The sequence below is a fragment of the Triticum aestivum genome, chromosome 2B (genome assembly GCF_018294505.1).
Source record: "Triticum aestivum cultivar Chinese Spring chromosome 2B, IWGSC CS RefSeq v2.1, whole genome shotgun sequence".
NCBI classification, from domain to species: Eukaryota; Viridiplantae; Streptophyta; class Magnoliopsida; order Poales; family Poaceae; genus Triticum; species Triticum aestivum.
The window spans coordinates 714563346-714635434 of NC_057798.1; the positions used below are offsets into that span (position 1 = coordinate 714563346).

The window sequence follows — 72089 nt, forward strand, 5'->3', positions numbered from 1 at the left end:
TCCCGACGGACAAACTAGACGAGGAACAAAGCTCAAACTAAAGATAAACTCGTAGAAAAGGGGTCTGTCGATAGATGTCCTAATTAACATAGCCAGCTTGACCTAGATGGCAGCGGAGTAGTAATTGTTCATGCATGTGCCCCCAATGACTAGCCCAACTCAGTTGTCGCTGTTTAACCCTCGCAGTGATCCGAATCACATGACACCTAATTTTGCGAGATGACAAGAAACCTTTTTTAGATTTCTCACCACAACTACAACCATGTACAACACAGCCTGCACGATATGTAGACGATAGCCAATCCAGGCGTGTCTGCTGGAGTCTGGTCACATGCATGGACGAAGTGATCTTCCGTGTCTTGCAGGGATCGTCCAGGCACCAACGTAGTACAACACTTCTCTAGTACTATCCCTCGTCTCCCTCTTATATTAAGTCACCCGACTTGCGGGGCCGGGGAGTGTGCCTATGGTCGGTTCTCAATTGCCGTCCCACATGTGTGTGCAAACGCAATATGACGCGCGTTCCATTCGGAGAGCAGCGTGCCAGACCGACCGACCGTCTGGGGTGCGATGCGAACGCGACGGGCATGTTGTATACTCTGTACATGTGTACCGCCGTTTTCTAGACGCTTTGCTCCATGGCGCGGGAGCAATCCATGGATACAAAATTAGTATATTGTATACTATTTAAAAGTCGAGGGCGGGGCTTTTCCTGCGCAGTAGGCGGCGGGGCAGTTTCGCCTAGTCGGTTCTACAGAGACGCGAGAAGACAAAGGAGTAGGCTGCTGCAAACGTAGGGCTGTGTGATTTGACAGCGAGTTACTGCTGGACAGGTGGGGCCTCGTGATTTGACTTGCCATTATCATTTTAACTGCGGTGCTACGACCGGCGTGAGTCTCCCGATTCCTGACCACCTCCATACAGGTGCCTCTCCCAATGCTCCACCATGTAGTAGAGGCTGGCTCTTGCATGAGAGCCCACTTCTCCACTTTTTCCTTGCCTCTCTTTCCTCCACATATGCAAAAATGCCATGTAAAGCGCACTATTGTACTTACTTTTACTTGCTCCTACAGGTGCTAAGCTTGCCACATAGGCATAAAGTCTGATGTGGCATGTTAATCAAGAAGAGAGGGACTAGTTTGGTGACCCAAGGAAGAAACGGTGCTAAGCGCGTGTACCTAGGTGAAAAGACAATTTTGAGTCTATAGCTAATTAAATGAAGCAAACTTAGCAACACCATTTCATTGGAAGAGGTCACTCCTTGGCAAATGCAATAAATACTAGTACTCCCTGTGTCCTAGTGTCAAAAACATTCTTATATTATGGGAGGGAGGGAGTACGAAGAAAGAGATAGAGAGGAGTAAAAAAAATACACTTATAGCCAACCTTATAGCTAACCTTGTTGTAGTATGAGTGACTAAGTGATGACTATGTATGACATGCCAACATCAGATAGCCTAACGCACTGTGTTAAATCTCCAAGGGCGCGACCGCGCGAGCGACGCGATGGTCGTGGTAGGCGCGACCATGATACGGGCTGCTGGCAGCCCTTGGATCTGAGATCAAACAGTCGCATGCTAAGTTGGTGAAAATTTGCAGAATAACCCTCCAGGATAGGATATTCACCCATAGGTCTAGAATCACGCCATGCAACCGTTCGATCTCAAATCCAAGGGCTCTCGGAAGCCCGTATCATGGGAGAATGGAAAGCCACTACCCTGCCGTTCGCACGCTGGCAGTTCGCTCCTACTCGTCCCCGCACGTCCTTCAATACTACGGCGGTTCGCTCCTAGTCGTCCCGTCCATTCACATTATGGCAGTTCCACTAATCCTAACCCTCCTCCCAAATCCATGGCGTCCCAAATCTCCACGATCGGCGGTGAGTACAAGGTTAGAACCATCACCGGCGATGAGTTCGACGTAATCTACACCCGTTCTTCCGCGACGGTGAAAGGATGCCTTTCTCGCTTCAGACGCATGTTCGAAGACTCAGATGATGAGTGGGTCGCTGGGCTAGATGTTGAGTACACCACAGTCCTGGGACGAGAGAAGGATCTAAAGGACGAAGAGAGGAAGAAGCCCGCCGTGATCCAGGTTTGCGTGCATGACTTATGCTTGGTCTACCACATATGCCATGCCGATGTTGAGTGCCAGGATTTTAAGGACTTCCTCGAGAGCAACCTAGTCAAATTCATTACTGTAGACTTTGGTAACGACAAAGAAGTCCTGCGTCGGATAGGCCTCGTTGTAGGCAACACCTTCGACCTCCAGAAGAATCGGCTGGTGTCCTCTCGTCAGCCTTCAATGCTGACCCTGGCAGGAGCCATGGTTCATCCTTCGTACGGTAAACTGGAGAAACCTCCATACATGTTTTATCGTCATGCATGGCAGCGGAATGTACTAGATATAGACCACATCCACTACACTGCAATGGATGGCTACCTTTGCTTCAATATCTACAAGGGTTGGATGAAGAGCAACAGCCAAGTGTGCGGTTCAAGCAAAGAAGTATCGGCCAAGAGGAAGAGGGACAAGGACGAAGTCGAGGACGTGGACGAGGACTCCGAGTAAGGTGGCAGTGTCATTGCTCATGGTGGTTCTAATGCAGTGTCTACTGGAATAGTTGCAAAGTTTAATTTCAAGTGTGCTTAATTTAATTTGAGAGGTGTGTTGTGCTGAGCCCCCAGCAGAACTATGTTATGTTTCTTCTTGTTACTTTAACTCTTCAGTACGTACATACTAGTATTTCTTATATTTCATCTTTTAGTTGGTATAGTACTACCACTCGTTTCTTCACATTATATACGTACAATATATATGGCCAACATCATATAGCCAGCAGTTTAGTTGTCAAAGAACTTCAGGGTGCTTAGTTTTGTCAAAGAATTCCAGGGTGCTTAGTTTTATTTGAGGGGTGGGTTGTGCTGGACACCATTATTGTGACTAGCCTTTTTAATAGTACTATATGCATAATCTGGCGACGAGCGCTCTCTATATGTACCACCTTTTTTTAATTTCAAGTTTTGCTCCATGGCGCAATCCATCGATACTACTACTGTACAAAGGTATACATTTTTTAAAAGGCTAGAGGGCGGGGAAGTCTAGCTTGGTTGGTTTCCCGAGAGGCGAGGGCCTTTGTGATTTGACGGATCATTACTGCTGGAAGGCGGGGCCTTGTGATTTGACTGCTCGTATAAATGCGTCGATGACCTGATCGAGGAGGAGCAAAGAGCCGTGTGGTATACTCAAGTTTTCCAATGGAGTAGTACTGTGACGGAGGAGCACGAAACACGGCAGCCCAGTGCCATATGGCGATAAAAATGATCTAATTTTCTAGTCATCTCTTGTTAACATTGTTCTATTCATTCCCTTAAAAAAACAATTGTTCTATTCATGCCTCGCAGAGAACATGACACGTGCGGCGAAACACCCGAAGCAAAAGATGAAACACAGGAGAAAAAGAAGAAGGAAGATTATCACCCCAAATGATCTAATTTGCCACGGAGTCGTAACTGCTTCTTCATCGCCTCCACGACCTCCATTTCCTTGCACGTCTCCTCCGCCATCTTCTTCATTCTGTCCATGACGCGGGACTTCTCGACGCGAGCCTTCATCATCTGTTCCATGGCCGCATTACGTACCTTGACAGCAGTCGGGTGCTCGATGCGGAGCTTCGCCAACTCCTCCTTCTGTTCCATGACGAGGGCCTGCAGCATCTTCATCGAGGAACTACTATTCTCATGCAGCTTCTTCCAGCCGGCGTTCTTCTCCTTCAACAGATCGATCTCGTGGCAGAGCTTCGCCTTGTCCTCCAGAAGTCGCAGGATTTCGCCGGTCGCCTTCTTCTCCGAGGCAATGCTCTTCTTTAGCAGCATCACCAAGCCGGCGGTCAACTCCCCCTGCTGATTGAGCTCAGCGGGCATGTCGTCGAGGCCCTCCTTCAGCAACTCCATCAAGCCTTGGATGCACTCCTTCTGCTTATTGAGGTGCTTCTTGAGCTGACCGGGCATGCCGTCGAGGGATAACGACTCCAGCTCCGCCGGCTCGGCATGTTCGCCTCCGCGGCTAGGGCGCTCCTGGGAGCCATCGCCTGCCCGTGAGAGATCTTTCGAGGTCTCTGTGTGGCGGCGAGCCCTCTTATTTTTCCGCAGCCTTGGTCGCCGCTCCCTTGTTACAAGTAGTTCCCGACCTAGAGCTCTGCTCACCGGCCATGGCAACGACGGACGAAGAAGAAGCACTTATGAGGAGGAAAGGTAGAGTAATTTTCGGTTAGGTAGTTCCCCTTTTTATAACCTAAGTACTAGCACTAGTACTAATACCTACATAGTGGGAACTGGGTACATGTTTAGGTTTGGTACGTACTAGTAGGTGTGAGCAGGCTTTCAAATGTGATGGGAACAAGGTAAAGATTAATTGATGGTTTTGGTTTCGAGGACCGAAACGGCTCCCGATGAGTTTAGCGGAACATAAATTTCAAGTACTACACTGCTCAAATGTGTAAATATTATGTTACTGTCAAAAATTGTCACAAAATACGAAGGAGACCAATGGAACACTACAAGGATTCCGGTCTATTGCAACAAAAATTATTGCTACAACTATCTTTTGTTGCAATAAAATGCTATATTTCCACAAAATTCCAGTTCGTGGTAATAGGATCTACATATTGCCACAATTTTGTTTCATCGCGCTAAGTGCTCGTTTTGTTGCAATAGAAGCCATGTATTGCCACAAGCTGCACCGTCATTGTAATATGGTAGTGATATTGCGACAACGCTGTCCCATTGCATGAATTGGTCAACTTGTTGCAATAAAGGCTAGGTATTGCAACAAAGTACATATATACTATTGCAACACCTCTGACATGTGGCGCTAGTCAGAGATACTATTGCAACAAAGCATGTATTGGTTGTAATAGGGTGACTTTTTGCCTCAACTTCGTTGTGTTGCAATAACTGTTACATATTGCGACAAATTGAGCATCCATGGTAATACGTACAACATAATGCAACAATCCTCTAGTGCTGCCAAAAAGGAGCAGGATATTGCAACGATATTCTCTATTGTGCTCCTGATTTTTTCCTTTATTTATTATACTATTTTGCAGGATCTGATTAAAGGGGCGTACTAGTTTATAGAGGTATTAACACATTAGGTACCACAACTTGCACCTAAGTTGCATTTTAGTCACATATCTTGCAAAGTGGACATCGATGGTACCACAACTTGGAGGAATGCTCTACGCGCGTGCAAAGCGTTGCACACTCGCGGGCGCCCTTCACTTTAGGGTTTGCATCACCCCGTAATAATCAATATTTCTTGATCACCCCGTAATAATCAATATTTCCTGTGTTTGCATCACCCTTGACTATGACGCCACTATTTTGGGTACTCAGGTCTTGCTCTATATAGGAATTCCGAAAGAAATATCCATTCAGAACTGTACGGTTGTATACCTGAGCTAGGTGATCAGGTCCTTTAGCTAGTGCATAAATAAGATTGTTGACCTTCCCATCATTGTGGAGTTCTGTGATCTGTTTCATGAAATAGAATATGTGTGAGTGTATTGTACAATGTTGGTACGTTATTACAAGGAACATTAGTGAAAATGCGAAAGAAAATTACCCGTCTCTCAAACCAACCAACAAACTCTTCCTTGTGCTGCTTTTTAGGATTAGGAGAATTATTTCTTCTGAGCTCCTCAAGATGTTCACTTCAAATAGAAATGATTGTTAGTTGAACAGGAAAGTATTAAAGCATATCATGATGTAAATTAAATACATAAGTATCCTTACTAAATCCATGGCGCGGTTTCCTCACAGTTTGTTATTATGAAATGCCTCATTTGATTAATCTCAGCCAAAGACAATGATTCACAAACAAAACCTTTCTTGGAGTAATCACCTGTACTCATTATGCTAATCCCTGTTGGTGATTGATCTGTACCCCCGTCTTCATGATGTTCGGACTGACTTAGCTTGGTAGGCATTCCATCAATGAATCGACTACAAAAAGTCATGCACTCTTCAAGTATGTACCCCTCTGCTATAGAACCTTCTGGTTGAGCCTTGTTACGCACATATCCTTTGAGCGTACGCAAGTATCGCTCAATTGGATACATCCATCTGTACAAGACAGGCCCTCCCAACCGGGCCTCTTCAGCAAGATGAATTGGGAGATGCATCATAATATCAAAGAATGCTGGTAGAAAGATCATCTCAAGCTGACATAGAGTTTCTGGAATTGTTTTGCTCAACCTTTCCAAATCTTCATCCCTTAACTCCTTGGAGCATAAATCAGAAAAGAATTTACTCAGCTGAAGCAATGGGTTAACAACATTCTCTGGCAAAAGCTTGCGCGATGCAATAGGAAGAAGTTTCTGAAATATAACATGACAGTCATGAGTTTTGAGTCCACTAATCTTGCACTGATCAAGGACTACACATCACTTAATGTGTGAAGCATAGCCATCAGGCATCTTAATGCTCTGCAGAAACTTGAGGAGCATTATCTTTTCTTCCTTTTTTAAAGTATAGCAACCTTTCTTTATGTCATACTTATGCTTACCATGCTTTGGATGCTGGTCCTTCCTAATTTTCAGGTCCTGTAAATCAAGACGAGCCTTCACACCATCCTTTGATTTCTTATCCATCTCAAGCAAAGTCCCCACAATGTTGTCACAAATGTTCTTCTCGATGTGCATAACATCCAAATTGTGCCTTACGAGCAAGTTCTTCCAATATGGGAGCTGGAAAAATACACTTTTCTTCCGCCAGTTATGCCAGCTACTAGTTTCCGATCGCTTTCTCTTATTTGACCGTCCAAATGGTGCATGTTGAATGCTATCAAGTTCCCGCAAAACTTGCTCACCTGTAAGTGCCACTGGAGCTTCTCTATTATCTGCCTTGTTATTGAACAAACACTTGTTTCGATGCCATTTGTGGGTCCTGGGCAGAAAATGTCGATGTCCCATGTAGCAATGCTTTCGACCATACTTGAGCCATAAAAAATATGTATGTTTGTGGCAATACAGGCATGCTAGCTTGCCTTTTGTGCTCCAACCACTCAGCATTGCATAAGCTAGGTAGTCACTAATGGTCCTCAACAAGCATGCATACATCTGGAAATTTTTTTTAGTTGCAGCATCATATGTCTCAGCACCATCCTCCCATAGAACATTCAGTTCATCAATCAAGGGCTGCAAGTACACATCTATGTTATTTCCTGGTGACTTTGGTCCTGGAATAATCATTGACATAATCCAATTTTCTTGTTTCATACACATCCAAGGTGGCAAGTTATATGGAATAAGAATGACAGGCCATGTACTATGTGATATACTCATGAGCCCAAAGGGGTTGAATCCATCTGAAGCAAGGCCAAGCCGAACACTGCGAGCATCTTTTGAGAATTTCTTATAATATTTCTTATCAAAATGCTTCCAGGCCTTGGAATCTGCAGGATGCCTCATTATGCCATCATCCACCCGACCCTCCTTATGCCATTTCATATGTGATGACATATGTTCTGTCATGTACAGCCTTTGCAGTCTTGGAATGAGCGGGAAATACCTTAGAACTTTCTGTGGCACTAGCTTCTTTGATTTATGACTTGATGCATTATCTTCGTCAGTAGCAGGAGTAGATTTCCATCGAGACGCATGACAGACAGGGCATTCTTCTGCATCAGCATGTTCATTACGGAATAGCACACAATCATTAACGCACGCGTGTATCTTCTTGTAGTCCAGCCCAAGATCTCGGATCACCTTCCTTACTTTAGCGAGATTAGTAGGAATGCAGTGACCCTTTGGCAACACCTGTGTGAACATCTGCAGAACTAAGTCACATGCTCTATTGGTCATCCCAGACACGCACTTGATTTGGTAAAGCTTCACAGTGAAAGATAGCTTCGTGAAATCCTTGCAACCTGGGTACAACTCTTTTTTTGCCTCTTTCAATAGTTCTAAGAAGACCTTCGCTGTTGCATTTGGCTCCTGGCTCCTTTCATCACCGCTGGAAGCATCCACATGAATGTCTCCCGCACCTTCACCAATGTGTGCATTGTTTTGCATGTTTGTGCCCCTTATGAGAGTATTGAGCATGTCACATACCCCAGCACCATCATCTATAGCGTCTTCATTATCAGAATCTTCAGACGTGCTTCCCTCATCCGATTGTTCACCATGGTATATCCAGTGAGTGTAGGTTGGATCCATCCCATTGAACAGCAAGTCAGTATGAACATCCTTTTTATTTTTTGGAACACTATTGATACATCTCCTACATGGACATGGGACTGTTGAGTCTGGATGAGCACCATCGAAGGCAAAATTCAAGAAATCCTTCATGCCAGTTTGCCACTCAACAGAACCTCTTTCCCTCTCCATCCAGCTCTTATCTCGTGTCATTTTTGCCTTATCTCCGTAAAGCCAGTCCTGTTAAACAAACATAACAGCCGCTTTAGTAGCTGCATTACAGTCAATAGCATCACTAGCTGCATTACAAGACAAGACAACAGGGGTACATACATACCAGTATTACTGTCACATGGTAAAGCAAAAATTTATCTATACATTGTAAATCAAAATTTGGTTGATGGAAGAAGAAATAGTATTACTGTCACATGGTAGTATATGTGACATGAGGGTAAATAAGTTCGGTTCCGTAGTTGGCTAGATCATGAAAAAACAGAAATTCTGAGAGAGACAGTGGCGAGAAAATTTGCCATTTGTTTTGTTTGTCCACCACCTGCATCATGATCTGCTCTTCTGCTCAAGAACATAGCATAAGGGGCAAAGCAAAACATCTACTCTTCTGCATCTTCTTCCATGTTTGTGCCCCTTATGAGAGTATTGATCATGTAACATAGCATAAGTAGTCACAGGATCAAAGAAAAACAAAACAAAATAATAGACAGCAAAGGTAAATGGTTCAGAAATAGGACTGTCTTTTTGGTAGTATTCTGATTAATCAAACACACAGCCAAGTACTAGCAAGTGAAATAGGATTCAGTAACTACTCATACAGGAAATCAAGATCACTGGCTAGCATACTAAGTATTCTCACAGTAATTTTTCACCAATTAACCCATGTCCATGCAACGATTCACAGGGTCATATGCAGATGAAAGCAAAACAGTACAGAGTTTCAGAGATTTACAACTAGTAAAGATCTTCTGCGTGATCCTTGAAGAAGAGAAGCAGAAGAGGATCCTTGGGGAAGATCGGCAGCGTGCTGAAGAGGAGCAGCGGCGGTCATCGGTGTTGGAGAGGAGCAGCAGCGGTTGTTGGTCAGGGGTGGCAGGGAGGCCCCCCGAGGATTCAAGTTCCCCCGCCTCCCTATCTGGTGAAGCGCGTCGTTAGGGAGGAGAGGCCGCCGCCGCCAGCCTCCCGAAACCCTCTTCTCACCTCCCTCTTCCTTCGATCCGATCTCTCCCTTTTCTCTTTTCTTGGTTCGATCTGGTGTTTCCCCTGTCTCTGTCTCTGTTCTAGCTTCGATCTTTTTTTTGAGGGGCGAGAGAAAGGAAGTCTCCCCCTTTTCTTTCCTTCGATCATTCAGCCGCGCGTGGGATCAGACGACCCGTCTGGTGGGTCGCGCCACTGCGTGCTTGGATCGCTCGGGTGACCAGACACGCTGTCTGGTGGAGCGCGTGACTTCTTCTACCGTATATTACTTTTTTTAAGGTCGGATAGCGTATATTACTGAAATATGTCCATGCAAAAATTTAAAATTACTGAAATATGTGATTGACGTGGTCTTCTTTTTCTGTTTGAAAGAAGGTAGTAATTCTATTAACCTGCACTGATGTTGAGGTCAGGGTGCAGGTTTGTAATATTCTAAATATCATGACCTCATTATTTTTGCATTTTTTAAAATTAAGATGATATTTATATAGTAATTTGATTGCATAATTCTGCCAACTTAAGTAGTGTAGGTAGCATGTGTCGGCCAACAATCGACACGTATCAACGTCCTACACCACCCATGTGATCACTAACGTTGCCTCTGATGATCGGGTCGCCCTCGACGACCGGGTCGACTCCGGTCACGGTTCTGTCGAAAGCTTCCAAGACCGTGCGCTCCACTCCCAAGCTCTCCGTCCTTCGATAGGCGCGCCTGGTACGCCTCCTCCTCTTCCTCCGCCTTGCGCCGCTCTTCCTCCTCGCTTTCATGTAGGGATGGGATGCTCCCAGTGCCACCTCGCCTGGTGCACTCGGACGCTTATCCGCTGCCAAGGCGGGCGGGAAGACGCCGGCCAAGGCGGGGGGAGTGCGCACGAAGGGGCGGCGGGGGTCTTGCCTTTATCCTTGCCTGAGAAGAAGCCAGAAGCCCAAGGTGGCTAGGTTTGTCACGGGGGACTAGAGGGGTGGCTATATGAGGACGGGGCGTATGGAAGAGGTTGGGGACTAACATGTATTTTGTTATCTTCATCCTAATGCAATAATTATTGAGCATCACTAAGGAGTAACGACAATAGAGGCATAAAGAGATAGCGGAAAGCCGGAAACTAGGCACCGTGAAATATTTTAAGTGATTTGTTGATGTCATCGGTGTGTGCACGAGGGATGATTTTTTTCCTCCCGTTGCAACGCACGGGCATGTTTGCTAGTGAATACATAAAAAAGGGACATATATGACGAGGCGACAGTCCAAGACTTGAAGATTTTTTATATCTAAAAATGAATATATAAAGAAGAGATAAGGCCTTGGCCTTATCTTAATACATTTTTTGTTTTTTAACAAATGTGTGATATGCCAATAAGTAAATCTCAAAACTAAATTTGTTTGGTTGATAATTGACATAGTTGAATCTCTATTATTTTCCTTAAAACAAAAGCAACATGATTATGTTGGACCTACTGTGGCGCGGAGGACCCTCCCGAGCCCCCTCGCAGGTGATGGGAGAGATTGCTAGACAACCTCCCAGCGCCCCGCCTCCCGCTCCTCCCCTCCCCTACCGCCGCTAGAGGGCGTGACTAGGTGAAGCCCGACCAGCGGCGGTGGCGGCAGGGCTCGTTCGCCCCCTTGCGTGTGGATCCAATGTAGGATGGATCAGACACGCAAAGGCGCCGCGATGCAGGGTTGTTTAATTTACATAGTAATTGAATCTATATGCTTATCGTTTGAACAAAAGCGAAATAATTATGTTGGACCTACTCTGGCGTGGACAAACCCTCGACAGATTGTCCGGTAAAATGAAAGATGCTGAGATCACCCCATCTAAAGATTGGAATATGAGATCGAGACTGACATAGATCGACCGTCTCGTCAACCCATGCCATCAGTACTTATGTTTCGAGACAAGAGTATAATCTAATAGTATTAAAGTAAAGGGCGCATGAGGTTTCTGTGACATGTAATTTAGAGCTGGCCAAATTTCTACTGCTTTGACCAACAATTCACCAAGGCACAATTTTTTTGACATATCCAACCTAAGTGTAGATCCATGATGAAACAACACCTTCCTAATTGGCTGCGGGTGGTTGGCGGACCGGGGTTACAGCGGAGGGGTTGAAGCTGCGGGTGGTTGGCGGACCGGACACATCACCTACCCAGTCCGTCCACTGGTTGACGGTGAAGGCATCCGTGGACATGGTGTTCCTTCCACTCCTTCTATCTTACTTTTGGTGAAAACTTGATCCTCGGATCGGACGGTAGCGACGTTTGTGGTCGTGCCCTTCCTGGAGGCATCGTCTTGGAGTCCTTGGTCCTGCATGTCCGGCGCACATCTTCCAAGATGATCGCTCCTCGTGCTGGTGGTCTCCGTCGGCTCTAAGCGGATCCCTTTTTTGCACATCTTGTAGGTGCTTGGTAGTTCTTGAGGTTGTGTGTCGGTGCCCGGTATTTGTGTATATTGCTTTGGGTGTGTGTGGCGTTCATTTTGTATCAGTTGCTTCAACGTATGTGATGATTGTTTTACAATATAAACAGGGAAACTCTTTTTCATTCGTTAATTGGCTTCTCAAATGACGATGACTATACAAATATTGACGACGAGAACGTTACAGGAGAGGGCGTCAGATCGTCCCTTCACAATTTTCGGATTTGGTGTTTTTTTCACCACGATATAGCTTTTTACAAATAAATTTCGGAATCTATAACTCCTAACTCCTGAAAGACCCATAATTTAGAATCTCTGTGCCATTGATTACAGGCACGAATGTCATAGCAACTGAGGTCTGACATGTCACGTTTTGTTTTCGTTCGGTAAATCAGTCTAAAACAGGCTTCATCCCGAACGCCAGCATCAATCCTATCTTCTTCTCCCCTTGCTCCACCGCTCAGAGCACACTTCTCTGTCTCCGCCACGCAATACAGAGAGGAGTGGCCTTCGCCGGCGACGAGGCTCCTCCCTGACCAGATCCCGCCACAGTCGCGGCGGCAGGGGTCGAGGACGACGACCACGAGGGATCCGCGGAGGGGGCCAGGGATTTGGCGTTCGCTACAGCCGAGCACCAGGTACTGCGGCGCTACGACTCAGCTCCTCGCCGACCGGAGCGAGGTGCCGTCGCGGTCCGATGCCGAGCGCCGCCGCGAGCACCAGGCCGCCGCGCTCGGGGCGACGCTGCCCGCACCATCCCTGCGATGCGCCCACCTCCAACCCGGCGGCGATGGCGATGTCCGCGAGGCCCGGGCGCGAGGGAGGCGATGGCGACCAGCTGAAGCGGCGGCGCCGTCATCCTACACCGGGAGGCGGGGCCTAGTGGCGCACGAGGCTGCGGGACGCGGAAGGGGGAGAAGCAAGGGAGGTACTGTTCGAGGAGGCAGGGCGCGGAGGGAGAGAGCAGTGGAGGTGCTGACGCTGACGCCGCGGCGCTTCATGGAGGTCAACTAGGAGGTGGACGAGGCCTTGCAGCTCGCAGCCGACCTGCTCGTCGATGCGCCAATAGGGATCTGCTCGCCGGCGGGGACGCCGTTTTCTTCTAGTGATGTGCGGATGGTGAACTGCTCGCCAGGATTCACCCCGAGCCCAGGTATTCCGCCGCCTCCTAGTAGCCGCCCGAGCTGTGCTCATGTGCCTTGCCGTTAGCTGAGCTCTCCTACTGCTACTGACCTGGGACGAGCACAACAGCAGAGCACATGCGTGCAGATTTAGTTAGAACAGGAAGTTTCGTCACAAAGAATGGCTCAGGTTCAGCTTAATGTACACTGAAACTTTGCACTTTTGTTGTACAGGGAGTGGGAGTATCGGGGATAGGATATGTGCATCGAGCAGAGGGGGCTGGTGTTCACTTCAGGTTTCTTGCCTCAGTCAGATCAATTCTGGAGTCCTTGATCTCCTCGTCCTTCATCAACAGCTGGTACTTGCTTTCGTTTACATTTGTGTCATCATTTCTTACAATCTAATGCTGAGTAATACAATTTTTCTTGTATGATTTGGGCTGTAGAAGCTGGTGGACAGAAGAAGAAAGGGTGAGGTGTTCTAAAAGGTTTTAAAGCATCTAAGAAGCGTTTTGCCAATGGATCTGCAAAGCCAAATATTACATTCTCTGAAAAATTGGGTGGTACAATAGAAATGAACTATCGTTCGTTCAAGAATGACGTGGTAGTCATAATGAAAAGAAAGTTACCACTCATTGGAATGAGGATGTGGTCGGACATTCACCCTACCATTCATCGACTCATTCTTGCAGATATGATAGTGCGTACAATATTTTTCACATGTGTTATCTTATTTTATCATCGATAATGCATTGCTTATGTATGTTTATTTGTTGTATGCTTTACAGGACAGATGGGACCTGGAAGATACACCAGAAACACAAGAAAAAGTTTTCAAAATTGCGAAAGAGAGATATAGAGGCTGGCGATCAACTCTAAGCTCCACTTACAAGGCATACAAAACAGATGTAGCTAGATTGGCTAATCTGCCAGAAGATTTACAACCAGAAGAGTGGGAATGGATGATTGAGTACTTTGGCACTGATTCAAAATTTCAGGTTATCTCTAAGATCACGGTTTGTCTATTATGTGTTAAGGTGAAATGGCTAGTCTCATTGGTTATATCTGGTTTCAATGAATTGATAGGAACGCAGCCAAAAGAATGCTGATAACCGTAAGAAACAGAAGACAAAATACATAATCGGATCAAAATCTTACTCACAAGTTAGTTTTGAGAAGGTACGAGTCCAACTAAATATGTATGCCTTGCTGCTAAATATGGTGTCATGTTTCAAGCATCTCATTGTTATATTACTTGCAGAGAAACTTGGAAACTGGAGAAGAGCCAGATTGTATTGCTCTATGGGAACTCACCCACACAAACGATGAAACATGGTCTAACACAGATTCCTAAAAAGTTTACGTGCGTACACTGACTTTTGGTTATTCTATAGTTTAGTCAATGATGTGCATTTGACATGTTTCATCATCAGATGCGATTATTCATGCGTTGGACCGTGTTATTCTTGTTTCATTTTTTATAGTGTCAATATTGATGCTGCATCTATAATTGTTCCTATCATTTTTAGGACCAAGCACTTCAAGATGTTAAAAACAAAGAAGCTGAAACTGAAGGTCCACTTTCAAATGAGCAAAAAAACAATGTTTTTCAAACCGCTTACAAAAACACTCTGGAATGCAAGTCATGGCAGCCTCGTGGGTACGGATACATGGCCAAAACTTCAACTGGTTCTGAAAAGTTCCGTATCCAGATTGAAGAGCAAGCTCGTGCTACAGCAGCCACCCAGGAGCGAAACTCTCAGCTCAGCCAGCAGGTCAATGACTTAGAAGATCAACTACAAGATGAACGTGCTAACACACAAGAGAGGATTAACTTGGAGCGTGCTGAGAGAGAACAACTTGAGGACCGGTAAGTCTCTTTACTCGTTCCGCAATACATCATTTCATAACTAACTCATTAGTTATAATGCTTGCAAGGCTTAGGTAATGAGTATTACTGAGAGGGCCCAAAGATACCTCTCCGACAATCGGAGTGACAAAACCTAATCTCGAATTATGCCAACCCAACATGTACCTTTGGAGACACCTGTAGAGCACCTTTATAATCACCCAATTACGTTGTGACATTTGGTAGCACACAAAGTGTTCCTCTGGTAAACGAGAGTTGTACAATCTCATAGTTGTAGGAACTTTGTATAAGTCATGAAGAAAGCAATAGCAACATACTAAACGATCAAGTGCTAAGCTAACGGAATGGGTCAAGTCAATCACATCATTCTTCTAATGATGTGATCCCATTAATCAAATGACAACACATGCCTATGGTTAGGAAACATAACCATCTTTGATCAATGAGCTAGTTCAAGTAGAGGCATACTAGTGACACTATGTTTGTCTATGTATTCACACATGTATCATGTTTCCGGTTAATACAATTCTAGCATGAATAATAAACATTTATCATGATATGAGGAAATAAATAATAACTTTATTATTGCCTCTAGGGCATATTTCCTTCAGTCTCCTACTTGCACTAGAGTCAATAATCTAGATTACATAGTAATGATTCTAACACCCATGGAGTCTTGGTGTTGATCATGTTTTGCTCGTGAGAGAGGCTTAGTCAACGGGTCTGCAACATTCAGATCCGTATGTATCTTGCAAATCTCTATATCTCCCACTTGGACTTGGTCCCGAATGGAATTGAAGCGTCTCTTGATGTACTTGGTCCTCTTGTGAAATCTGGATTCCTTTGCCAAGGCAATTGCACCAGTATTGTCACAGAAGATCTTCATTGGTCCCGATGCACTAGGTACAACAGCTAGATCGAAAATGAACTCTTTCATCCAGACTCCTTCATTTGCTGCTTCCGAAGCAGCTATGTACTCCGCTTCATATGTAGATCCCGCCATGATGCTTTGTTTAGAACTGCACCAACTTACAACTCCACCGTTTAATAAAAATACGTATCCGGTTTGCGATTTAGAATCGTCCGGATCAGTGTCAAAACTTGTATCGACGTAACCATTTACGACTAGCTCTTTGTCACCTCCATATATGAGAAACATATCCTTAGTATTTTTCAGATATTTCAGGATGTTCTTGACCGCTGTCCAGTGACCCACTCCTGGATTACTTTGGTACCTCCCTGCCAAACTAATAGCAAGGCATACATCAGGTCTGATACACAGCATTGCATACATGATAGAGCCTATGGCTGAAGCATAGGAAACTCCTTTCATTTTCTCTCTATCTTCTGCAGTGGTCGGGCATTGAGTCTGACTCAACTTTATACCTTGTAATACAGGCAAGAACCCTTTCTTCGCCTGTTCCATATTGAACCTTTTCAATACTTTATCAAGGTACGTGCTTTGTGAAAGTCCAATCAAGCGTCTTGATCTATCTCTATAGATCTTAATGCCCAATATGTAAGCAGCTTCACCGAGGTCTTTCATTGGAAAACTTTTATTCAAGTATCCTTTTATGCTATCCAGAAATTCTATATCATTTCCAATCAACAATATGTCATCCACATATAATACTAGAAATGCTACAGAGCTCCCACTCACTTTCTTGTAAATATAGGCTTCTTCAAAAGTCTGTATAAAACCATATGCTTTGATCACACTATCAAAGCGTTTATTTCAACTCCGAGAGGCTTGCACCAGACCATAGATTGATCGCTGGAGCTTGCACACTTTGTTAGCTCCCTTAGGATCTACAAAACCCTCCGGTTGCATCATATACAACTCTTCTTCCAGAAATCCATTCAGGAATGCAGTTTTTACATCCATCTGCCAAATTTCATAATCATAAAATACGGCAATCGCTAACATGATTCGGACAGACTTAAGCATCGCTACGGGTGAGAAAGTCTCATCGTAGTCAACCCCTTGAACTTGTCGAAAACCTTTCGCAACAAGTCGAGCTTTATAGACAGTTACATTACCGTTAGCGTCAGTCTTCTTCTTAAAAATCCATTTATTCTCGATGGCTTGCCGATCATCGGGCAAGTCAACCAAAGTCCATACTTTGTTCTCATACATGGATCCCATCTCAGATTTCATGGCCTCTAGCCATTTTGCGGAATCTGGGCTCATCATCGCTTCCTCATAGTTTGTAGGTTCATCATGGTCAAGTAACATGACTTCCAGAACAGGATTACCGTACCACTCTGGTGCGGATCTTACTCTGGTAGACCTACGAGGTTCAGTAGACACTTGATCTGAAGTTTCATGATTAATATCATTAGCTTCCTCACTAATTGGTGTATTTGTCACAGGAATTGATTTCTGTGATGAACTACTTTCCAATAAGGGAGCAGGTACCGTTACCTCATCAAGTTCTACTTTCCTCCCACTCACTTCTTTCGAGAGAAACTCCTTCTCTAGAAAGGATCCATTCTTAGCAACGAATGTCTTGCCTTCAGATCTGTGATAGAAGGTGTACCCAACAGTCTCTTTTGGGTATCCTATGAAGACACATTTCTCCGATTTGGGTTTGAGCTTATCTGGTTGAAATTTCTTCACATAAGCATCGTAGCCTCAAACTTTAAGAAACGACAACTTTGGTTTCTTGCCAAACCACAGTTCATAAGGCGTCGTCTCAATGGATTTAGATGGTGCCCTATTTAATGTGAATGCAGCCGTCTCTAAAGCATAACCCCAAAATGATAGCGGTAAATCAGTAAGAGACATTATAGATCGCACCATATCTAGTAAAGTACGATTACGATGTTCGGACACACCATTTCTTTGTGGTGTTCCAGGTGGCGTGAGTTGCGAAACTATTCCGCATTGTTTCAAATGTAAACCAAACTCGTAACTCAAATATTCTCCTCCACGATTAGATCGTAGAAACTTTATTTTCTTGTTACGATGATTTTCCACTTCACTCTGAAATTCTTTGAACTTTTCAAATGTTTCAGACTTGTGCTTCATTAAGTAGATATACCCATATCTGCTCAAATCATCTGTGAAGGTGAGAAAATAACGATATCCGCCACGAGCTTCAACATTCATCGGACCACATACATCTGTATGTATGATTTCCAACAAATTTGTTGCTCTCTCCATAGTACCGGAGAACGGTGTTTTAGTCATCTTGCCCATGAGGCACGGTTCGCAAGTACCAAGTGATTCATAATCAAGTGATTCCAAAAGTCCATCAGTATGGAGTTTCTTCATGCGCTTTACACCGATATGACCTAAACGGCAGTGCCACAAATAAGTTGCACTATCATTATCAACTCTGCATCTTTTGGCTTCAACATTATGAATATGTGTATCACTAATATCGAGATTCAATAAAGATAGACCACTCTTCAAGGGTGCATGACCATAAAAGATATTACTTATATAAATAGAACAACCATTATTCTCTGATTTAAATGAATAACCGTCTCGCATCAAACAAGATCCAGATATAATGTTCATGCTCAACGCTGGCACCAAATAACAATTATTCAGGTCTAAAACTAATCCCGAAGGTAGATGTAGAGGTAGTGTGCCGATTGCGATCACATCGACTTTGGAACCATTTCCCACGCGTATCGTCACCTCGTCCTTGGCCAGTGCTCGCTTATTCCGTAGTCCCTGTTTCGAGTTGCAAATATTAGCAACAGAACCAGTATCAAATACCCAGGTGCTACTATGAGCTCTAGTTAGGTACACATCAATAACATGTATATCACATATACCTTTGTTCACTTTGTCATCCTTCTTATCAGCCAAATACTTGGGGTAGTTCCGCTTCCAGTGACCAGTCTGCTTGCAGTAGAAGCACTCAGTTTCAGGCTTAGGTCCAGACTTGGGTTTCTTCTCTTGAGCTGCAACTTGCTTGCTGTTCTTCTTGAAGTTCCCCTTCTTCTTCCCTTTGCCCTTTTTCTTGAAACTAGTGGTCTTGTTGACCATCAACACTTGATGCTCCTTCTTGATTTCTACCTCCACAGCCTTTAGCATTGCGAAGAGCTCGGGAATTATCTTGTTCATCCCTTGCATATTATAGTTCATCACAAAGCTTTTGTAGCTTGGTGGCAGTGATTGGAGAATTCTGTCAATGACGCTATCATCCGGAAGATTAACTCCCAATTGAATCAAGTGATTATTATATCCAGACATTTTGAGTATATGCTCACTGACAGAACTATTCTCCTCCATCTTGCAGCTGTAGAACTTATTGGAGACTTCATATCTCTCAATTCGGGCATTTGCTTGAAATATTAACTTTAACTCCTGGAACATCTCATATGCTCCATGACGTTCAAAACGTCGTTGAAGACCCGGTTCTAAGCCGTAAAGCATGGCACACTGAACTATAGAGTAGTCATCAGCTTTGCTCTGCCAGAGGTTCACAACATCTGGTGTTGCTCCTGCAGCAGGCCTGGCACCCAGCGGTGCTTCCAGGACGTAATTCTTCTGTGCAGCAATGAGGATAATTCTCAAGTTACGGACCCAGTCCATGTAATTGCTACCATCATCTTTCAACTTTGCTTTCTCAAGGAACGCATTAAAATTCAACGGAACAACAACACGAGCCATCTATCTACAACAAACATAGACAAGCAAAATACTATCAGGTACTAAGTTCATGATAAATTTAAGTTCAATTAATCATATTATTTAAGAACTCCCACTTAGACAGACATCTCTCTAGTCATCTAAGTGATCACGTGATCCAAATCAACTAAACCATAACCGATCATCACGTGAGATGGAGTAGTTTTCAATGGTGAACATCTCTATGTTGATAATATCTACTATATGATTCACGCTCGACCTTTCGGTCTCCGTGTTCTGAGGCCATATCTTCATAGGCTAGGCTCGTCAAGTTTAACCTGAGTATTCTACGTGTGCAAAAATGGCTTGCACCTGTTGTAGATGGACGTAGAGCTTATCACACCCGATCACCACGTGGTGTCTGGGCATGACGAACTTTGGCAACGGTGCATACTCAGGGAGAACACTTCTTGATAATTTTTAGTGAGCGATCATCTTCAAATGCTACCGTCAATCAAAGCAAGATAAGATGCATAAAGGATAAACATCACATGCAATCAATATAAGTGATATGATATGGCCATCATCATCTTGTGCTTGTGATCTCCATCTCCGAAGCACCATCGTGATCACCATCGTCACCGGCGCGACACCTTGATCTCCATCGTAGCATCGTTGTCGTTTAGGCCATCTATTGCTTCTACGACTATCGCTACCGCTTAGTGATAAAGTAAAGCAATTACAGGGCGTTTGCATTTCATACAACAAAGCGACAACCATATGGCTCCTGCCAGTTGCCGATAACTTCGGTTACAAAACATGATCATTTCATACAATAAAATATAGCATCACGTCTTGGCCATATCATATCACAACATGCCCTGCAAAAACAAGTTAGACGTCCTCTACTTTGTTGTTGCAAGTTTTACGTGGCTGCTATGGGCTGAGCAAGAACCGTTCTTACCTACGCATCAAAACCACAACGATAGTTTGTCAAGTTGGTGCTGTTTTAACCTTCGCAAGGACCGGGCGTAGCCACACTCGGTTCAACTAAAGTTGGAGAAACTGACACCCGCTAGTCACCTGTGTGCAAAGCACGGCGGTAAAACCAGTCTCGCGTAAGCGTATGCGTAATGTCGGTCTGGGCCGCTTCATCCAACAATACCGCCGAATCAAAGTATAACATGCTGGTAAGCAGTATGACTTGTATCGCCCATAACTCACTTGTGTTCTACTCGTGCATATAACATGAACGCATAAAACCTAGGCTCGGATGCCACTGTTGGGGAACGTAGTAATTTCAAAAAATTTCCTACGCACACGCAAGATCATGGTGATGGCATAGCAACGAGAGGGGAGAGTGTTGTCAACGTACCCTCGTAGACCGTAAGCGGAAGCGTTATGACAACGCGGTTGATGTAGTCGTATGTCTTCACGATTCGACCGATCCAAGCATCGAACGTACGGCACCTCCGTGTTCAGCACACGTTCAGCTCGATGACGTTCCCCGGGCTCCAATCCAGCAAAGCGTCGGAGATGAGTTCCGTCAGCACGACGGCGTGGTGACGATGATGATGTTCTACCGGCGCAGGGCTTCGCCTAAACTCCGCGACGATATGACCGAGGTGGAATATGGTGAAGGGGGGCACCGCACACGGCTAAGGAACGATCCGTAGATCAACTTGTGTGTCTATGGGGTGCCCCCCTCCTCCGTATATAAAGCGGGAGAGGAGGAGGGGGCCAGCCAAGAAGGGAGGCGCGCCCTAGGGGGGGCAAACCTACTCCAAGTAGGTTTGGCCCCCCTTTCCTATTAGGAGTAGGAGACGGAAGGAAGAGAGGGGAGGGAAGAAGGAAAGGGGGGGGGGCGGCCCCCCTCCCAATTCGGATTGGGCTTGGGGGGCGCGCCCCCTCCTTTGCTCCTTCTCCCTCCCTTCCACTAAGGCCCAATAAGGCACATATACTTACCGGGGGGTTCCGGTAACCTCCCGGAACTCCGGTATAGTCCCAATCTCATCTGGAACCTTTCAGGTGTCCAAATATATCCGTCCAATATATCAATCTTTATGTCTCGACCATTTCGAGACTCCTCGTCATGTCCGTGATCACATCCGGTACTACGAACAACCTTCGGTACATCAAAACTTATAAACTCATAATAAAACTGTCATTGTAACGTTAAGCGTGCGGACCCTACGGGTTCGAGAACTATGTAGACATGACCTAGAACTATTCTCGATCAATAACCAATAGTGGAACCCGGATGTTCATATTGGTCCCTACATATTCTACAAAGATCTTTATCGGTCAAACCGCATAACAACATATGTTGTTCCCTTTGTCATCGGTATGTTACTTACCCGAGATTCGATCGTCGGTATCCAATACCTAGTTCAATCTCGTTACCGGTAAGTCTCTTTACTCGTTCCGTAATACATCATTTCATAACTAACTCATTAGTTATAATGCTTGCAAGGCTTAGGTGATGAGTATTACTGAGAGAGCCCAAAGATACCTCTCCGACAATCGGAGTGACAAAACCTAATCTCGAATTATGCCAACTCAACATGTACCTTTGGAGACACTTGTAGAGCACCTTTATAATCACCCAATTACGTTGTGACGTTTGGTAGCACACAAAGTGTTCCTCCGGTAAACGGGAGTTGCACAATCTCATAGTTGCAGGAACTTTGTATAAGTCATGAAGAAAGCAATAGCAACATACTAAACGATCAGGTGCTAAGCTAACAGAATGGGTCAAGTCAATCACATCATTCTCCTAATGATGTGATCCCATTAATCAAATGACAACACATGCCTATGGTTAGGAAACATAACCATCTTTGATCAATGAGCTAGTTCAAGTAGAGGCATACTAGTGACACTATGTTTGTCTATGTATTCACACATGTATCATGTTTCCGGTTAATACAATTCTAGCATGAATAATAAACATTTATCATGATATGAGAAAATAAATAATAACTTTATTATTGCCTCGAGGGCATATTTCCGTCATGATTAACTAGAACTTTTTTTATTTCTTGATTGTAGGATCCAAAGAACTAGCTGGACTGGACTCTAGATCACAGGCAGTTTAGTCTTCGAAGTTAATTAGGATGGCTAAATTACAATATTTTCTATCAGAATTATGAATTGTATGAATCTACATATTACACATATGGTTTTGAATATTGTAATTGAAACCCTGTTTTTTACGGTTGCAATAGACTATTACCACAACCCACTTTTGGTTGCCACATGCTAGCACCACTAAAAATATAGTGTTGCATCATATCTCAGTTGCTAAGCCTATCTGTTTTGTTGCACTAGGATGTTGCAACGGAGCACTTTATATTGTTGTAATAGCTTGGCGCCACAAAAAATTTCATGATGCGATAACAGTTTAGCGCTACCAAAGTAAGTTTTTTGAAATAGAGTATCGGCACGGAAAGTTTAAATTGTCGCAATAATTTCTCGCTACAAAGATGTTACTTGTTGTGATACCTATTTGTCACCATCAAAAGAAGTACGTTGCAATTTCCTGTTACGACGATTGGAATATTTGTTGCCATAAGTTAATGCCACAAGCGCAGTGGGTCGTGGCAACATGCCTAATGCCACGAAAACAAGAATTGTTGCCATAATTTATTGCCACAAGTATAGTGGGTCGTGGCAACATGCCTGATGCCACGAAAATAAGGATTGTTGCCATAGTTTGTTGCCACAATTAACTATTGCCACGAAAGATCAATGCGCCACGAAATGGTCGTCGTTGGCATAGGTTGTTGCCACAAATGTCTATCGCTACGACATACCAGTCTCCACAATTCGTTACATGTTGCATTAAAGCTATCTCCACAAAGCAAATTGTGGCATGAGGTGAGTGTTGCCACGGGAAAACATATGGCAACTTCCCGCATGGATGTTGCAATAGCACACTTTATTGCCACAATTGCTTTTTCGTGGTAATAACCTATTACCATGTGTCCAGTCGCAACGGTTGCCAACGAATGTCGTTTCGTGGCAATAGATACTTATCGCCACGAAACAACATGTATTGCAACAAATTTTTTTGTTGCAATAGACCCAGATCCTTGTAGTGCAAGTACTACTGGCAACCCACGATTTAACTACTCGCATGCGCGCAGTGGAGTAATAATGTCTTTCTTTCGCCCTCACGTCCACTCAATTTGCATGCGCTGTATTAATTGACCATCAATGAAGTGAACGATTTTACACGCGTCAAATTATCATATGGGGTGGATCTTGGTACAAAATTGTGTCCGCCCGTGTACCCGCGTGTGCATGCGGGGGAATGAGTGCGTGCGTGGTGTGGGTGCACATCTTCGCTTCGCGCATGTACCGCCAGTATGGCTCAGAGAGGACGAGTACATTCTTCTGGAACCAGCAGCACGTCACTGTGATCAATCCACGCAAGGAGGTCGCGACAACGCCTCCGCATGTGCCACGTGGCTTCATGAACTGTAAGAGAGACACTGTGTAGCTGCCATTGGTATTCTAATTTACGTGTTTTGCACATACTCGAAGTACTAGTAAGGTACACGTGCATTGCACGCATCAGATTTTGCAACCAAATTATGAATAAATACCACACTATAGCATGTAAGCTCTGAGTCATATATGCCTGATGTAGCCCTTCATTTAATTCTTATAGTTCATCTCATTCAAAATCAATTAGTTTTTATAAAAAAAGCTAAGAACGCGGGAATAGGAAAAACATGGGATTATAGTGGAATGTCGTCTTGAATCCTACATGATTGTACAAGTGATTGATTGTGCATAGAAAAAACGCAGAATTCTTTCAAAGAGGTTTGAGTGGATGGGATGTTTCCTATGAAATCTAGTGCAAATGAATCATATGGAAAAATTTCTATGGTTTACAATCCTACGAATCAAACAACCAAGATAGGAAAAATTCTTAATGATTAGAATCCTCCAAAATTCCTATGAGAATCCTTTGAATCAAAGAAGCCCTTAATCTATTTTATGATTCATGGAATTGTGCTTTGTAAAGCATAAAGTAAAAAAAATAATGGCAATTCAACTAGAAAAAAAGTTTGGGCAGTTATGATACGGAAGATTCTAGAACAAAAGAGAACCACTGTTGTTTTGAGGTTTGTGCATTATGCTTAAGTTCAACCATGGAGTCTGCTAGATTGTACATGTGGAAAAATCCGGTGGGGGACTAGAAGATGGTGCGAGGGGCCGAGTGTAGGGAGACTATGAAGGAATGCACAAGTGCGAGATCGATATTTAGAGAGAGGGGGCGAACACGTGCGCTATTGCACGCAGTGGCAGAGCCATGAAAAATAAATGACCTAGGGGGCCAAGCATTGCTAATCCTTTATGAGGAGAGTCAATTCATGAACTTAAACCATTTTAGGAGCAATTGTCTAATGATCACATTCATATTAGCCTCGATATATAGTGATGTTAGGGGGGGGGCAGGGCCCTTACTGCCCCCAGTCTTCGCCATTGTGCACGCGTCTGAGAGATGAAGCGGAAGGCATGGATGATGAGAGGGGGACATTGGATATATAATTAATGTGGGTGTATTAGCTATATATATATATATGTTAATCCTATATAGAGAGGTATAGATTGATCGATGTGGACGTGGGAAAGAGGGTAAGACCTCACTGGATATATCGATTAATCAGTTTGTGTGGAAAACTATGAAAGACCTAGCTATATACACACATACATAGAGGAACATCGATCATTGCGCATGCACGTGTGAGAGATAAAAAATGCCCGATATGATGGAGAGGGGGATGTGTGTGGGTGTGTGCCTTCATGGGAGACCGACCTGAAGAAAAAGATTGCATGCGTGCGAGGGATAATGCCGACTGGTAGTGTGTGTGCATGCATGCACAAGATAAAGTTAGTGGTACAATTATAAAGAGAAGACTAATGTGTGGGTGTAAAAGAATAGGTGGGGTCATAATCAATGTAAAGTTGAATTCAAATATTTTGAATAAGAGATCCTGATGTTTGAAACCCATGCATGTATGAATATAACGGAGATATGCGCGGCGTGGTTTGGAAACGAGCATGTTGTAATGTATACACATTGAACAAGGTCAGACTGATTTGAATTTGAGATACCGATGGCAGACATCATTTGGCCACGTCGCATCCGTGCATGGACACACTATTCTAATTGGAGATGAAGGGCGGCTTTCGCATCACATATCTATATCTATACCCCTATATATATATATATAATATTTTATATATTTTTATATTTTATGCGGGTAACTTTAACTTTGAAAGATGGTCGTTGGATGAGGCGAATCCGATGGTCCAAAGATGGCAAATTTGAGCACTACTGGCCGTTGGATATCATCTAGATTCCACCAGATTTCGCCACACGTATAATCTAGAAGACTCCATGGTTGAACTTAAGCATAATGCACAAACATCAAAACACAAGCACTTCATATTTGTTCTAGAATCTTTCGTATCAGAATTGCCCAAATGTTTTTCTACATGATTTGCCATTATTTGTTTTTACTTTATGTCTTACAACCCACAATTCCATGAATCTTAAAATAGATTAGATTTCTTATAAAAACTAGATGATTTTGAATGAAATAAACTATAAGAATTAAACGAACATCTACATCATGCATATATGACTCAAAGCTTGCATGCCATAATGTGGTATTTATTCATAATTTGGTTGCCAAATCTCATGCGTGCAATGCACGTGTACCTTACTCTAGTATAAATGGTGTTTGTGTGTGTGTTGTGCGTGTTGAGGTGCAAATTGTCTTTTTTTTGGGTACATGTCAAGCTTGTTTTTCCGAAATTTCAAGCCGCGTCTTGTTATGCAGAAAATTCAAGCTACCATCTCTGTCTATCGTGCTGCGAAACTCCCGCCTCTTCAACTCGCGCCTTGTTAGCCCGAAATATTTAAGATATATCTTTGTCTCGTTGTGTTCTGACAACTCCTACCATCTCAACCCGCGCCTTGCTATTCCGAAATTACAACGCGCGCGAAAACTCCCACCTCCTGTGAAATCCCGACACGCGAAATGTCTGTGGTACCCCTGAACCGAAAGAACCGCCTCAAATCGGTGGGGGCACTTTCATAACTTACCCCACATGTCGGACAAGAGCGTCCCTAAGCCATGCTTCTCCATTGTCATCCCATCCGCCCACCCATTCGTACACCGAGGCCGCAAAAACCCGCGAGAAACCCCAGACCCTGCTACGCCCGCTACCCAGCCGGAGCCTCTTCCCCGACGATGTCCTCCATAGCAACACCTCGATGTCCCTCATCCATCGTACCGGATGAGGATCCTTCGTTGATCTCGTGGTCCCGCCAGTTCAGCTACCCCGTCCTCCACCTCCAAGGAGATGCCCCGACGTTCCCCTCGTCTTTCACGCCACCTCCATTTCCACACCGCCGTCTTCACCTGCACCACCGGAAGAGCATCATCATCACCGTTTCCTCAGATGAAGTTGTGGCCTAATTGGCGCCACCAAAGAGGTTGTACACTAATCGCCGCATTTTCTTCTTGATTCGATCTCACGGTGCTGCCGGCGCTCGGTCCCGAGCCGACACGGCGCGGCTCCATCCACGGTGGCATCGCTGGCCACTTCCTCCACGGCGTCGCTCCCTCGGCGGCGACATCCACATCAGTAGGAGCTGCTGCTACTTTAGCTCTCGCTCGCGCTGCTGCTCTGCTCTTGTTCTCGGTCCCCTGCCTGGTCTGCTCTTGCTCGCGCTGCTGCTCTCGCTCTTGCTCTTGCTTGCGATGCTGCTCCAATTTAGCTACACTTAAGTCGACTGAATCAACTTTTGGGTCAGTCGATTTTCAGGGGGTGGGGGGCTCGCCGGGGTGAAGGAAGAACCAGCCGCAGCGGGGAGGGGGGCTCACCGGAGAGGTACCCTACTATCTATTTTAGGGTTCAGGATGGGGGCGGTGGTCGTCAGCGGTGGCGGGGCGGTGGCGTGGGGATCGCTGGAGAAAAAGCTCGGCACGGGGGGGGGGGGGGCTAGAGGGATGGCCAGGGCGGCGGCGGACCGGCGGTAGGGAATGTTTTCGGGGCGAGCGGGGCAGCGCACCGCCGGCCGCGGGCGGCGGGGGGCTGCTGTTTGGCTGGTGGTGGCTGGCGGCTCAGGGGGGTGGAGGTTGAAGATGAACCGCATGCCCTTGATTTCGTATCCAACGGCTGCAAAATCGACTAACCAGAGATGAAAAAGTCAGTCGGCCGACGTGTAGCCTCACCTTGCTAGTGCGTTCAGTTTCGACAGCAAAATTCAATTTCGACAGCAAAATTCAGTTTCGACAGCAAAATTCAGTTTCGACAGTTAAGTTCAGTTTCGACAGTTAAGTTCAGTTCCGACAGTTAAGTTCAGAGATGAGCGGCTGATGTATTTTACATCTAGCACTTTGTGGTTATGTATTTTATGTCATGTATTGGAGATGCTATTAGAATTCCACTCAGGTTAACGTTGTTCATTGTCTCTCTTGTCCTGCTTTAGCCTCGGCGTCGTACAACTCACCGGAGCTGCTCCAACGACGAAACCCTCCATCACAGCAGAGCAGTACCTCGGGCTCCATCTCCAGACGCCTAAGATCTTCTTCCCCTCCTCCGACAGCCAAGTCAGCCGGAGCATCCTCACCGGCCAACCCAATCACGCTGAGATCGACATGGCTTCGCCAAAGAGGTTGTACACTTGTTGCATCTCTTTTTTACTCTACATGTTATATATATTGTCCACTGAGCACTCGTAGTAACGGGAAATACGATTATTTTATCCTACTATATGACAAGCAGTGAGGTACCAGGCAACTTAGCTATCCGTGATGGACTCTCTTGAACGCCATCATTATTTATCTCTGCGCGTTTGAGCTGTGCATTTGTCGATGGGCCTGGGAGTTGAGCTAGTATGGCAGTGGCCTGGGTCCAAAGTAATAGAAGTAGCACAAAAACATTTTTTAGTGTAGGATTTTCCTTGCTCAAGCCTGCCTACTAGAATCGCCAGTGCTTGAAAGGAAAAGTGAATGAAAAACATAGGAATTGGAAAGTTTCCTATGGTACTACTTTTCATGAATTTGGTGCAAAGGAATGGAGCAAAGGAAAACTGTAGGATTTGTTCCTTTAGTGTCTCCTTGAAAGAAAAACCGTAGGAATTCTAATTTCCACTTCTCCTCCTTTTCATATTCCTATTCATCAAGCACAAGACTAAGAGATAGTAGCATAATAGCATTATAACCGTACATTTTCTTGTGGTTTGACTTAATCTCACCATGCTTTTTTGCATCCTGTGATCTTCCAATTGTTGTGAATCAAACACCCAGATTGGCAGAAATCCTGTGTTTTTAAATTCTCTTTTTGCACGTGCATTCCTATCCTATTCCTGTCTATTTCCTATCCCTGCATTGTTAGAATCCTCAAATTCAAACAAGCCCTTACTCAATTACTTCTGTTACAGATATGTGTCAAAGAAAACCTTGTGTGGTTTGTCCTGCTCCTGCGGCGCTGTGTTCCACCCCAGCTCAGCTGCTCCAACGACGGAAGGGTTCACCACAGCAGGGATCCGCTCTCCAGACTGTCTTTCGCCGCCTCAGATCTTCTTCCCCGCCGCCGGCAGCCACGACAACTGCATTACCATCATCAACTGAGCAGATGACCTTGAGGACTACACGGGTCCGCAAGAGAGGTCGCACTCTTCCGTGTCTGCTTACGTTATGCGTCGCTTAATATGATGACATGCTACATTATCGTCGTGTTCACCTATTAGACTCCGAGTCAGGTCCAAACTAATGCTGAAACTTGAGTTTTTAAATGGTTGTGGGGTACATATTGGGGCAGCAATCAGTACTATCTGTCTACTATCTGGTTAATCTCCGGTGTCTACTATGAGTTTCATGTTGGGTGCAAACAAACATTAAAGGAGCCATTATCTGTATTTTTTAACTAAAGCTATTATCTGCCTGCTATCATTGGTTTTGGGTCTATCCACAGTTTGCTACCATCACTCTGGATTTGTGCATGCACTCCTTACATAATCTCACTATGTTTTATTCCTATGCATGCCAGTTATTGTACACAATGGAACTGATCATGTAGAGCAAAAGAGACGAGCCTTGCGTGGCAATAAAATTTCATGCAGACGTCGTTCCATGGTGGGCGCAAAGGCAGCCCCCCTCCACCCATTTCGGATCGTAATCAAGAGGAAGATAACTGTTCTGAGGGGGATTCAGAAGGAGAAGACCACTCCTATTTACCCCATGAGGTCTTCGCTCTAACTTGGCATGCTGATGTTGGTAATATCATGCATATGGTGCCTTGCATTGCTTACTGTATACATTAAAGATGTCATCTGCTTAGTTTAGACATGCTTTGTGTCAATGCCATCTGTTTAGTTTCTTTATCGTATATGTGAATCATGCAATGCCATCTTGTCTAGCCAGGCATCATATATGTGAATTTTGCAATGCCACCCTGGTTAGCCAGTCATCTTATATGTGAATTATATCATGCCATCATTTTTTTATTACGTGTTAAATTTGTCAACAATTTTAGTACATTCAATTACTCTTCCTGTGCATCAGCCATTCGGCACGGTCATGGAAAAATCTGGAGTGGAAACAAGGTCTTCAGAGCAGACAATGCTATCTGACGAAGCGCATGTCTTGCTGGTTACCGATAGCTCCTCAGAGGAGGATTCAGAGACAGATGACCAGTCATATTCCCCCCCCCCCGAGGTGCATGCCCTAACTTGGCAGGGTTATGTTGCTCATATCGTGCGTATGGTATCTTGCATTGCTATGTCATTTGCTTAGTTTAGACATGCTTTGTGTGAATGCCACCTGTTTAGTGTCTAATTACCATATATGTGAATTATGCAATGCCATCTTGTTGCAAGACATTATATATGTGAATTATGCAATGTTATCTTGTTGCAAGGCATTATGTATGTGAATTATGCAATGCCATGCTGTTTAGGCAAGCGTCATATATGTGAATTATATCATGCCGTCCTTTTTTTGTATTTCTCATTGCTTTTGTCGACAATGTTTGTATATTCAACTGCTCTTCCTGTGCATCAGCCATTTGAATTGGTGATGGAGAAATCTGGAGTGAAAACAAGGTCTTCAGAGCAGACAATGCTACCTGCTGAAGCAGATATCTTGCTGGTTACAGATAGCTCTTCAGAGGAGGATTCAGAGGCAGATGACCAGTCCTATTATCCCCCTGAGGTGTATGCTCAAACTTGGCAGGGTTATATTACTCATATAATGCATATGTTGTATTGCAATGCTTAGTTTTTACATCATATACACAATATTGAATGCCATCTCCTTAGTTGACACATCATATATGTGATTGCCCTCTGCTCACTTCCTTAGTATATAAATCATATATTTGAATTATGTCATGCCATGATGTTTACATAGACAGCATGTATCTGAATTATGGCATGCCAACCCATTTTCTAAAGACATAATATAGTTATATCATCTCATCCTGTTTACATAGTCATCATATTTTAAATTATGTCATTCTATCCGTGAATTATATCATGCCATCATGTTTCCATCGACGGCATGTTTGTGATTTATGGCATGCCAACCACTTTAATAGACACATCGTATAGTTATATCATGTCATCCTGTTTACATAGTCATCATATTTTGAAGTATGTCATTCTATCCTGTTTAGTTAGCCATCATACATGTGAAATTGTGTCATGCTATCCTGTTTAATTAGCCATCATATATGTGAAATTATGTCCTGCTATTCTGTTTGCTTAGACAACATAAATGTGAATTATTTCATGCCCTGTTTTCTTCCCTACTATCCATTGCACCTGTCTATCTTACAATGTCTGTACATTCAATTACTTTTCTTGTTTATCAGCCATTTCAATTGGAGGGAGTGATGGCAGTATCTGTGGGAGTAAAAACACGGTCTTCAGAAAAGATCGTGCTACCTGTCGATGCAGATAGAACCACGGTTGTACTTGCCCAAGAACCAGCCCCACCACACATAACCCACACTCATGCAGATTGTACCCCTACCCAGTTGGACAGAGAACCAGCTACACCCCTTCTAACCCCAACCCCAGCAGATAGACACCCAGTTCCCGTTGACACAGCACCGTCTCCACCACAGAGCACCCAAACACGAGCAGTTAGTAAGGCAACTGCAGTGCCCAAATCACGAGGACCACCACTCCGAACCCGAAGTCAACGCTTAAAGCAGAAGAAGAATTGTTCTCAGGTCAGGTTCCGTAGCTATGGTTCATACTACTTTGCTCTTGCATCACTGTATTTACTGATACCAACTAATTTCAAATTTGAAGGATGCAATTGAAACTCCAATGGCGCAACAGGTATGTTTTAAACCTGTTTCTTCAACGTGTTTGGCTGTTTGCTGTTGTAACTTGCTCTATGTTGATTTCAGTTTCAATTGAATAAACAGTTATGTTCTCATGCCATGCACATTACAAGTGTTGTTATTGCTGTGTAGTTTCCCACACTTATATTCTGTCTATGCTGCTTTGTCTTAAATAGATATGATTCGAACTGTATCTATCTTGATTTGGCAACATAAACTAGAATGATATAGACCATACAGTGACCATACTACATAGATATATGTTTGTTTCATGCTGTTATCCTGTCCACCTTACTACTGAACTGGTTTACCAAAATGAGTTTCATATACTACATTGTAAACCTGAGATGTGTTTGTTTGTTTCTCTTTTAGAACGCGGATAAAATATTGGAGAAGAGTACCCTGTTATGCAATGGTAAAGGAAGTAATGCAGATAAGGTTCAAGATAGTGAGACATCCCTGTTGGTCTCCAAGAAAGCTGATAAAAACTATATTGAAGACACTGAGACAACCCCAAAGTCCTGTCTTGATGTAGTGTTCGAGTTACTGGCTACCACTGCTGGCACCAGCTCTTCGAACTCGTTGCCTGAATCAGTTCGGCTTCTTGAGTCTCAACTTCAAGTTGAAAGACATCGATCAGATGTTATGCGACAGGAAGCCGAAGGACTGAGGAAGTCCCTGCAGAATTCAGATGCATACTTTCTGGTGCAACAGCAAGCGCTAGAGGACTTAAGCGCCAAACAAGAGAAAGTTAATAAGCTTGCTAAGCATCTTGCCAGCATTATGGGTACCCAGGATATTGTTTCTTGAGCTCTTCTGAAGTGGTTTCAGTTCTGGACTTGTTTTGCTGCGGTGTTTATATGCTGCTGTGTTCTCTATATTTGCACTAGTGGCGAACTTTGATGCCCAGTTAATGTAATATGTGTAATAGCCGTGATGGCCTAGTGTAAGTTGCTTGCTTATTTATTTCCTTATTGTCTTGTTTATTTGTTTTCTTGTAGTAAGTGCAGTTCTTTTTCTGCGGTTTGCTAGTGCCTGCAATAACCTATTTTTTAAAACTAGGCCACAATAACCATGGGCTAATATTTACTGTAGTGACACTGCGCCTCCTACGGGCCGTAGAAACAGTGGGCCTTCTATGAGCCGTATAAGCAGTGGGCCTTCTATGGGCCGTAGAAACAATGGGCGTTCTACGGGCCGTAGAAACAATGGGCCTTCTATGGGCCGTATCATCAATGGGCCTTATACGGGCCGTATGATCGATTGGCCAAACATGGGCCAAACAGACCGCATTCTGGCCATAAACGGGCTAGAGTTGGAATTGTCCATTCATGGGCCAATCATAACGGGCCATCGTTAATAGGCCATATTTGATGACGCTATGAAAACGGCCTGACGTATTAACGGGCCACAAACGGGCTGACTGTAACCACGGGCTGAATTTGGCCCACAAGCAGAAAATGACAATAACAGGCCGTAAGTAAACGAATGCTGAAAATGAGCCCAAGAATAAATGGGCTCTGAGAAGGCCGAAAGATAACATGGTCTGGAAACGGCCCAACGAAATAACGGGCCGTTAATGGGTATAAAGTGATACACTGTTCTTTACGGGCCAGTTTCACCATGGGCGTTAATGGGTGTAAAGTGATACACTGTTCATTACGGGCCAGTTTCACCACGGGTCGTTAATAGGCAAAGAGTTACGTAGGGCCTCATATGGGCCAAAAGATGTCATGGACATACATGGGCCAGAAGTGAAAATGGGATGGAATCATATTGGATGGCCCAGATGACGCTACTAGGCCTAATTCGAATAGGGCGTAACGGGCCTTGGGTTAGATGGCTGTAAATGGGCTATATGCAAACATGCCGTTAACAGGCTTTCCATGGGCCGGCCCGCCACCTTTTGACCAACTCAAATGGGCTGGCCTTTTCATAGGAATGGGCCTCTGTTGGGCCGTGCCACATGTCGACGTATCATAGGCGCATTCTGTCCAATGAGTGGATGGCATCTGTCCCAGCGATGAGCCAACACGTGTTTCCTCCAGCCAATGATGATTTTACACATGGAAAATCCCCATTGGTCGAGGCTGTTAACGGGTTATCGGATCCAAAACCCGACCCGATAGCTTAACGGCATTCCGTTACGGTGGATGCCACGTGTCGGTCACCCTTAACGAAAGTACTTCTGTGACGCGCGATTTATCGTCATGGAAGTGGACACTTCCGTGATGATAATTTTGGTAATGTCATGGAACACTTCTACGACGGCACAGGTATGACTATCTTGATTCTGTCATAAAATCGTCATGGATGTACATGCATGATAGGAAACGCGACCTACTGTGACAAACACGTATCATCACGGAGGTGTATTTTTTTTGTAGTGCCTACTGCAACGGGAGGGTAGGACAAAAGATGTCATGCGAGTTCTTTTTCATAAGAACATATGACTATATTCGGAATACATGCCTACATTATATTGATGTGTGAGTAGTTCCCACAAGACCTACTGGTCCATATATAGTAGTAGCTAGATGGCTTTTTCTCTCAAGTTTGATCTTTACTAAAATGATCTCTTTAGGATCTATTCGATGTAACTCTCGCAGTGTGTTTGTTTGGATCCGATGAATTGGGTATATGATCAGATTATTAACTGAAAGTATTTGAGTCTTTCTTGAGATTTATATATGTGTTATTTTATAGCCTTGTATTTCTCTCTAATCTATCTATCTCTTATGGTCAATTAGATTGATTTATCTTCAGTGGGAAAGCTGCTTGGTAGTAGGTTCAATCTTGTAGTGTCCTTACTCTGTGATAGCTAGAGTTGCAAGGAATATATTTGTATTGTGGCTACTAAGGGTAAAATGATGGGGCTAGAACATATTATTTGGTCTTGCTTAGTCTATATTATGTCATCATACTTCAAGCATTACTCTGTTTTTATGAACTTAAGACCTTGTGATGCATGCTAGATAGCGGTCAAGGGGCGGAGCAATAGTAGTAGGCGTCAATAAGATTAATGGTCTACTTGTCGTGTATGTAATGCCTATCTATTGATCATGCCATGAAGAATCATCATAACTATGCGTTTTTCTATGTATTGCCCAATAATAATTTGTCTACTCACCGTTACTATGCTCATGAGACAGATGCCTCTAGTGAACCTATGGTCGCCGAGCCCATTCACGTTGTCTTTACAAAAACCCTAAAATTACTTGCTATAATTTATTTTATTTTTATTTTTATTGTATTTAATCTATGTACCACTATGAGACTTATTCCTTGCAATTGGCGAAACAAGGGGATTGACCACCCTCTTGCCTTCGTTGGGTGCAAGCATTTGCTTTGTGTGCGTGTGCGTGTGTGTGTGTGTGTGTGTGTGTGTGTGTGTGTGTGTGTGTGTGTGTGTGTCGCTTATCTTGTTTGTGTGGTGTCTCCTACAGGTTCTATAAAACATCACCCTTCCTCTTAGAGGAAATCCCAACTCTATCACACGTAGCAGTCTCCCAGACATCGCTTTCTTTGAAGCCATTAGGCTCAGCATAAGAGTGCAAGTATTTTTTTTGTATTTTTCATTTAAAAAACATACCTAAAACTAAACAAAGAAAACAACAACAAAAAAAATAAACTTAGTGATAAATGCGAACAAGCATACACAGAAATATTCACCCTATGGTATTCCTCCCCGGAACTGGCGCTAGAAAGAGCTTGATAATCCCCAAGTGCAAGGAATCAGTGTAGCACTTTTCAAAGATGGAAGTGGTAAGTATGGAGTGTCGAACACACAAGGAGATAAAGGTAAGATCAATTCTTCCCCAGGTCATGTCTATCACTGATACAACCCTATGTACACTAATCGTTTGCATTATCTAGAAACAAGAAACCAAATTATGTTGTGGTATAAAGAGATAGCTTTGCAAGATAATAAAGAATGTAAACACAAAATATAGGTGATGCCTACCCAAAGATTCATTATAATACAACACTATAGAAACATCAAGTATTGTGTGGCAACGGTGGGTAAACAAATTACTGTTGTCCAATTGATAGAATAGCGCATAGTTATATGATCATCTAAAGCATAATCAATATATGGCCATTACGTCAGTGAAAAGTAGATTGTAATCCAACTGCATCTACTACTATTACTCCATCCCAAGACCTCTATCCAACATGCATCTCAAAGTATTAAGTTCATGAAAAACAGAGTAACACATTAAGCAAGATGACATAATGTAGACACAATAAGATCAAGCAATATGTTCAAACGCCGCCGTTTTATCCTTAGTAGAAACAATACAATTACGTGCCTTGCAACTCTTCCTGTCACGGAGTAAGGACACCGCAAGATTGCACCTACTATCAAGCACCACTCCCACTGAAGATAAATCAATCTACTTGGCCAAATTAAAGAAGACGGATAGATCAGAGAGAAATACAAGGCTATAAAATTACGCAATCATAGAAATCTCAAAGGACTCAAATAATATCAATGAATGATCCGATCATAAACCCACAATTCGTTTCATCCCAACAAACGTGCCGCAAAAGTTTAAATCGGATTGATCTCAGATCAGACCACTATATTGAAGATTAAGAGAGAGAGAGAGAGAGAGAGAGAGAGAGAGAGAGAGAGAGAGAGAGAGAGATCTAGCTACTGCTATGGAACCATAGGTCCTAAACTACTCACACATCATCATGGAGGCAATAAGTTTGATGAAGATTTCCTTCCCAATGGTTTCCCCCTCTGGCAGAGTACCAGAAAATGCCTCCAGGTAGGATCACGGAAGAAGAGAGGCTTGCTCCGGAAGAATTGTTTCGAGTCTCACTCTAGGGGATTTCTGAATATTTGTGATTTTATAGGCTTGGAATTAGGGCAAATGGAGAAAAGATGGGAACACAAGCTCACATGGCACGCTCCCCTAGGGGCACGCCACCTGAGCTTGTGTCCCCCTTGGTCATTGTCTGGTGCCTCCCCGAAGCTTCTAGGGTCTCTCCTGGTCCAGAAAAAATCACCATAAAGTTTCATCGTGTTTGTAGTTTGTTTGGTATATTTTTTCCTGCAAAACAAACAAATAGGCAAAAGAAAAAAGGAACCGGCACTAGGCACTTGGCACCGAGTTAATAGGTTAGTCCTAAAAAATAATATTAAATGGCATATAAAGCATACAAAAGTGGTAATATAATAGCATGAAACAATAAAAAAATTAGATACGTTGGAGATGTATCATATGGTCCTCCCAATTAAAATCTTTTGTGCTCTTACACCCTCTTTTCATGACATCTGAGAATTGGTCGTGGATTATTATCTCCTTAGCATCTTGCTCAGTGGCCCAACCTTGCTCATGCTTGATTCTGTGAATGCGGTTCTTTCTCCTTCTTGCATTGATAAGGTTGTGGGAGAATTTTCTACTAGTGTTACCTTCTTTAAGGTTGGAGATTCTTTCACATTGCTTATTGCGACCCCTCTCAAGCATGACCAAACTTAGGACCCTTCTCTTTAGCCTATCTTGAAGATCACGTTCACGTTCGTCGAATGGAGTAGAGGAGAAGCATCGATGAGGCGAAGCGCCGTCTTTTTGAGCTTGTGTCACAAAAATTGGTATGGATTGGTGTGGTCAACATGCTCATTCCACGCCTTGTGGACCACCTCATCAAAGTCGGGCATCGATGCCCAAAAGTTATCGAACTTGAAGGTCCTAGGCCCCTTGTCGTCGGCAAGCAAGTGCGGCAATGGTAGGATAGGGAGGAAGAGAGGGCATGAAGTACATGTGTGTTGAAGATGAGGTCAAGGCGTTGCAAAAGAACGATGCGAGCTTGCACAAAGTGGGGTTTTCCCTCTCGTTGCTCCATGTGAACCGCCTACTTTGAAGGTGGATTTATTTTAGCTCCCATCTTTGCAGGTGTTGCACCAAAACAGTTGATCCTACTCTGATTCAGATTTCTCCTGTTATTGTCTCTCGCACGACAAATTTGACCGAAGTCTTCGGAGACAAGTCAAGACACCCCCGAAGGTTACTTTTAACTTATGAGCTTGGCAAAGAAAGCATCTTTGCTGGAGGAGTCGGTTGGGCTATGAATGATCAGCAACGAAGAGGTATCGTGCATAGCAGCTTGGCCGATCTGGTGACTCATCTAGTCATCTTGGATCGGGTGGACTTGCTTCCTTATAATGTAGTACTCCTACGTACTACGCAAGTGGATCCGGCGGCAGACATGGCAACGACCGGCAGAGACGTAAATAGCGCAATAAACGGTGCCGGAAGTCCCGTTTAGTTAGCTTGAATTAGTTTGATAGTTTATTTTCCTAAAAATAACTTCATTGAACTGTTAGACTGGTAAGTGGGCTTAAACGAGACCGGGTTTACATCCCTAATGGTAGACCGCGTTGCAGCAGATCGCAGATCTGGAAGAGAGAGAGAAATTAATGCTTCTTCGAGCTAGTGTCATTCAGGAACAATGGCTGTACAAAGAAAACACTAGTGGTGCACAGTATAAAATTGGTTAGATGTTCGTGGCTAGGCTTGGTACCGCATAGTGCAGGGCCTGCCAGTACGCCAGTCGATTCCACGCCAAGATCGTGGAAATGGAGTACCTGTCTCGTGATTCCTACATGCGGCAAATCAAATCTGTGCAGCTAGCGTAATCAATTCAGTCGTTGATACGGAATAAATTACCAAAAGATCTTGCCATGCGGATGCACATCTCCGTTTTTCTATTTGATTTGATACGCATGATTCACTCGTTGGACGCTACAGTTGATTAGGTGTGTACTGTTTGGCGGTTGATGAACGCAGATGCCTCGCTCCGCCTACAGGCCTACAAGTAGCTCGCGGTCAAGCTCACGACGAGCGCCAAGGGAATTAATCCAGAGCATTGCCGACACCACGCTCGCTCCGCGACGTACGCGCGGAGATGTCCACCACCGAGGCGCTCCTCTCCGGCCCCGGCAGTGTCGGCGGCGGCAACCGCCTGAGCATCGACGACGCGCTGGCGCAGCACGCGGGGGAGTTCGGGCGGTGGCAGCTGCGGCACTTCCTGCTGGTGATAGCGGCGTGGACGCTGGAGGCGATGCACACCATGGTCATGATCTTCGCCGACCGCGAGCCGGCCATGTCGTGCCCCGCGGGGGACGGGCGGTGCGGCGATCGCTGCTCCGGCGCCTCGGCCGGGTGGGAATGGGACCAGGGGAGCGCGTCGTCGACGGTGGCCGAGTGGGGCCTCGTCTGCGGCGAGAGCTACAAGGTCGGCCTCGTCCATGCTATGTATTTCGCCAGCGCCATGATCGGTACGTACGTACGATAGTGCTGTGCTCCCGTCGGTGATCTATCTATTATGTGGCTGATTCCGCCGTTTTTATGCTCCCGTATAGCCGCTACTCTACATCACATGCTGTCTGCCTCAATCATTCGCATCACTGGATCGACGCATTACTAGTTCAAGAGGATAGTTGTATTTGTATTTGACTCTCCCTGGCTCCTCCACTAGTAAAGTTGCCGATGGCGATGCTCTGGAGGTGCTGCGTGGGACCCGTGGGATGGTTCGAGCGTCTGCCGTTTCCTTATCAGCGTGGGATGGCAAAACTCTGACGCCCAAGCTTAATCTTATCAGCGTTTCTTCTTTTCGTAGTAGGTTGTTGACCTGCGTGCTTGTTTATCGTAACTTCCCTGGCCTACGTGCCGTGAACTATGTTGGCATGCGTGCCTAGGTTGGTGACCTGATACTCTATTTGCTCGTCCCTTTTCGTGGTTGCTTTAGCGTCTGTTTACTCTGTCCCATGGCTTTATTTATAAAGTCAGGCATATACCTTTTCTTTAGAAAAAATAAACCGCAACTAGAGTAGTAACGTGTGTGTTACTAGTATGTGGAGCAAGTAATGTTGATTTTATTTTGTGTTTACAACCACACAATTATTAGTACTCATAATCTGAGCATTGGCTCATATTTTGCACTATTTTGAGCTCTTTTCATTAAAAGAAAGAGCTAGATTACAATCCAAAATCTAGTTTGGTCGGACTATTTTGCCAGCGTGATTCTTGTGTGTGTGCGTAGTGTTGGTTGTGTGCATCTTAATTATGCATAGGCTGGGTGTGTACTCATTGTGCTTGTATCGCTCGATGCTACATTATGAGTCAATAAAAACACCCTTTGTCGAAAAAAGTTTGATCAAACTGTTTATTTATTTATCAATTTATTCGGCATTGTTGTTTCATGTACTTGACCATATGGTTGGCTTGTTGCAGGCGCTGGTGTCTTTGGACACTTATCGGACTCTTTTCTGGGTCGGAAGGGATCGCTCTTGCTTGTGTGCTCCCTCAATGCCATTTTCGGCCTCCTCACCGCGCTCTCTCCGAACTATTGGGCCTACGTGGCCTTGCGCATCCTCACAGGCTTTAGCGCCGGCAGCATTTGCCTTTGCTCCTTCGTCCTTGCCACAGAGCCCGTAGGGCCCTCCTATCGTGGCGTTGTTGGCATGTCCACGTGTTATTTCTTCTCCGGCGGCATCGCGATCCTCGCCGGCATTGCCGCGATGTTCCAGTCCTCCTGGCGCCTCCTCTATGTCGTGACCTCCATGCCCTCCCTCGCCTTCATGCTCACCGTCATGCCATTCGTCTCGGAGTCCCCACGTTGGTACCTTGTGCGGAGGCGCGCCGAGGATGCAATGCGCGTCATACGAGACATTGCATCCACCAATAGAAAAAGCATCCCAGATGGCATCACACTCAAGCTCGACGATGAGGATGACATCAACAAAAAGACCGAGGAGTCGTCGTCATCGATCCTAGACGTGTTTCGGTCACGAACAACGCGGGGCAGGCTGGTGCTCTCAGTGCTCATCAGTTTCATTTGTTCGGTGGTATACTACGGCCTGAGCCTCAATGTGGTCAATCTAAAGATTAACCTTTACATCAGTGTGGCCGTTAACTCTCTCGCTGAAATGCCCGCGTTTCTTATCACTACGGTGCTCCTCCAACACTTGGGTCGGAAGCCACTCGCCATTGGCTCAATGCTGCTCAGCGGTGTTTTCTGTACATCTGCCAGTCTTATTACAGGTGTCGGTGTCATGAGGTAATTAAATCCTTCTTGTTTTTGCATGTACCTGACATGATGGGTCAGAAGATTTTCTTTAACCGCAAACAATTGCATGTCATTGTAGGGCGCTAAGGATGGCATGTGGTGTGGTGGGAATCTTCGGAATGGCCGCGACATACAACCTATTAGTTGTATACACAGCAGAGTTGTTCCCTACGACGGTGCGTACTGCGGCGATGGGATGTACGTTACAAGCTTCCAAGATGGGTGCCATACTAGCACCCATGGTAGTGTTACTCGGGGAGCGGACGCCATTCGCAGTGTTTGGCATGTTGGGTATCATCGGTGGGCTACTGGTGTTCTGCCTCCCGGAGACTATGCACAAGCCATTGTATGACACCATGTTCGGATTGGAGAAAGGCGAGGGAGAATTTGTAATTAAAGGGAAAATTACAAGAGGAAACTCCGAAATTTGACCAGTTTCCATAAGCACTTTCTCCATAAGTATTGCTGGACCCAAAGATATTACCAATGGAACCATGTTGCATACAAAGAGCGGGGCGTGTTGGTTTTCTCATCTGCATTACTAGTTTTGCATGTGCTAGAGGATATACTCTTACTTTTAAAGATTTTAGTAGATGGTTTCTATGATAAATCAGTAGTGGACATGGTGGCAATGCGAGGATGTAATCATGCTTATCAGTTACCACGTGATTCGTGCAGTTTTAATACACATAACGCGTATAATAATATCTCTTCATCGTATTCATGTACATGTAGTATAGTTTTCTTATTATATTATTGCTCTGAATGCATTGAGTTTCTGTTAGTCTGAACGGCTACCTGAATCAGTGATTTGTTGGAGCAGCTGTCTCTTGTGGCTTCAGGCGAGAGGAGAACATGGGCAGGAGTGTCAGTTGCAATATACATAGTAAATGCACTAACCTTTCGCCGTTCGACGAACTGGATGTCATGCTTCGTTCCAGATATTATTCATGTGGCTGGCCAACCTCGTTTTCCTTTGCATGGTGCTCATTCACCTACATCGACCATTTGACATTGATCCCACCATAATGATGCTGATTATGACTCATTAACACTGCCCACCCTTGCAGATGTATAATTAGTATTATTTGCATCCTCATCCAGTACCTTTAGTAGTACTAATGAAGACCACAACCCAGCTGCCCCTAATGTAATAGTTGAGCTCTGCAACGTTGTACTCCCTCCATTTTTATATACAAGGCCACTATGAAATATAGAGCTTACATATATACAAGGCCACCATCAGTAATCGAGGCAAAGTTAATGATATTTTCTCATACCAACAACATGTTTAATACTTGCATGCATGCAGTCATAATCATAGGCAGCTACTTCCTCCACTCAGTTTCTTTGCATGCATGCGGAGTATTAATGATCCTAGTAAACAAGAAGAAAAGTTGATTTATAAAGCAGGCATTAAATTTTACATTGATACCTGTAATCCGAGTTTGTGGCCTTGTATACAAAAATGGAGGGAGTACTTAAGGTCCAACGTTAGAACTTGCCTACCTTGGCCACAAACAGTAACCATTGGTATATTAGGATAAATCTCCATCTTCCCATACAATCTCTTTTCTTTACAAGGCAAAACTTTATTTCTCGAATAATGGCGAGATCGTTTACAATAAGATGAGAAATAAAGTCCGGGATAGCATCTTCCCAAACCTCACAAGATCTACTAGGGAGAGATGATTTTGTTATACAATCAGCTACACAGTTTGCTTCCGAGGCCACTTACTTACTTCATACTTTGCATAGTCCAGACCCATCTCTTTACTTTCCAGAAGGATAACTAGTTCATGCCCAAGAAAAGTTTCAGAATTGAGAGCATCAACTGAATTTATAAAGTCAGGCATATACCTTTTCTTTAGAAAAAATAAACCGCAACTAGAGTAGTAACGTGTGTGTTACTAGTATGTGGAGCAAGTAATGTTGATTTTATTTTGTGTTTACAACCACACAATTATTAGTACTCATAATCTGAGCATTGGCTCATATTTTGCACTATTTTGAGCTCTTTTCATTAAAAGAAAGAGCTAGATTACAATCCAAAATCTAGTTTGGTCGGACTATTTTGCCAGCGTGATTCTTGTGTGTGTGCGTAGTGTTGGTTGTGTGCATCTTAATTATGCATAGGCTGGGTGTGTACTCATTGTGCTTGTATCGCTCGATGCTACATTATGAGTCAATAAAAACACCCTTTGTCGAAAAAAGTTTGATCAAACTGTTTATTTATTTATCAATTTATTCGGCATTGTTGTTTCATGTACTTGACCATATGGTTGGCTTGTTGCAGGCGCTGGTGTCTTTGGACACTTATCGGACTCTTTTCTGGGTCGGAAGGGATCGCTCTTGCTTGTGTGCTCCCTCAATGCCATTTTCGGCCTCCTCACCGCGCTCTCTCCGAACTATTGGGCCTACGTGGCCTTGCGCATCCTCACAGGCTTTAGCGCCGGCAGCATTTGCCTTTGCTCCTTCGTCCTTGCCACAGAGCCCGTAGGGCCCTCCTATCGTGGCGTTGTTGGCATGTCCACGTGTTATTTCTTCTCCGGCGGCATCGCGATCCTCGCCGGCATTGCCGCGATGTTCCAGTCCTCCTGGCGCCTCCTCTATGTCGTGACCTCCATGCCCTCCCTCGCCTTCATGCTCACCGTCATGCCATTCGTCTCGGAGTCCCCACGTTGGTACCTTGTGCGGAGGCGCGCCGAGGATGCAATGCGCGTCATACGAGACATTGCATCCACCAATAGAAAAAGCATCCCAGATGGCATCACACTCAAGCTCGACGATGAGGATGACATCAACAAGAAGACCGAGGAGTCGTCGTCATCGATCCTAGACGTGTTTCGGTCACGAACAACGCGGGGCAGGCTGGTGCTCTCAGTGCTCATCAGTTTCATTTGTTCGGTGGTATACTACGGCCTGAGCCTCAATGTGGTCAATCTAAAGATTAACCTTTACATCAGTGTGGCCGTTAACTCTCTCGCTGAAATGCCCGCGTTTCTTATCACTACGGTGCTCCTCCAACACTTGGGTCGGAAGCCACTCGCCATTGGCTCAATGCTGCTCAGCGGTGTTTTCTGTACATCTGCCAGTCTTATTACAGGCGTCGGTGTCATGAGGTAATTAAATCCTTCTTGTTTTTGCATGTACCTGACATGATGGGTCAGAAGATTTTCTTTAACCGCAAACAATTGCATGTCATTGTAGGGCGCTAAGGATGGCATGTGGTGTGGTGGGAATCTTCGAAATGGCCGCGACATACAACCTATTAGTTGTATACACAGCAGAGTTGTTCCCTACGACGGTGCGTACTGCGGCGATGGGATGTACGTTACAAGCTTCCAAGATGGGTGCCATACTAGCACCCATGGTAGTGTTACTCGGGGAGCGGACGCCATTCGCAGTGTTTGGCATGTTGGGTATCTTCGGTGGGCTACTGGTGTTCTGCCTCCCGGAGACTATGCACAAGCCATTGTATGACACCATGTTCGGATTGGAGAAAGGCGAGGGAGAATTTGTAATTAAAGGGGAAATTACAAGAGGAAACTCCGAAATTTGACCAGTTTCCATAAGCACTTTCTCCATAAGTATTGCTGGACCCAAAGATATTACCAATGGAACCATGTTGCATACAAAGAGCGGGGCGTGTTGGTTTTCTCATCTGCATTACTAGTTTTGCATGTGCTAGAGGATATACTCTTACTTTTAAAGATTTTAGTAGATGGTTTCTATGATAAATCAGTAGTGGACATGGTGGCAATGCGAGGATGTAATCATGCTTATCAGTTACCACGTGATTCGTGCAGTTCTAATACACATAACGCGTATAATAATATCTCTTCATCGTATTCATGTACATGTAGTATAGTTTTCTTATTATATTATTGCTCTGAATGCATTGAGTTTCTGTTAGTCTGAACGGCTACCTGAATCAGTGATTTGTTGGAGCAGCTGTCTCTTGTGGCTTCAGGCGAGAGGAGAACATGGGCAGGAGTGTCAGTTGCAATATACATAGTAAATGCACTAACCTTTCGCCGTTCGACGAACTGGATGTCATGCTTCGTTCCAGATATTATTCATGTGGCTGGCCAACCTCGTTTTCCTTTGCATGGTGCTCATTCACCTACATCGACCATTTGACATTGATCCCACCATAATGATGCTGATTATGACTCATTAACACTGCCCACCCTTGCAGATGTATAATTAGTATTATTTGCATCCTCATCCAGTACCTTTAGTAGTACTAATGAAGACCACAACCCAGCTGCCCCTAATGTAATAGTTGAGCTCTGCAACGTTGTACTCCCTCCATTTTTATATACAAGGCCACTATGAAATATAGAGCTTACATATATACAAGGCCACCAACAGTAATCGAGGCAAAGTTAATGATATTTTCTCATACCAACAACATGTTTAATACTTGCATGCATGCAGTCATAATCATAGGCAGCTACTTCCTCCACTCAGTTTCTTTGCATGCATGCGGAGTATTAATGATCCTAGTAAACAAGAAGAAAAGTTGATTTATAAAGCAGGCATTAAATTTTACATTGATACCTGTAATCCGAGTTTGTGGCCTTGTATACAAAAATGGAGGGAGTACTTAAGGTCCAACGTTAGAACTTGCCTACCTTGGCCACAAACAGTAACCATTGGTATATTAGGATAAATCTCCATCTTCCCATACAATCTCTTTTCTTTACAAGGCAAAACTTTATTTCTCGAATAATGGCGAGATCGTTTACAATAAGATGAGAAATAAAGTCCGGGATAGCATCTTCCCAAACCTCACAAGATCTACTAGGGAGAGATGATTTTGTTATACAATCAGCTACACAGTTTGCTTCCGAGGCCACTTACTTACTTCATACTTTGCATAGTCCAGACCCATCTCTTTACTTTCCAGAAGGATAGCTAGTTCATGCCCAAGAAAAGTTTCAGAATTGAGAGCATCAACTGCATTTGAGCTATCTGACTCAATGTGTAGGCTATTACAACCAATCTTGGCTGCTAGATAGAAACCATTCCGAATAGCATTCATCTCTGCCGCATCCACTGACACCACATGCGGTATGAACCAGGCAACATCAGCTATAAACTCGCCATGTTCATCTCGTGCCACTGCTCCTGTACCTGCAGACATATTTTCTGTGCTAAATGATGAATCAAGATTAATCTTAACCACTCCTCTCCTTGGCTTGTGCCACATATGAACACGCTTCACCACCGGCTGATTAGGTGTTAGTGAACGAATAAAGTTTGTTGCTAGAACTCGTATTGATATAGCAGTTTGGTGCGGCTGCCTGACTAACTCGCCTTTGACAATTTGTCATCGTTGCCACCAGATGTACCAGCTTCCCACCGCGGTTAGCTCATCACAGACAATGTGTTTTTAGTATCGTGACGCTCTACAAGAGTAGCCATTGTGAATGAGCCCAACCGGTCCTCCGCTACAACTCTCTGAACTTCTTCCTTCAGTCCCAGCTCCTTCCAGATATCTATCGCTCTTTCACATGTAAATAAACAATGTTGTGCATCTTCAAAACCTGTATGGCATATTGGGCATTGTCCCGTGACTGGTATATCACTACTGTAGGATGCTGCTAACGCGACACTATGATCAGAGACCCTTCGACGAAACTGTGTGTGATGCAATAATCGCAAACGGTGGTGTAAAAAACCATCAAAAAAGGTACAAAACGTTTGCGATGATGGATGCATCAAACACGGTTCAGATTTTGGTTGCATGTGCGATGCAGGGCATATGGTTCAGTTAAATTAACTGTTTGCGATGAGGAGGAACAAAAGAAATGGGCTGCCAGATGAATGTGTGTCGATATACAGCATGCGCTTCACTCGGATGAACTGTTTGTGATTAAGCAACACAAAAAGAAACAATCAGCCAGATCAAGGTGTGTGCAATATACGCATGCGTTTCACTCGGATGAATTGTTTGCGTTAAGACAAGAGAACAGAAACGGTTCAATATAACAAGATGTGTGTGATACGCGGCAAACAGGTCTGTAATCAGAAATATGTGCAAAGACCGATAATAACATAGACGATTGCTTCTAATAAGACGTATGTGATATGCGTTTCACAAAAAGAAACAGTCAGCCAAATCAAGGTGTGTGCAATATACGCATGCGTTTCACTCGGATGAATTGTTTGCGTTGAGACAAGAGAACAGAAATGGTTCAATATAACAAGATGTGTGTGATACGCGGCAAACAGGTCTGTAATCAGAAATGTGTGCAAAGACCGATAATAACACAGACAATTGCTTCTAATAAGACGTATGTGATATGCTCAGTCTACACAACATCTATTGGCCACTGGGGGGCGGACGGTCATCCGGATACGCCATAAGGATGCGAAGAGGCATCCTATATTAGCAAGGACTAGTTGTTCCACCAGTAGCTCATGTAAGAGAACTCTCAAGTTAAGTGTGCTCGGGCTAAATTAAATGACTGACATGACCCATCCCATGAGTTAATTTAACCTCAAGGTCCTTGTTTTTAATTTTAATTTTATTTTTAACACATGTTAAAGAAGGTCTACCACATTCCTTTTTGACAATGTGTATACGTGGCATACAGTTGGTCCATCCGATCTGTTTGTGATGGAATAAGCTGTGTGTGTTGTGAGCAAACGCTTGCTAGTGTACAACCATTTGCGATTGATGAATTCATCACCCACGGGTTCCCTAATGTGGTTCATGTTCATCTCATCATCATCTACTTCTTGTGCTAGCTCGATGTTCCTTATATGCTAAGTTTCCATTAACTGATGGAGTTTTACGAACACGCCACCATTTCCCGCCATTTCCTCACCTGTTCCTGCCACCCAGCGATATTGCGCATAAACCTAGGCGCGGCGTGACGCACGGAGGCAACAAGCACATCTTGTAGAACATCCACATTTTCCAAGCATGCCAACCCATCAAAGCGCCGCCTCTGCCATCAACCTCGTAGATGAGGAAAACCAGAAGGCCCCATGACCTGTCGAGGCCGCGGCGCTTCTTGGCAACGTGATGGATGACGCCGTGATGTGCGTCATCACCAGGGTTGAGCAGACCCTTGGTGCATGGCGCTTCAGCACCGCGGATCAAGATAGGCATGTCAGCACCGAGAACCTGCAGCTCGCCACACAACATGATCGATGGCGCGCCGCAGAGCAAGCTAGGCGCGTTCGCGCCAATAGGCTGTGGCTCGCCGCACGGGGAGACCGTTGAAGCACCGCAGAGCGAGAGGCGTGGCGTGCCGTACAGCAAGAGCGGATCCATCGGCGCTTGCCTGCTGTCGACAGGGTGTCGTAGCTGGGTACACATCTCCTCAGTACCCCCATTCCTCGCCAAGAGTGGGCACAGGCCCTCTGCACCGTACTTGCACCAAAGGCCGGCCGCTCCGTGCTTGCACCGGACGCCCGCCGCGTCGTTCGCATGGGTCGCGTCGTTCGCCTTGTCCGCGACCCACTCGATGCCAACGCGCTGGTCGGTAGGCTCGACCGCCTCCTTGGCCCAGGTGTCCACCTGGGCGCAGTAGACGAACATGGCCATCGCATTCTTGAGGTGGTGATCTCTGATGAAATAGCCAACTTGGAGCTCGAGATCACGCTCCAGATGTACCGCGAGCATGTCGACTTCTTGGACGAACGCCTGCACAAGTTCAGGTAGAGCCAAGAGCTACCATAGGCAAGGGCTGCTGGTCATGGTCTCATGGACGCGTTTTATTTTGTTGAGTCATTTCAACGTGGATAGATATGTATTCACAGCAATCATAGTATTGCTCTGTTTGTTGCTCTATTTCAATGTGTGTACTCTGTTTTCCGTTCTTATATTTCCGTTATGTATATGTGGATACTAAAATTAGTATACAAAGACAGATAGGAAATGGAATTCATAATATATATAATATTAGTTGTTCATCAGTTCATCACAGAACATATATAATATCATAACATATACGTGATGATACTTAACTACTAGGTACAATGCATAAAATTGAAAATGAACAATACTAGAACTAATAATCCCTCTAGGGGCCAGTATTTCGGCAGCCCCTCGCTAGCAGCTCCCTGGTATGCGGCGTCTTCCTAGCGCGGAGGCGGTCCTCTGCCTCCTCCGCCTTGCAGCGCTTGACGTACCAATCTGCCTCTTGCAGGAGGACTAGCACGAACGATCTTGCCATTTCGTTTGGCGCCCACCGGAGCTCCTCGTCAGTAGCATGTTGGAGCTTATCGGCCCAGCTCACGCAGCGACGAGGCGCCTAGCGCCTTTGGCCATCCTCGCGAAGTACACGTCTTCGTACACCTCCTCCGCACGACGACGCGCCCGCCCCCAAAGCTCCGCCGCCTCCCTTTTCCAGGCGGCATCACGGGCTTCACAGGCCGCCTGGTACCTGGCATCCTCCTCCACCATCTCCTTCTTGAAAGCCACTTACCTGGCTTTCTCAGTCGGCGGCAGCGACTTCCAAAGATAAAGATCGTATTGTCCCCAAAACCAATCCAAAGTTGGGGAGTCCGGCACAACCTCGTCTGGCGGCGCGTAGGGATCCTCATCGCTGCTCTTCGAGTGAGGTCCTCAGGGGCGGCGACTCCTCGTCGGCGCATGGACAGACCGGCGGCACCATGGCAGAAATTTGAGAGAGAGACAGAGGGAGAGAGAGAGGATGAGCAAGGGGAGGATGTAGATGAGAATGTGATACGTCTCCAACGTGTCTATTTTTTCTCACGCTTTTCCTCTTGTTTTGGACTCTAATTTGCATGATTTGAATGAAAGTAACCTCGGACTGACGTTGTTTTCAGCAGAACTACCATGGTGTTGTTTTTGTGCAGAAATAAAAGTTCTCGAAATGGAACAAAACTTTGCGAGGATTTTTTATATCAATAATAAGAATTTCTGGAGCCAAGACCTGCCGGAGAGGGGCACCTGGGTGGGCACAACCCACCAGGGCATTCCCCCCTCTCCTGGCGCGCCCAGGTGGGTTGTACCCACCTGGTGGCCCCACAAACGACTCCCTGATACTATAAAATCACATATTTCCAGAAAAAATTAGGGAGATAGAGTTATTGCAATCCACGAGACAGAGCCGTCGCCAAGCCCCATTCTTCCTCGAAAGGGAAGATGTGGAGTCCGTTTGGGGCTCCAAAGAGGTTGATCTTCGTTATTCGTCATCACCAACCCATCTCCATCGCCAATTCCATGATGCTCCCCACTGGGAGTGAGTAATTACTTCATAGGCTCGCTGGTCGGTGAGGAGTTGGATGATATTCATCATGTAATCGAGTTAGCTTTGTTAGGGCATGATCCCTAGTATCCACTATGTTCTTAGATTGATGTTGCTATGACTTTGCTATGCTTAATGCTTGTCACTTCGGGCCCAGGTGCCATGAACTCAGATCTGAACCGTTTATGAATTCATCATTATATCCATGTTTTAGATCCGATCTTGCAAGTTATAGTCACCTACTATGGTTATGATCCGACAAACCCGGAGTGACAACAACCGAGCCCACTCTCGAGGATGACCGTAGTTGAGGAGTTCATGTATTCACTATGTGTTAATGCTTTGTTCCGGTTCTCTATTAAAAGGAGGCATTAATATCCCTTAGTTTCCAATATCGACATCACTGCCACGGGAGGGTAGAACAAAAGATGTCACGCAAGTTCTTTTAATAAAGCACGTATGACTATTTACGGAATACATGCCTACATTATATCGATGAACTGGAGCTAGTGCCGTATCGCCATAGGTTATAACTGTCACATGATGAATATCATCCAATGAGTCACCGATCCAATGCCTAGGAATTTATCTTATATTCTTCTTTCTAAGTTACTACTAATGCTACTGCCATCGTTACTGCTACAATATCACTGCTATCACTGTTACTGTTACCATTACTACTACTGCTATCATCAAAACTATCATATTCCTGTGCTACAGATCACTTTGTTGAAGATAATTAATCTCCAGGTGTGGTTGAATTGACAACTCAGTTGCTAATACCTTCAATTATTCTTTGGCTATCCTTGTGTCGAATCTATAAATTTGGGTTGAATACTCTACCCTCGAAAACTGTTGCGATCCCCTATACTTGTGTGTTATCAAGACCTTTTTCTGGCGCCGTTGCCGGGGAGCATAGCTATATTTGTTAATTCACTTGGGATTATTATCAATTTATCACTATGAAGAATCTGAAGGATCCAAAGACTAAGATATTTCCCTCAAGTACAAGGGGAGGTAAGAAACTATCCAGTTCTGCTTTAGATTCACCTTCTGTTATGAGTAAACTTGCAACACCACCACCACATGCTATTAATTGTGATATGTCGCAAGTTATTGATGATGTTACTTCCACTATGAATAATGCTTATGATGATGCTAGTACCATGCCCGATAATGATGATGTGCCACTTGGTGAATTTCTTGATGAACAAATTGCTAGAGTAATACAACATGATGTTGTTGAATCTGATGATGAGCTTGAAACTGAAACTCCTGAAACACTTGCTAGAGCTAGCCCTCCTAGATATGAATTGCCTAAGGTACCGGAAGGCTATATTATGAGTGAAGAGGAAATTAGAGATATTCTTGCTTGTAAGGATATAGATGATCTAGAGAAATTATACTATGCAAGTATAAAGAAAAATCTTTGAATGCTAGAATGAAATGTGATCCTTAGTTTGCTACTTCGCCTATCTTTATTGATGATAAGGATAACAAATTCTCTGTCGACCTAGAGTTAATTACTTTGGTTGAATACGATCCTTTCCATGGTTATGAAACTGAAACTGTTGTGGCACATCTTACTAAGTCGAATGATATAGCCACCCTTTTTACTCATGATGAGAAAACTCGATACTACTTTATTCTCAAATTATTTCCTTTCTCATTAAAGGGTGATGCTAAATCTTGGTACAATACTCTTGCTCCTGGTTGTGTGCGTAATCCCCAAGATATGATTTACTACTTCTCTGAAAAATATTTTCCTGCTCATAAGAAACAAGTTGCCTTACAGGAAATATTTAACTTTGTTCAAACTAAAGAAGAGAGTCTCCCACAAGCTTGGGGGAGGCTTTGCCAGTTACTTAATGCTTTGACTGATCATCCTCTTAAGAAAAATGAAATACTTGATATCTTCTATAATGGACTAACCGATGCTTCTGTGGACTTCCTAGATAGTAGTACTGGTTGTGTTTTCAGGGAACGAACTATTGCTCAAGCTGAAGAATTATTGAATAACATATTAAAAAATTATGATGATTGGACTATTCCTGAACCATCGCCTAAACCCACTCCGAAGAAGAGGGGTATATTATATCTCAGTCCTGAAGATATGCAAGAGGCAAAGAAATCTATGAAGGAAAAATGTATTAAAGTTGAGGATGTTAAAAATTTACCTCCTATTGAAGAAATACATGGGCTTGATACACCACCACTTCCTAAGGAGGTAGAGGTAAATTCTCATATGAAGTTCAATGAAAATGATAATCCTCACAATATGCATCCTAGCCAATGCCTTTATGAGTTTGAAAACTACATTAGAAACCAAGACCACTTCAATGCAAATGTTATGAAACAATTGAAACATAATTCTGATATGCTTGCTCGCTTGAGTGACTTGTTATTTAGAATCTCAAATGATGTCAAAGGTGTTGGAAAACATGCTTCTATGGTTCAAACCTAGTTAGAACAAGTCGCTAAATCACAAAGAGAATTACTTGATGAAATGAATCATAATATACATGACATTGCTGTTAGAGTTGCAAATAGAGGAGGTAAAATGACTCAGGAACCACTTTATCTTGAGGGACACCCAAAAAGAATGTTACAAGATTCGCAAAGAAATAACATAGTGCACCTAGTCCTTCTAAAAAGAAAAAGGAAAATAAAAATGATAGGACTTTGCATGCTTCTAGTGAACCTGAAATAGACAAACCTCCTGATAATGAAAATGAAACTTCTATCTCTAATGCTAAAACTCAATCTGGTAATGAACATCCACCTAGTGATAATGAAAAAGATAATGATGAGGTTCATGAAAACGCTCAACCTAATGATAAAGAACCAGATAATGATGTTGAGATAGAACCACCTGTTGATCTTAATAACCCACAACCTAAGAATAAAAGATGTGATAAAAAGAGACTTTGTTGCTAGAAAACACAGTAAAGAAAGAGAACTGTGGGTTCAAAAACCTATGCCTTTTCCACCCAAGTCAACTAAGAAGAATGATGATGAAGAATTTGAACGCTTTGCTGAAATGCTGAGGCCAATCTTTTTGCGTACTCGTTTGACTGATATCCTTAAAATGCCTCCTTATGCAAAGTAAATGAGAGATATCATCACAAATAAGAGAAAAATACCGGAAGCTGGAATCTCAACTATGCTTCTAACTATACTTTTAATGATGGAGTACCTAAAAAACTTGGAGATCCGGGTATACCAACTATAGCTTGCTCTATCAAAAGGAATTATGTGAAAACTGATTCGTGTGATTTAGGAGATGGTGTTAGTGTTATGCATTTCTCTTTATATAAAAGACTTGACTTGAATAAACTCACGCCTACTGAAATATCTTTGCAAATGGCTGACAAACAACTGCCATACCTATCGGTATCTGTGAGGATGTGCCTGTTGTTGTTGCTAATGTTACTATTTTGACTGACTTTGTTATACTTGAGATGCCCTAGGATGACAACATGTCGATTATCCTTGGTAGACCCTTCTTGAATACTGCAGGGGCTGTTATTGGTTGCAATAAAAGCAAGATCACTTCTCATATTAATGGTAATGAGCATACGGTGCACTTTCCGAAGAAACAATTTCAAGTGAATGGTATTAATGTTATCGAAAAATCTCCGACAATCACTATTGGAAGTTTTCAAATACCTCTACCTACTGTCAAAAAGAAATATGAAATGCTTATTGTTGGGGAAATGCATATCCCCATTGAGGTAACTTAGTGATTTACGAAAGTTCTTCGGTTTCATGCTAATCGAAAGTGCTTGTTAATAAGACTTGATCAACCTTATTAATGAATCATTTTTTAGCGGTATGAAGTTGATGAATTTAGTAAGCACTACCTTCTGTCCTTACTTTTTGTTTCTTGTTTTTACTAGTTAAATAAAATAAAATGTCATGTTTTGTCTGTTTTCTGAATTTCCCGTGCAATAAAAAAATGACCCAAAAATAAAAGTTCTCAGAATGCCCTGAAAGATAAACATGAATTTTTCTGAATACTACTGAATTTTTGGTGCAAATAATACCAGAGGGAGGTGCACCAGGTGGGCACAACCCACCTGGGCGTGCCAGGACCCCCAGGCGCTCCCTGGTGGGTTCTGGTCCCCACTTGGGCCCCCTCACTTATCTCTTTAGCCCACATCATCACTTACCTCCAGAAAAAAAATTCTCCATTGCTCTGTCTCTCCCGTGTTCTTGAGCTCAAACCCATAGATTTCAATCTCTTTGCTCGAAGCTCCATTTCCGAAACTATTTCGGGGGATTGTTGCTTGGTATGTGACTCCACTGTTGTCCAATTAGTTTTTGTTTTAGTGGTTTATACTTTTAATAATTAGCTACTCTTGGTGCTACTGTAGATGAGCTTACATGTTGAATTCTTAGTGTTCTAAGTAGTTTGAATGCTTGCTATGGCCTCTATGTATCCCTATGAGTAGTTGCTACCAATTTTGTGAAGTTTTGTTGTGAAAATTTTGTGAACTAAAAATTCAGATTTTTGTTCCTAGGAAAAGTTGTACACGGACATGAATATCTTCAGGAAGTTTGGCTCCAAGAAGAACTCAAGGGTGTTATTGGGGAGTCTTCTGACAGTGATCTCCACCCTCATAGGTTAGCGGAAGTACGGTCGTGCGAATGGCCACACACCCCATTCCTACAAGAGGCTGGAATTCTTGAGGAGTTCATGCAATATATTGCTAATGCCGGCCTCACCGACTTCATCATAGATGAGTGTGACCCGCACGAAATCTTCACAGACATCTTTGTTCAAAGTTTTACTTTCCTGCCTAGGAATAATCCTCCTGGAGTGAGTTTTGATTTATATGCTGAAAACCATCAGATACCACTTACTGAATTTTGTAACATATGCATGATCCCTTCTGATGGGAGCTTGGCTGAGCCTAGGCCGGCCAAGTTTGAGGCCTTTATCACACTTTGACGGTGGGTGATGAGAGAGGAGTGACAGCCATCACTGTCGCTGGCTTACATTTTCCTGATGTTCGTTACTTTGCACTTTTCATTGCAAAATGCTTGCTTGCTAGGGAGAAGGTGGGCGCACTTAGTTCACCAGACCTTGTTGTTTTACATCGTGCATTAGAGGGCAATAACAATTATAGCTTGGCAGCTATTGTGGCTCGTCGCCTCCATCTTAATATATCTCAGGGCAAAATACATGGTGGGATTTATGCTACTCGTTTGGCGGCTCACTTCGAGGTTGAGATACGCCCTCATGATTACCCACTAACCAAAGTTTACCTCGACCGTGTAGCCATGGATCACCACCATTTTACTGATATCGAATCTCCTAACATCCCTATTCCGTATAACCTGGTTTTTAGTGTAAGAACTCGTGATATTATTTCGTTGCCTGCTCCTGCTTTGTTTGATTCTGTTGCCAGGGTAGATATAGGATTATGCCTGCAGACATCATCGCCTACCGGAACGCTTAGGTTGCTGCAGAGGCAGCATAGGAGGAGCCTCAGCAGTGGGATGAGTGGATGCCCGCTCCTCAGCACTCCTACTACCCTCCAGGCCACTAATCGACTACCAAGTTAGGCCAAAAGCCTAAGCTTGGGGGAGTACGTGTTTCTCACCGGCATTATATTCATGTTCATGCGTATCATTCCACTTGTCGGTGTTCACACTATTTCATTGTATCATCCATGCTTAGATTTATTTTCTTGCTTTCTTCTTGTGTGTTTGAAGATTTTCAAAAAAACCAAAGAAATTAGTTGTAGTAATTTACTTTCTATGCATGCTTAGTAGTAGTATTAAAAAGAAAATCCAAAAAGATTTCCTTGTTCTTCTTTTGCTTGTTGGGAGCTTTCCCATGTAAATAGTTTTTCTCGTTTTTGCTTTTCCCTTTTATTTTCCCGTTCTAGAAAATCAAAAACTCCAAAAATATTTTAGTGTGTTTCTCGGAACTTCTTTTCTTTTTATTCGAGTCTTACTAAGGAGAAGACCACGATGAAAATGTTGAGTGGCTCTCATATGAATAATTGTTGAACTAATAAGAGCACATTTTGCCTTGTCTTCTCCTGTTGAATAAAATGTCTTGCAGATTCCAGCTTAGTCCATGACACTCTTCCACAATTATTGTTTTCATATCATTCGGTCGTGCAAGTGAAAAGCAATAATGACAATATTCGATGAACTGGCCGTGGCAAAGAGAAACTGGTATGAACTCGACTTGTTATGTTTGTGTAAATATGTTTAACCTAGTATCCATGATTCAGCCCATTATGATTAAACATGTTTGCAACGACAATTAGAGATTATAGTTTCTCATGCCATGCAGAAGTAGCTGGGAGCCGATAATTATTAATCTTGGATATCAACATAGCGTTAAAATGATTGTGATGTAGTATGATGATATGGTATCCTCCTCTGATTGTTTGAGTGGCTTGACTTGGCACATGTTCATGCATGTAGTTGAATCAAAACCAACATAGCCTCTATGATATTTATGTTCATGGTGTCCATATCCTACTCATGCTAGTGTCCAATGTTACTTATGCATAATGCATGGTTATGATCGTTGTTGCTCTCTAGCTGGCCGCTTCTCAATCTAAATTGCTAGCCTTCGCCTGTACTAAGTGGGAACTCTGCTTGTACATCAAAAACCTTGAACCCAAAGTTATTCTAGATGAGTACACCATACCTACCTATATGCAGTATTAACCTTCCGTCCTAAGTAAATTTGCATGTGTCACCTCTAAAAACTTCTAAAATTTATCCTTTTTGTGTGCCTGGATCGTATGTGGAACGACAGGAGGTGGTCGGTATCTTCCATGCTAAGAGGCTTATTCTCAGGTCGAGTGTTTATTCACTAGCCATCACATGAGGAAATGGGTGGTAATAGGGATGCCCAGTCCCAAACTGCAAACATAAAAAAGAGTTCATCTCTGAAATAATCAAACAAAAACTCCCAATGGAGTCAAAACCTTTACTTTTACCGCTTGGGAACCGCCACTAGCGTGCTTAGCATGGAAGATGTTGATAACTGATGGTCGTGAAGTGAATAAGAAGGGTGCATGTCTCAAAATATTATTTATCTCTGTTTGGAAAATTGATCTCTGGCACCTCTGCAAATCACTTCTTCCCTCCGCGAAGGGACTATCTATTTACTTTTATGTTGTGTCACCACCTTCTAAAACAAGCACCAGAAACTGAGTAGAGCACAGCTGTCATGATTTATGCATTATGTGTAGCTAATGTTGGGTGCATCATGACTGGGTCTTTTCTACCATGAATTACAATGTTTAGTCGTTGGTTGAACTTTGGAGGTGCTCTGCATTTATGTTTTGCGGTCTCAGAAAGGGCTAGCGAGATACCATTATTGTCATATTATATCATGGTTGTTTTGACAACGTGTTGCTGGTTGAGATATTTTATTATTGCTCGCTAGCTGATTATGTCATTGATATGAGTCATTATAATCTTTAAATGTTATTGTTGACATTGTTAGTTATAATGTTGGCTGAAAACTAGGGTGTTATTTAAGCTTATTTATGCAAACAAGAGCAAAAGATTTCATAAAAAAAATTCTTTCTCACTTTCAGTTTATCAACTGAATTGCTTGAGGACAAGCAAAGGTTTAAGCTTGGGGGAGTTGATACGTCTCCAACGTTTCTACTTTTGCGCACGCTCTTCATCTTGTTTTGGACTCTAATTTGCATGATTTGAATGAAATTAACCTCGGACTGACGCTGTTTTCAGCAGAACTACCATGGTGTTCTTTTTGTCCAGAAATAAAAGTTCTCGGAATGGAACGAAACTTTGCGAGGATTTTTTATATCAATAATAAGAAATTCTAGAGACAAGACATGCCGAAGAGGGGCACTTGGGTGGGCACAACCCACCAGGGAGAGCTCCCCTCTCCTAGAGCACCCAGGTGGGTTGTACCCACCTGGTGGCCCCGCAGACGACCCCCCTGATACTATAAAATCACATATTTCTAGAAAAAAAATGAGAGATAAAGAATTATCACGATACACGAGATGGAGCCGCCGCTAAGCCCTGTTCTTCCTCGGGCAGGAAGATCTGGAGTCCGTTTGAGGCTCCAGAGAGGGGGGTCTTCGTTCTTCGTCATCACCAACTCATCTACATCGCCAATTCCATGATGCTCCCCACTGGGAGTGAGTAATTCCTACGTAGGCTCACTGGTCGGTGCGGAGTTGGATGAGATTCACCATGTAATCGAGTTAGTTTTGTTAGGGCATGATCCCTAGTATCCACTATGTTCTTAGATTGATGTTGCTATGACTTTGCTATGCTTAATGCTTGTCACTTTGGGCCCCGGTGCCATGAACCCAGATCTGAACTGTTTATGAATTCATCATTATATCCATGTTTTAGATCCGATCTTGCAAGTTATAGTCACCTACAACGGTTATGATCCGACAACCCCAGAGTGACAACAACCGGGCCCACTCTCGGTGATGACCGTAGTTTGAGGAGTTCATGTATTCACTATGTGTTAATGCTTTGTTCCAGTTCTCTATTAAAAGGAGGCCTTAATATCCCTTAGTTTCAAATATGGACACCGCTGCCACGGGAGGGTAGGACAAAAGATGCCATGCAAGTTCTTTTAATAAAGCACGTATGACTATTTACGGAATACATGCCTACATTATATCGATGAACTGGAGCTAGTGTCGTATCGCCATAGGTTATAACTATCACATGATGAATATCATCCAACAAGTCACGGATCCAATGCCTATGAATTTATCTTATATTCTTCTTGCTAAGTTACTATTGTTAGTACTGCCATCGTTACTGCTACAATATCACTGCTATCACTATTACTGTTATTGTTACTACTACTACTATCATCAAAATTATCATATTCCTGTCCTACAGATCACTTTGCTGCAGATAATTAATCTCCAGGTGTGGTTGAATTGACAACTCAGCTGCAAATACCTTCAAATATTCTTTGGCTCTCCTTGTGTTGAATCTATAAATTTGGGTTGAATACTCTACCCTCGAAAACTGTTGCGATCCCCTATACTTGTGGGTTATCAGAATGCAGGTAGGACAACGTGAGCAAGAAAGTATTTATTGGCGGCCGGAATCTAGATCGACAGGAACAGTACACACGCTGGTCGCTAGAATTTACGAGTACTGTAATTTGAATTACACACGATTCCTGCAGCAAAATCCGTGTGTGAACATAATAGCTGACGGTTTCCAATGCAGAACCGTGTCTGATTATTAACGCCCACCACTCACCTTCCAAACCTCGAGGCACAAAATATAGTGCCAATCGTGTGGGGACCGGTTGCCTTGCCAGATTTTACATTTTCTTTTTTGAACACCCGATATTTACATCGTCTGATGATTTTTTAACTCGCACACAAGTACACAAATATGATTTTTCAAACCGTTATGGTTAGCCGTTGCATGTAGATGTAGTTCAAATTTGAATTACGGTCATTGAATGGCTAGAAAATCACTTAAATATCTTCAAAAGGCAAATGACCCCTGAAATTTTCCAAATTTTCACATGACAGTTGTATTAGTGCATGTTACACATAGAAAAAAAGTGCATTGTTCCCTCTCGGAACAACGAGCCTTCTAGTGAGTTGCCCCGGTTTGTGAGGGGTGTGTGTGTCCAAACTTCCGTCAAATAGGTCAATTTTTTTACCACATCATCTACCTAGCGTGACATTACATCAAGCAAGGTTTCATGTTTTTTTGATCTTTTTTAATTTTTTTTGAAACTAAAATGCCATGGCACTCCATGAACGTGTCCATGTCGTGAGACCAATTTTGAAAATTCCTTCTAATTTACTGCGCATAAAATTAACTAGCACACAAGTACACAAATATGATTCTTCAAACCGTTATGGTTAGCCATTGGATGTAGATGTAGTTCAAATTTAACTTAAGGTCATTAAATGGCTAGAAAATCACTTAAATGACTTCAAATGGCAAAATGACCACTGAAATTTTCCAAATTTTCACATGACAGTTGTATTAGTGCACGTTACACCTAGAAAAAAATTGAAGGCTGTAAGAGGAAGTTATCTCCCATTGGTCATCAGACATGCATTGTTCCCTCTCGAAACAACGAGCCTTCTAGTGAGTTGCTCCGGTTTGTGAGGGGTGTGTCCAAACTTTTGTCAAAGTAGGCCAATTTTTCTACCACATCAACTTGGTGGCATGATATTACATCAAGCAAGGTTTCATGTTTTTTATCATTTTTTAATTTTTTGGAATTAAAATGCCATGGCACTCCATGCATGTGTCCATGCCAGGAGACCAATATGTTTGAAAATTCCTTCTAATTTACTGCACCTGGAATTAACTCGCACACAAGTACACAAATATTATTTTTCAAACCATTATGGTTAGCCGTTGCATGTAGATGTGGTTCAAATTTGAATTACGGTCATTAAATGGCTAGAGAATCACTTAAATGTCTTCAAAAGGTCAACTGACCCATGCAATTTTCCAAATTTTCACATGACAGTTGTATTAGTGCATGTTACACGTAGAAAAAATTTAAAGGCCGTAAGAGGAAGCTATCTCCCGTTCGTCGTCAAACATGCATTGTTCCCTCTCGGAATCACGAGCCTTCTAGTGAGTTGCTCCAGTTTGTGAGGGGTGCGTGTGTGTTCAAACTTTCGTCAAACAGGCCAATTTTTGACCACATCATCTTGGTGGCATGACATTACATCAAGCAAGGTTGCATGTTTTTCTTATCATTTTTAAATTTTTTGGTATTAAAATGCCATGGCACTCCATGAACGTGTCCATGTCATGAGAACAATATGTTTGAAAATTCCTTCTAATTTACTACACATGGAATTAACTCACACACAAGTACACAAATATGATTTTCCAAACCGCTATGGTTAGCCATTGCATGTAGATGTAGTTCAAATTTGAATTACGGTCACTAGATGGCTAGAAAATCACTTAAATGTTTTCAAAAGGTCAAATGACCCCTGAATTTTTTCAAATTTTTACATGATAGTTGTATTATTGCACGTTACACGTAGAGAACTTTTGAAGGCCGTAGGAGGAAGCTATCTTCCGTTCGTCATCAAACATGCATTGTTCCCTCTCGGAACCACGAGCCTTCTAGTGAGTTGCTCCGGTTTGTGAGGGGTGTGTTTCCAAAATTTCATCAAATGGGCTAATTTTTTTACCACATCAACTTGGTGGCATGACATTACATCAAGCAAGGTTTCATGTTTTTTTGATCATTTTTTTATTTTTTGGAACTATAATGCCATGGCACTCCATGCATGTGTCCATGCCTGAGACCAATATGTTTGAAAAATCCTTCTAATTTACTGCACATGGAATTAAATCACACAAAAGTTCACAAATATGTTTTTTCAAACCGTTATGGTTAGCCGTTGCATGTAGATGTAGTTCAAATTTGAATTACGGTCATTAAATGGCTAGAAAATCACTTAAATGTCTTCAAAAGGTCCAATGACCCCTGAAATTTTCCAAATTGTCACATGCCAGTTGTATTAGTGCATGTTACACGTAGAAAAAATTTGAAGGTCGTAACAAGAAGCTATCTCCCGTTGGTCATCAAACATGCATTGTTCCCTATAGGAACCAGGAGCCTTCTAATGAGTTGCTCCGGTTTGTGAGGGGTGTGTGTCCAAACTTTTGTCAAATAGGCCAATTTTTTACCACATCAACTTGGTGGCATGACATTGCATCAAGCAAGGTTTCATGTTTTTCTGATCATTTACTATTTTTTTGCAATTAAAATGCCATGGTACTCCATGCATGTGTCCATGCTGTGAGACCAATATGTTTGGAAATTCCTTCAATTTACTGCACATGGACTTAACTCGCACACAAGTACACAAATGTGATTTTCCAAACCGTTATGGTTAGCCGTTGCATGTAGATGTAGTTCAAATTTGAAATATGGTCATTAAATGGCTAGAAAATCACTTAAATATCTTCAAAAGGACAAATGCCCCCTGAAATTTTTCAAATTTTCACATGATAGTTGTATTAATGCATGTTACACATAGAAAAATTATGAAGGCTGTAAGAGGAAGCTATCTCCGTTGGTCACCAAACATGCTTTGTTCCCTCTGAGAACCACGAGCCTTCTTGTGAGTTGCTCCGGTTTGTGAGGGGTGTGTGTCCAAACTTTTGTCAAACAGGCCAATTTTTTTACCACATCATCTCAGTGGCATGACATTACATCAAGCAAGGTATCATGTTTTTCTGATCATTTTTTAATTTTTTGGAATTAAAATGCCATGGCACTCCATGCATGTGTCCATGCCGTGAGACCAATATGTTTGAAAATTACTTCTAATTTAGTGCACATGGAATTAACTCGCACACAAGTACACAAATACGATTTTTCAAACCATTATGGTTAGACGTTGCATGTAGATGTGGTTCAAATTTGAATTACGTTCATTAAATGGCTAGAAAATCACTTAATTGTCTTCAAAAGGTTAATTGACCCCTGAAATTTTCCAAATTTTTACATGAGAGTTGTATTAGTGCACGTTACACATAGATAAAATTTAAAGGCCGTAAGAGGAAGCTATCTCCCGTTCGTCATCAAACATGCATTGTTCCCTCTCAGAATCACGAGCCTTCAACTGAGTTGCTCCGGTTTGTCAGGGATGCGTGTGTTTTCAAACTTTCGTCAAACATGCCAATTTTTTACCACATCATCTTGGTGGCATGACATTACATCAAGCAAGGTTGCATGTTTTTCTTATCATTTTTTATTTTTTTTGGTATTAAAATGCCATGGCACTCCATGAACGTGTCCATGTCGTGAGACCAATATGTTTGAAAATTCCTTCTAATTTACTACACATGAAAATAACTCGCACACAAGTACAAAAATATGTTTTTTCAAACCGTTATGGTTAGCCATTGCATATAGATGTAGTTCAAATTTGAATTACGGTCATTAAATGGCTAGAAAATCCCTTAAATGTTTTCAAAAGGTCAAATGACCCTTGAATATTTTCAAATTTTCACATGATAGTTGTATTAGTGCACGTTACACGTAGAAAACTTTTGAAGGCCATAAGAGGAAGCTATCTCCCGTTCGTCATCAAACATGCATTGTTCCCTCTCGGAACGACGAGCCTTCTAGTGAGTTGCTCCGGTTTGTGAGGGGTGTGTGTCCAAAATTTCATTAAACAGGCCAATTTTTTCTACCACATCAACTTGGTGGCATGACATTACATAAAGCAAGGTTACATGTTTTTCTAATCGTTTTTTAATTTTTTGAAACTAAAATGCCATGGCACTCCATGCATGTGTCCATACCGTGAGACCAATATGTTTGAAAATTCCTTCTAATTTACTGCACATGGAATTAACTCGCACACAAGTGAAAAAATATGTTTTTTCAAACCGTTATGGTTAGCCGTTGCATGTAGATGTAGTTCAAATTTAAATTACAGTCATTAAATGGCTAGAAAATCACTTAAATGTCTTCAAAAGGTCCAATGACCCGTGAAATTTTCCAAATTTTCACATCACAGTTGTATTAGTGCATGTTACACGTAGAAAAAATTTGAAGGCCGTAATAGGAAGCTATCTCCTGTTGGTCATGAAACATGCATTGTTCCCTCTCGGAACCAGGAGCCTTCTAGTGAGTAGCTCCGGTTTGTGAGGGGTGTGTGTCCAAACTTTTGTCAAACAAGCTAATTTTTTACCACGTCAACTTGGTGGCATGACATTCCATCAAGCAAGGTTTCATGTTTTTCTGATGATTTACTAATTTTTTGCAATTAAAATGCCATGGTACTCCATGCATGTGTCCATGCTGTGAGACCAATATGTTTGGAAATTCCTTCCAATTTACTGCACATGGACTTAACTCGCACACAAGTACACAAATATGATTTTTCAAACCGTTATGGTTAGCCGTTGCATGTAGATGTAGTTCAAATTTGAATTATGGTCATTAAATGGCTAGAAAATCACTTAAATATCTTCAAAAGGTCAAATGCCCCCTGAAATTTTTCAAATTTTCACATGACAATTGTATTAGTGCATGTTACACGTAGAAAAATTATGAAGGCTGTAAGAGGAAGCTATCTCCGTTGGTCACCAAACATGCTTTGTTCCCTCTGAAAACCACGAGCCTTCTTGTGAGTTGCTCCGGTTTGTGAGGCGTGTGTGTCCAAACTTTTGTCAAACAGGCCAATTTTTTTACCACATCATCTTGGTGGCATGACATTACATCAAGCAAGGTTTCATGTTTTTCTGATCATTTTTTAATTTTTTGGAATTAAAATGCCATGGCACTCCATGCATGTGTCCATGTCGTGAGACCAATATGTTTGAAAATTCCTTCTAATTTACTGCACATGGAACTAACTCGCACACAAGTACACAAATATGATTTTTCAAACCATTATGGTTAGCCGTTGCATGTAGATGTAGTTAAAATTTAAATTACGGTCATTAAATGGCTAGAAAATCAATTAAATGTCTTCAAAGGTAATATGAAACCTGAAATTTGTCAAATTTTCACATGATAGTTGTATTAGTGAACGTTACACGTAGAAAAAAATTGAAGGCCGTAAGAGGAAGCTATATTCCGTTCGTCATCAAACATGCATTGTTCCCTCTCGGAACCACGAGCCTTCTACTGAGTTGCTTCGGTTTGTGAGGGTGTGTGTCCAAACTTTCGTCAAACAGGCCAATTTTTTAACCACATCAACTTGGTGGCATGACATTACCTCAAGCAAGGTTTCATGTTTTTCGAATCATTTTTAATTTTTTTGGAATTAAAATGCCGTGGCACTCCATGCATGTGTCCCTGCCGTGAGACAAATATGTTTGAAAATTTGTTCTAATTTACTGCACATGGAATTAACTCGCACACAAGTACAGAAATATGATTTTTCAAACCATGGTTAGCCATTGCAAGTAGATGTAGTTCAAATTTGAATTACGGTAATTGAATGGCTAGAAAATCACTTAAATGTCTTCAAAAGGTCAAATGACCCTGAAATTTTCCAAATTTTCACATGACAGTTGTATTAGTGCATGTTACATGTAGATAATTTTTAAAGGCCGTAAGAGGAAGCTATCTCCTTTTCGTCATCAAACATGCATTGTTCCCTCTCGGAACCACGAGCCTTCTAGTGAGTTGCTCTGGTTTGCTAGGGGTGTGTGTGTCCAAACGTTCGTCAAACATGCCAATTTTTTACCACATCATCTTGGTGGCATGACATTACATCAAGCAAGGTTCCATGTTTTTCGGATCAGTTTTTAATTTTTTGAAATTAAAATGTCATGGCACTCCATGAACGTGTCCATGCCGTGAGACCAATATGTTTGAAAATTCCTCTAATTTAGTGCACATAAAATTAACTCGCACACTAGTACACAAATATGATTTTTCAAAACATTATGGTTAGTCGTTGTATGTTGATGTAGTTCAAATTTGTATTACGGTCATTAAATGGCTAGAAAATCACTTAAATGACTTCAAATGGCAAAATGACCACTGAAATTTTCCAAATTTTCACATGATAGTTGTATTAGTGCACGTTACACATAGAAAAAATTGAAGGCTGTAAGAGGAAGTTATCTCCCGTTCGTCATCAAACATGCATTGTTCCCTCTCGAAACAACGAGCCTTCTAGTGAGTTGCTCCGGTTTGTGAGGGGTGTGTGTCCAAACTTTCATCAAACAGGCCAATTTTTTTACCACATCAACTTCGTGGCATGACATTACATCAAGCAAGGTTTCATGTTTTTCTGATCGTTTTTTAATTTTTTTTTTGGAACTAAAATGCCATGGCACTCCATGCATGTGTCGATGCCGTGAGACCAATATGTTTGAAAATTCCTTCTAATTTACTACACATGGAATTAACTCGCACACAAGTACACAAATATGTTTTTTCAAACCATTATGGTTAGCCGTTCCATGTAGATGTAGTTCAAATTTGAATTACGGTCATTAAATGGCTAGAAAATCACTTAAATGTCTTCAAAAGGTCCAATGACCCCTGAAATTTTCCTTCACATGATAGTTGTATTAGTGCACGTTACACGTAGAAAACTTTTGAAGGTCGTAACAGGAAGCTATCTCCCGTTGGTCATCAAACATGCATTGTTCCCTCTCGGAACCAGGAGCTGATGTCTACTATGAAGCCTTCTTCTTCTAGACGTTGTTGGGCCTCCAAGTGCAGAGGTTTGTAGGAAAGTAGCAAATTTCCCTCAAGTGGATGACCTAAGGTTTATCAATCTGTGGGAGGCGTAGGATGAAGATGGTCTCTCTCAAACAACCCTGCAACCAAATAACAAAGAGTCTCTTGTGTCCCCAACACACCCAATACAATGGTAAATTGTATAGGTGCACTAGTTCGGTGGAGTTGGTGATACAAGTGCAATATGGATGGTAGATATAGGTTTTTGTAATCTGAAAATATAAAAACAGCAAGGTAACTTATGATAAAAGTGAGTGTAAACAGTATTGCAATGCTAGGAAACAAGGCCTAAGGTTCATACTTTCACTAGTGCAAGTTCTCTCAACAATAATAACATAACTGGATCATATAACTATCCCTCAACATGCAACAAAGAGTCACTCCAAAGTCACTAATAGCGGAGAACAAACGAAGAGATTATTGTAGGGTACTAAACCACCTCAAAGTTATCCTTTCTGATCGATCTATTCAAGAGTCCGTAGTAAAATAACACGAAGCTATTCTTTCCGTTCGGTCTATCCCAGAGTTCGTACTAGAATAACACCTTAAGACACAAATCAACCAAAACCCTAATGTCACCTAGATACTCCAATGTCACCTCAAGTATCCGTGGGTATGATTATACGATATGCATCACACAATCTCAGATTCATCTATTCAACCAACACAAAGAACTTCAAGGGGTGCCCCAAAGTTTCTACCAGAGAATCAAGACGAAAATGTGTGCCAACCCCTATGCATAAGTTCACAAGGTCACTAAACCCACAAGTTGATCATCAAAACATACATCAAGTAGATCACGTGAATATCCCATTGTCACCACAAATAAGCACGGCACGACATACATCAATTGTTCTCAAATCCTTAAAGACTCAATCCGACAAGACAACTTCAAAGGGAAAACTCAATTCATCACAAGAGAGTAGAGGGGGAGAAACATCATAAGATCCAACTATAATAGCAAAGCTTGTGATACATCAAGATCGTGCCAAATCAAGAACATGAGAGAGAGAGAGAGAGATCAAACACATAGCAACTGGTACATACCCTCAGCCCCGAGGGTGAACTACTCCCTCCTCGTCATGGAGAGCACCGGGATGATGGAGATGGCCACCGGTGAGGGATCCCCCCTCCGGCAGGGTGCCGGAATAGGGCCTCAGTTGGTTTTTGGTGGCTATAGAGGCTTGCGACGGCGGAACTCCCAATCGATTATGTTCCCTAATGTTTTTAGGGTATATGCACATATATAGGCGAAAGAAGTCGGTCAGGGGAGACACGAGGGGCCCACGAGGGTGGGGCGTGCCCAGGGGGTAGGGCGCGCCTCCCTGCCTCATGGCCACCTCGAAGCTGCCCTGACGTCTACTCCAAGTCTCCTATGTTGCACTACTAGGGAAAAGCCTATACACAGAAACTTACCAGCAGTGCTGCTCAAAATACAACGCTACTGCTACTTAGCAGTAACACATGATTGCAAAACTCGCTGCTGAAAGGAAAATAGCAGTAGCGCGTCCTCCGCAAAACGTGCTACTGCTCTAATTGCCATGACCTCGCCCCCCGCTAGTTTTAGCAGCAGCGCCCTATAATGAACTGCTCTACTGCTATTCAGATTAGTTGTAGCGCATTTCGGCAAACGCGTTACAACTATCCCTATCTTATCCCCACGCACACGACCGACCCTCTCTCTCACTCACACTATCACTCTCGCCCGCGTGCCCATAACCGTCATCGTGCGTCGCCCACCGCCGCCGCCTTCGTCCGTCTGCCGCCGAGGTACTCCCCTCCTTCCGTCCCTCCTCCCTCCTCCTTGCACATCCTCCCTCCGCCTGCGGTCGCCCCTCCCTCCTCCGCCGCCGCCCTCCTCCCTCTGCCTGCGTCCGCCCCTCCTCCCTCCGCTGCCGGCAGCCCTCCTCCCACCGCGCTCGACCTCACCGCTGCCACCCGAGCCCACCCAGCACCGCCGCCTCTCGATCCCTACCCCTCCCTCGCCGCCCCTAGCTACCTCTCCGTCGCCCCCCACCCCCTGCCACTAGTTAGTACTAGAATTAGTAGTAGTAGATGGTAATTTAGGGTTCATAGCTAGTACTAGATGTTGCTTAGTTAGTACTAGATTTTTAGTAGTAGTAGGTGTTAATTTAGGGTTCACATTAGTACTAGATTTTTAGTAGTAGATGTTAATTACTAGTAGTGATGGTACTAGTTAACTAGGGCAGTATGATTAATAGTAGTTGTAGTTGAACTAGTTTACTAAGTAAATTAATAAACTAGTTGAACTAGTTGAATTAATAGAACTAATGTATTTTTAGTAAGATAATTAATATAACTAGTTGAACTACTTTATTTTTAGAAAGAACTAGTTTTTTTATATTTATAGTAAGTTTATATTTAGTAAGAACTAGTTGAATTAATAAAACTAGTTGAACATGTCATATTTGTTGTTATTTTTTTAGTTTAAGCAATTATTCGGGGTGTATTAGTGATAACTTATACGGTTTCAGGTGACCACCGTCGTCCCCGTCACCGACCCCCTCCGACATCCCCGCCGTCGTCCCAGTCACCGACCCCCTCCGACATCAAGGTGAGACCAGCCAAATATCCTTGTATATATTGTGTTGTTGCTCAAATAGGATATGTGGTTGCCCAAGTGGCCGTTCATGTTCAGTTTACATCTCCGAGTGGCCTATGTTTTGCCGGAGTGTTGATTAATTTCCGTTCTGGTAAATTTCAGGCGCTCGATATGTCCTTTTTTAGCAAAGGTCATGCTGGATTTTTTCGTGAATTCTGGCATGACTTGTGCTAGAATATGTACACGTTTAATCTTTGAATTATGAACGTAGGAAATGTCGTACTCGGACGACGACGGTATCCCGGGGGAGTGCAGCTGGTGCCACAACGATCGAGGTATGTGCGACAGGTTCGTTGAGCTGGACGAAGATCGGCGCTTCAGCATTAAGCTCGAGGAGACCTTCGATGTTGAAACGGTACGCAACAACGACAGGTGTTTTTTTCGTAATTAAGCATGACTTCAACTATTTCAACGTCTAATTTTCATATTTTACAATTTGACTAGCTTATTCCATGCCATGCAAGACGCTTTGTCTTGGAGAGGATGGGTTTTGAAGACCATGAAAATTTTTAAACAAAGAAAATACACCTAAGGACCCATCATGATATGGATTTTGAAGTAAATCTGTGCAATGCTCAGAGCGTAACCCATTTTGGTTGCCAAAATTGGAAATCACTTTGCAAAATGTATGGTTTTTATGAGGGTATGATTGTCACCATGGATCTTGGTGATCCTGACATCGAGCAAGACAATATGGACATTTGGGTCCTTGTTGATACGCTTCCGATTGTACCGCTATGTGAGTTTCTCAAACATAGTTATTAACTAATTTATATTTATTATTTCAAAATAGGTGATAGCTTATTTCCATTGACAGCTTATTTTGATTCTTCAAAGACTGTGCGGAAGATGGTAGATAAAACCCACTACACCGATGGCACCGAATTAATGTATAAGGAGAAAAATCATCTGATCGCATTTTGTACTCTTCTTGAGAATTACAATAACTATTATCGAACTCCTCCAAATTATGGTGAATACGTGCCACTAGTGCATGTGTTGAACCACGGTAACTTCTCTAGAGATACCCTGGTAAGATTTTTTACTATTACGACATCCGTGCATCTTCTGCATACTTCTAAAACTAGTACATCATTGCTAACTACGAAGTTATTATTATGTTTTTCAATAGAAACTCCCTATGGATTGTGTGCCTCATCTGATGTCTCTGAATGGTCGCCTCTCAGTTCTGAACATACTGCCAGGTAAATCTAGGGAGCTCACCTTTGCATATCGGATTTCTAAAACCGGTGAACACATGATCATCAAAGAATGGAAGAAATGTATGGACATTCGCAAGGAGGTTCTTGGAAGTAACATTCAGCAAAAGGCAAGAATTGGAGACAGGCTAATCTCCATTCTCCATAATGGAGAGTCAGGGGCTATCTTGTTTTTTGCTATATTACCTTAGAAAATGTAGTAGGTCTTAATCGAATGTAGTAGGTCCTATGAGGTACAATATGTTTATTATGTGGTAATGTGTTAGAGTTGATAATGAGGAGTACTTGTGATTACGACTAGTGACCAATTTGCTATGTGATGTCATTGATGAAAACGATGATCTTGAGGAGGTGTTATATGACAATGATGTATTATGATGATAAGTTGTTAATGATATGATGATGATGATATTATTATATCATTGGGTGAAAGAACCGCGGATTAGTTTCAAGTGGATGGCCATCCACTTGAAACTAGTCCATGGTTCTTTCACCCCGTGATGTAATAACTCATTATGATGTAAAAACAATCTCCAAATTCCTATTGTATGAAAACTTGTGTAAAGGTGTATGAATACAACATGAAATAAAAAAGAAATAAAATACTAAATAATAGTAGTAGCGCGGGAAAGGGGAAGCGTTACTACTAATTACCAGTAGCGCGGTTCTGAAGAACCGCTACTACTAAGTCAATTTAGCAGTAGCGTGCATCTAGGCGCGCTATTGCTAAGGTTTAGCTGTAGCGCCTTATCAGTAGCGCTCCTTCCCGCGCTACTGATAGGCCTAAAACCCGCGCTGCTGCTAGGCTTTTCCCTAGTAGTGTTGCTTCCGTTCCAAAAATAACTCTCCCGAAGGTTTCATTCCATTTGGACTCCGTTTGATATTCCTTTTCTTCAAAACACTGAAATAGGCAAGAAAACAGCAATTTGGGTTGGGCCTCCGGTTAACAGGTTAGTCCCAAAAATCATATAAAAGTGTAAAGTAAAGCCCATAAACATCCAAAATGGGTAATATAATAGCATGGAACAATCAAAAATTATAGATACGTTGGACACATATCAAGCATCCCCAAGCTTAATTCCTGCTCGTCCTCGAGTAGGTAAATGATAAAAACAGAATTTTTGATGTGGAATGCTACCTAGCATATTTCTCAATGTAATTTTCTTTATTGTGGCATGAATGCTTAGATCCAAATGATTCAAGATAAAAGTTCATAAAACATAAAAATAGTAATACTTCAAGCATACTAACAAGTAATCATGTCTTATCAAAATAGCGTAGCCAAAGAAAGCTCATCCCTACAAAATCATATAGTTAGGCCATGCTTCATTTTCATCACACAAAATACTCCCATCTGCACAACCCCGGTTTTAGCCTAGCAATTGGTTCATACTTTTTAACGCGCTTCAGCTTTTTCAAGTCTTACGCAATACTTGAGTGCAAGCCATGGACATAGCACTAGATGTGGAATAGGGTGGTGGTTGTGAAGACAAAAAGGGAGAAGATAGTCTCACATCAACTAGGCGTATCAACGGGCTATGGAGATGCCCATTAATAGATATCAATGTGAGTGAGTAGGGATTGCCTTGCAGCGGATGCACTAGAGCTATAAATATATGAAAGCTCAAAAAAGAAACTAAGTGGGTGTGCATCCAACTTGCTTGCTCACGAAGACCTAGGGCATTTTAAGGAAGCCCGTCATTGGAATATACAAGCCAACTTCTATAATGAAAAATTCCCACTAGTATATGAAAGTGACAAACATGCATTGTTCCCTCTCGGAACCACGAGCCTTCTAGTGAGTTGCTCCGGTTTGTGAGGCGGGGTGTGTACAAACATTCATCAAACAGGCCAATTTTTACCACATCATCTTGGGGCATGAAATTACATCAATCAAGGTTTGGTGTTTCTCCGATCATTTTTAATTTTTTGG

At 43.0% G+C, this 72089-nt stretch overlaps 3 protein-coding genes across 8 annotated transcripts; all 3 read left to right on the plus strand.

Annotated features, from left to right (window-relative positions):
- The first annotated feature begins 12249 nt into the window (after nt 1–12249).
- LOC123046901 (uncharacterized) lies at nt 12250–22611 on the plus strand. Of its 6 annotated transcripts, none has more exons than XR_006422672.1 (8): nt 12250–12976; nt 13179–13303; nt 13391–13644; nt 13733–13942; nt 14031–14123; nt 14206–14307; nt 14474–14814; nt 22454–22611. XR_006422672.1 is itself a non-coding variant. In XM_044470338.1 (6 exons), the coding sequence occupies exons 3-6, from the start codon at nt 13519–13521 to the stop codon at nt 22482–22484; spliced, it is 708 nt and encodes a 235-aa protein (XP_044326273.1). In that variant the 5' UTR covers nt 12250–12976; nt 13179–13303; nt 13391–13518; the 3' UTR covers nt 22485–22611. The 6 variants fall into 6 exon arrangements, 2 of the variants coding, with proteins under 2 accessions (XP_044326273.1, XP_044326274.1); XR_006422673.1 differs by having other exon boundaries at nt 13391–13432; XR_006422674.1 differs by having other exon boundaries at nt 13391–13415.
- Nucleotides 22612–38655: 16044 nt separating this feature from the next.
- LOC123042246 (organic cation/carnitine transporter 4-like) lies at nt 38656–41607 on the plus strand. The gene is made up of 3 exons (XM_044464736.1): nt 38656–39077; nt 40033–40858; nt 40947–41607. The coding sequence occupies exons 1-3, from the start codon at nt 38705–38707 to the stop codon at nt 41296–41298; spliced, it is 1551 nt and encodes a 516-aa protein (XP_044320671.1). The 5' UTR covers nt 38656–38704; the 3' UTR covers nt 41299–41607.
- LOC123039470 (organic cation/carnitine transporter 4-like) lies at nt 41490–44654 on the plus strand. Its single transcript, XM_044462623.1, has 3 exons — nt 41490–41508; nt 43164–43989; nt 44078–44654. The coding sequence occupies exons 1-3, from the start codon at nt 41490–41492 to the stop codon at nt 44427–44429; spliced, it is 1197 nt and encodes a 398-aa protein (XP_044318558.1). The 3' UTR covers nt 44430–44654.
- The last annotated feature ends 27435 nt before the right edge of the window (nt 44655–72089 follow it).

What these genes read in the sequence shown, in the direction of transcription:
- LOC123046901 (XM_044470338.1), top strand. Translation starts at nt 13,519, where the DNA reads ATGAACTATCGTTCGTTCAAGAATGACGTGGTAGTCATAATGAAAAGA. An exon ending in GCACTGATTCAAAATTTCAG is followed by an intron (nt 13,943 to 14,473) that starts GTTATCTCTAAG and finishes TATCATTTTTAG; the next exon opens with GACCAAGCACTTCAAGATGT. An exon ending in AGAGAACAACTTGAGGACCG is followed by an intron (nt 14,815 to 22,453) that starts GTAAGTCTCTTT and finishes TCTTGATTGTAG; the next exon opens with GATCCAAAGAACTAGCTGGA.
- LOC123042246 (XM_044464736.1), top strand. Translation starts at nt 38,705, where the DNA reads ATGTCCACCACCGAGGCGCTCCTCTCCGGCCCCGGCAGTGTCGGCGGC. An exon ending in TTTCGCCAGCGCCATGATCG is followed by an intron (nt 39,078 to 40,032) that starts GTACGTACGTAC and finishes GGCTTGTTGCAG; the next exon opens with GCGCTGGTGTCTTTGGACAC. An exon ending in ACAGGTGTCGGTGTCATGAG is followed by an intron (nt 40,859 to 40,946) that starts GTAATTAAATCC and finishes ATGTCATTGTAG; the next exon opens with GGCGCTAAGGATGGCATGTG.
- LOC123039470 (XM_044462623.1), top strand. An exon ending in ACAGGCGTCGGTGTCATGAG is followed by an intron (nt 43,990 to 44,077) that starts GTAATTAAATCC and finishes ATGTCATTGTAG; the next exon opens with GGCGCTAAGGATGGCATGTG.